Below are 72,089 nucleotides of genomic sequence, written 5' to 3'. Positions count from 1 at the left end.
GCATCTATTGAAATAACACCTTTTGAAGTACTTGAGAGAGGTATGTAGATATTAGACGAATCCCTTGGCCTTTCCCTTATCATGGCTAGGAGTATGGGCTATTAGGAAGCATTGCAACATTAAAGATGATCGGGAAGCAATCAGATGATCAAGGTCAATTACTCTCTTTCCGATCATCTTCAATACTTCCTGATAGCCCAAATTCCGAACCCTAATAAGGGAAAGGCCAGGCTCTTCCCCAAAATTTCCAAGAATATTCTAGCCCAGAGTTGGCAACCCTATGAATTAAAGATGGTTTGAATGTTCTCCAAAGTTTAATTTACTATGGATTTACAATATTCAGGACTGAGAATCAAAAGAAATATTTTCAATTATTTTAGAATGTTGAAGTCAACACAGATTCAATTTTTGGTACATTCTGAGAATTTGTTATAAAACCAGAACAGTCCAATTCTCCTAGGCAATGAGGACTCTTGAGCCATACACATCACAATATTCATATCTCTGGTTAAGGACCTTGAAAGAGTTGTGATTAAAGTCTTTTAACCTTTAGAAACTGAGGTGGTGGCCTAGGGGTTCTCTGTGGATCAATAGCAACAAGCTTGTTTCTTCTCTGTCATCCTATTTCTGCCTCAGGGCCAATCAGCGTGGCTGGTATGCTGTCTGGAAGTGTAGGAGGGCCTCTAACTGGTCCTCACTGAGAGGGTCCTCCCCACTGAGTGCCACTCAAAGGGCTCCCACACTATCCCCAGGGCCTATGATTGGCCTTCAGTGGTGAGACCCTTCCTTATCAGTGACAAAGGCCGTACTGCTCTCTGATGGAGTGGAGCAATCCACAGCCTAGCCAGTTTCCCCACCACCCACGCGACTGGCAGCCACTAGGTAAGGCCACCCTCCAAAAAACCCACTGCACCCTTCTCAGCCTGCCCCCACTCTCTGTGGCCTCCCCAATCCCTTTCCCCCATCCTTGACACAGAGGACCAGCAGGAAAGGTCCTTCCCCTTTGAACATGCCACTACTAACCTCTCCCAACTCACCACTGGTAGGGGCTACAATGGGTGGCTGCCTCCTCTGTGAACACCTAGCTGGCCTTCCCTTCCCCTGGCAATGGCCAGGAGGCAAAGGGAGTCTGCGGGGCCTCTGTGTTCAAGACACTCATGCTTTCCAGCTGCCAGCAAGTAATCTTCTGCCAGGTTGTAATCTGATTTCTAAAGTTGGTGTTTTTTTAAAGAAAAAAAATGTTCTCTCTAACTGAAGAGTGGAACTTTCCCACTTCCCCTTTCTGCTATAGCCCACCTTGCCTGCCTCTCCTGCAGTACCGAAGTTGGGGACCTACCATCACACTAGGCATGATGTGGGGGCCTGCAATCATTGACCATCATTTGTTCCTAATCCACCAGTAGAAATCAAGGTATGGAGACAACATATTTTTCAGAACACGCGACAGGCATTCAGTTTCCCCAAGCATTTATAAATACACCATGTCTATAAAATTACATATACAGTGATGCGTATTATGTGCATAGCTAAAATTATCCAGTCAAAAATATTTACATAAACACTGGTCAGATTGTGGGATTACTGAGAAGACTTCATTTGGGTGCAAACCATCAAACCATGATTCATTTTCGTGTATTTAAAGAATATGTCTGACATGTACCATCCCACAAAGGCTATGTAATGTGGCTATAGTTTGCTTGAGATCTGAAAAGCTGATGAGGATGTAAAATATTTATGAGGATACATTATTAAAGGATGCAGAATGGAAACAAACAGAAGATATTATCACCAAACTGAACTAGTTTTAGGATCAGAGAGGAAGAAAAAAAGATTAAAATAAATGAAATGGGAGAAAGAAAAGGTGGAGGGGGGAAAGGCTTAAAATTAAGTGGCACAAACAGAGAATTGGCGCAGAGTGGTAAGGCAGCAGAAATGCAGTCTGAAAGCTCTGCCCATGAGGCTGGGAGTTCAATCCCAGCAGCCAGCTCAAGGTTCACTCAGCCTTCCATCCTTCCGAGGTCAGTAAAATGAGTACCCAGATTGCTGCTGGGGGATAAACGGTAATGACTGGGAAGACACTGGCAAACCACCCTGTATTGAGTCTGCCAAGAAAACGCTGGAGGGCGTCACCCCAAGGGTCAGACATGACCCAGTGCTTGCACAGGGGATACCTTTACCTTTACCTATATCTAGAAAACGTATAACTGTCCAACCTTCTATGCCCAGTACATTCATCCAGAGGCTGGCCATAATGATGAAAAAAGGCACCCTATGATGATCCAGATTTTCCAGATTGTAGAGTGCCAAAGATGAACCAAAGCCAGTTTTCTTAAGAATAGACAAGAATTTAGAAATGCAAATCCAGTTATGACCAGCAAGCCAGCTGTTCCCAGAAAAGAAATCCTTGGTTTGTCAGTTATTGTGTATGGGAAAATATTTTGAAGTTACCTAGGATAATTCCAGTTTTGAAAAGAAAAGAAAAACCCTGAGTAATCTAAGAAGTGCAATCAACCCAATACTGTCAATCTAATCTATAAACGAAGCATTAATTTCCCTTTATTTCATATACAAGACACCTTTTGTAACATACTACTGAGCTTGTGAAGTCGCTATTCCTTCTTTCCAAGAAAGAACAGTGGGGGCCATTCCGCACTCGTTCAAAATTGCACAGTGGTTGCAAATTGAAATCGCTACTGATTTGCTGTTATGCACGTTGTTGACAATCTGCAACACTCCTGAAACCGATCCGCAAAAAGCGCTTTGTTGTAGCGCTTTCAGGGAAATCCCAAGAAGTGGATTCACCCTCCGGAAAGCGCTACACTCTTGCAACCAATCTGCAACACCAGAGGGAAAGTTCTGTGCGTTACCATTGTTGCACTTTCTGCAAAGTCCCTCCCCCTGGCTCTCTCCTTTGATCTTCCGGCGAAGCGATCGCCATTTTTTTTTCTTGGAGCAAGTGGAGATCAACGCACCGGCGAGCCTTCATTTACCCAGCGAGGCTTCCCCGGCTGCAGTCCCTCCCCAGAGCTGTTTAAAGTCACCAAGCGCCAAGCAACACACAGCCCCGTTTGCTAGTTTATTTTCCCTTTATTTTTCACTCTATTTTCGGCCAAAAATCGCGCCCATAGGGGGGGTATTTTTTTTCACTCGGGGGGAGCGTGGCAACAATGTAACGGCAGCTCAAACACCACCTGCTAGCTAGATGGGTCTCTCCGTTGCAACGAATCAACACAGATAGAAACGATAGAAACGCAATTGGATTCCACTACAAAGGCAGGTATGCATAACGACAAATTCTACTATTTAAAATGGCGTTTTTTCATTCCGCAACTAATTTGCTACATAGATCCTGGTGCGGAATGGCCCTGAGACTTTGAATGATCTTAAACAGAGCTGAACTGTGGAAACTAATTAAATTCAGCAATGGTTTCTGCTAAGCAGTTATCCAGAACATTCAGAAACCAGCTGCTTAAAACATTAGAAATAAAACCTGGAGTTAAACATTCTCTTTATTGCTTACATGATTCATATAAAAACTGTATGAGGAACACAGTTGTTTGTCATGAGACTGGTTTGCAGTACAAAGTATTAACGTCATTGTGCTGAGGTTTCTTTTGTGTGTGTGTGTGTGTTTGATTGAGCAACTTGGTTAGAGATAACTTATAGGCATTGAAAAGACATGATGCTAACTAAAGGAAACATGTTTTTCCCCATATCTATGTAAACTTGTACAATCTGAGAAGTGCTCCTTCACAGCACTAGTTTACCATTTGATTATTGCACAGGACATAGCTTTTCTTATTCAAGTCTACCCTTTTCAAAGGAGCAATACATTCATAGTGCAATCATGCACGGAAATCATGTGATCTACAGTCATGTGAACACAAATGTGACTATTTACTTTGCTGGAAGTCCCATTCCTCAGACAGTTTGTGTGAAATACTTTCCATTTGTTTTCCATGTAGAAATGGACACTGAAAATAGATTCAAACAGCAGAAAACAGCAGTTACCTCCATTATAAAAATGCATCACTGCAGTCTTCCCTGTACTTCAGATGCTATTTGCTAAGATATCTTATTTTTTTGCAAATACCAGTTTAAGTGAGGGCACATGGAAGTCCTGATCAGTGACGGCCCTGATTATAAAAATACACATTTTGCCATTTTTCCAACAATGGAGTTTCTGGTATGTGTGTTCCCAATTTAAAGGTCATTTTGGACCTTTTCGAAGAGAAGCACAAAGTAGAATTCTCTAATACCCAGGGGAGAAATATTTGCTGGCTGAGGATTCTGCCAATATGAATACCTTGCAGGACTAGAACAAGAATCAGCCATAACAGATCAAATAAGGGTTTTACTACTCGGTGGAAAAGTGTAAAAAAAAAAAAAAGATATTTAGATCTGTGTGCATCTGTATAATTGACCTCCGGTGAAGATCTGTAAGATAAAAATATGTTAGGTTTAGGTCTAAACTTTTTGACATTACTGGTATACTCAGATGTTTTATGTGTGCCAAATAGATATTCTTTTATGTTTTTTTTTAACATTTGAGTTCTAATATGAAATTGCTATTTTTTATTATTGGTTTTATCCCTAACCTTTTTAGTTCTCACATATAAATTATAACCATTAATTATCAAATTAAAAAACACTATATATCTCACAATTAAAAATTCCATAATAACATTATTCAAATTCTATTTTTATACATTTATTTTCAAATTTTATTATTCTGCTTTAACATTGTGATACATTTGTGATATATACTATTTTAAATTGCTTCTCGTTCTAAATTTTTCTCCTGCTTTCATCATAAACTTTCCATCTCTTCTCAAATTTTGCAATTGATTTACTTTTCAGATATTACTTTAATTTTGTCATCTTGTCAGTCAGTTTTTCCGCGCTCCCCCACATGCAACCAGCTGGTTGACCTTGGGCTCACCATGGCACTGATAAAGCTATTCTGACTGTGCAGTAATATCAAGGACGTCAAGGGCTCTCTCAGCTTCACCTATCTGTTGTTGGGAGAGGAAAGGGAAAGTGACTGTAAGCCACTTTGAGACTCCTTCGGGTACAGAAAAGCGGCATATGAGAACCAGCTCTTTTTCTTCTACACGTTCACATGCAGCTGCCTCTTGGGATCCTGATGTGTACCTGTGTGGGCCAAAATCTGGGATATGTCAGTCCCAAAGTGTGGACTTTCCTCTCCCTGTGGTGTATACTCCCCAAGTGTTTTTCCAGTGGTACTAAATGCCCTATCAGTGTTGTGTCCCCTGCCAGAATATGTATGCACTCACTCTAACCCACATGGCAGGGAGATAGGGTGATATTCTAGAAACATTTGTAGGTTAGGCACAACTGGGTCCTGATTGGATTAGAACAGGGGTAGTCAACCTGTGGTCCTCCAGATGTTCATAGACTACAATTCCCATGAGCCCCTGCCAGCGTTTGTTGTTCTACCAGCTTGTGACTGATGGACTCCTGTTCCAGAGGGATTCAGCAGTACATCATCGCTAGTGCCCTATGCAGGCATAAACTTCCCTTACGTTGGCATAACTTGACTGCAGCACTCCTGTGCCAGTTGGACCCCAGTGAAGGAGTCAGTTGGGTCCCTATTCCAATTCCCCCCTCCCTCATTTAGGATTCTTCTGTGAAAGGACCACTTCACTGTCACTTTCCCCTACCCTTTCTGTTTTTACACAGCCTGAGAAGGAGCCCTCAGGACTGGGCTATTTGCTACTTGGTTAGGTTTTAGATAGTCCTTAAAATACAGGGCTGCCAGTTTTCCCAGATAGAGAAATTCTTGGAGGGTTCTGAGTGTAGCTTGGGGAGGTCAGTGTTGTAGAGGTAACGTGGGTGGGGGACTTCAGTGGGGTATAATGCCATGGATTGCATCCTCCCAAACAGCCATTTTCTCTGAGAGGACCAATCTCTGTTGTCTGGAGAGCAGTTGTAATTCCAGGAGAGCATTATAGAAGGCTAGGTGCAGCCATGCAAGCTTGCTCCCTCATGGGAAAAGTTGATCATAAACATTATTATTCCTGTGAGGTATGGATGTCTATTTAATTGTATCTTTATTGAATTTTTATCACTGAGGAAGATTTCCTTGAAAACAATTAACGAATCCAGAGGTCGTCCTGCCTTTGTGGCCAGGCTTCTTTCTCTTTCTCTTGGATGGACGCCTAGCGATTTACTGGCCCCCTGTATTCTTTGTTGTAGACCAACCCGGAGGTCGGCAACGTCGACGCCCAAACGCCTGCTGCACACTGGCGTACCCGGGGAAGCGAGTGAGTCAGCGGCAAAAGCCCTCGCCTTCCTTCTCCTTTCGAAAGCGACTGGGTAGAAAGGGGCGCGCCGTTGCCTGAGACCGCCCGCCGATCTCCCCGGCTGCCTCCTTCCCTCCGTCCGCCTGCCTGACTCAATCCGACGGCTCCCTGGCCCGGTAGCGTCACGGAGTGTCTTGCGGGCGGCGCATGCGCGCCCCGTCCTCCTCCTCCGCCTCCTCCTCAGAAGCTGCGATAGGCGTTGAAGAGCAGTCTTGTGCCGCCCGAGAGAGTCCTTGTGTGGCTAACGGTGTGCGGGCTGAGTCCGGCAGTCTGGCCCGGTGAGTATCTGGGCTCTTAGCCGTCGGACCCTGCCTCGGCCACTCGTCGCCTTGCTCTTCGCCGAGCGCCTGGAAAGGGGAAGGCGTGTGTGGATGGTCTCTCCCCCCCCCCCCCATTGAGGGGCCAGGGAAGGGATTGCAGGCTGAGTCTGGCCACGGAGGGCCGGCTGTCCTGGCGGGGCTCCCAGTCTTTTGAGAGGCTCGGCGGGGAGGGCTGAGGGGCAGCTCGCGTCCCCTCCTCGGTCAGGGGCGGAAACCGGGGGAAGAAGGGACACAGGCCGGCTTCTGGGGAAAAGAGGCGAGGGCAGCCAGAAGGACTCCGTTCCCTCGGTTTCATGACGTCAAGTATTTACTTAAGTGTGGAAGGAGGAAGTACGCCCGTGTACGAGGGCGGCGCTGTCTCCTTCCCTCTCCTGGGGCTGCTGATTCAGCCCAGGATATGTGAGGGGGTCTCCACAGCAAGCAGAAGCAGGCAGACCCTGCCAATGTGGCTTGGTGGTAGTTGCCTTGGCTGCTTTCGGCTTGTTGCTCAGGACTCCCTCCCCTCTTGATACATTGGGGGTTGCGGTGGGATGGGGGGTATTTACTTATCTGTGTTTATACCTCTGCATTTCTCTCCAATGGGGACTCAAAGCACTTTACTATGTTTTCTCAGTCTCTGCACAACCACCTTGTCAGGTAGGTTAGTCTGAGAGTGTGCTCAGCCTAATATCACCCAGTGAGTTTCCATAGCAGACGGGGATTTGAACCTGGATCTTCCCAATTTTAGTGTGACACTTTTACCACTACATCAGGCTGATTCTCAAAAGAGAGGCATGTAAAGTTGCCTTACATTGAACCACTCTGAATCCATCGAAGTCACTGTTGTCTACTTTTGATTGACAGTAGCTCCCCAGGATCTCAGACAGGAGTCTTTCACATGACCTATTGTCTGATCACTTTAACTGGAGATGCTGGGGATTGAACATGGTACTTTCTGTATGCCAAGCAAAAACTCTACAACTGAGTCACCACTCCTGTGCTCAGATGAATTCTTAATGTAATTTCAACCCAGTGGCACAATTTATATGTTGGCTGAGTCCTTTCCTTCTGAATTTGATTATTTGACAGTTGAATGCTATAGAATTTTTATCATTTCAGTGTAGGGTTTTTGAGTCTTGATGGGGAACTGTTAATCTTTGTAGAGATTATTTGTAGAGAACATTTTAAATCATTCATATACTTAATTTTATCTTTTAAATTTTCTCCAACTAGTGGGTGCTGAACTTTTTTTCCGGTCTGGCTACTCCCTTATCTGAGAATACTTTGTCAGACTAACATCTTCATAAAGTACGTGGATCTAGCAAATAAATGTTGATGGTTGCCTAGGTTATTGCTGTGGGGATAACTGGGACTGGAGAAAAAGTGGGATAAAAGTATGATGATGTAATACGTTTTGGTTTGGGATTTTTGAGACGGCGAGCCCAGGAGCGGTGGCATACCAATACAGCAAATAAATAAACAAACATGTAGTTGGTCACTTGTCTGTAAAGGAAATTCCTGATATTTCAAGCTGGCAGTGGAAATGGCTCTAACAGTTATAGCTCTGTGATTTTTGGTGTTCTTTTCCATGAGTTGTATGTTTTTTCCAGATGCCCTTGTCGGAGCTGTGATGTAAGCTGAAACTAATCTGGTTTCTTTTACTTATGTAGTGGATGATGACTGAAACATTGCAAATGATTCAGGACCTTGACATGGCTATATAGCTATGGTTCCCTGCCATCCCAGTTTCACTTTTTACTCAATTAGTTCTGTCCTATTACTAAGAATCAGGGTTGACTCGGATCCTGAATAATGTTAAGAGACTTGTTTTTAATATGAACCCAATGGCTTTTTTCTTCCTGAAAAATATTAAGATTATGTTACTTTAAAAGAAGAAAAAGAGCTGTTTTTTTTTGTACCCTGCTTTTACTACCTGAAGAAATCTCAAAATGACCTACAATTGCCTACCCTTTTTCTCCCCACAACAAATACCCTGTGAGGTAGGTGAGACTGAGAGAGTTCTGAGAGAACTGTAACTAGCCTAAGATGCATGTGGAGGAGTGGGGAATCAAACCTGGTGCTCCAGATTAGAAGCCATTGCTCCTAACCACTACAACAAGCTGTAGTACTATGAGTCTGTATTCTCTGAATGTTCTGTTTACGTTGGATTAAATATTCAGGTAAACTGCTTTCTTTAAGCAGAATACAAGACACTGCCAAGTACATATAGCATGTTATAAAATTAGGTTGAGGAAGGTTTAAGTTGATCTTTGAGGAAGACATCACACTGTTGATATGGAATCATAGCATAGTTGGAATAAAATGAAATATTAGGTATAATTAGGTATAAAATGCAATAGATATAAAATATTTAAATATTTTATACTTAAATATTCAGGGATATGTTGTATTTTGTAAAAAGATAAACAGCTAACTGAGCATCAGCTTTGACTGTTTTAAAAAGAGGCTATATCTAAAACTCAGCTGAATCAGACAACTCCATGGGGCAATATGCCCATGCTGCCCCCCTTCCCATGTTGCAGCTAAAATAGTTATATATAACGGTTATATATAACAGTTTTAGAATTAATAATTCTTGTTCTTTCTGCAGTATAATTGTGTGAAAATGTCACTGTATCCTTCCTTGGAAGATCTGAAGGTGGACAAGGTAATTCAGGTATGTTCAGAGAAAATGAATTTGTTGAAGGTAAATCTATATTGTGAAGAGTCAGGGTGATGGAGAAAGTATCATTAGTAGTAGATATTGGTTGTATTATACCAGTGGATATAATCTGAAGTTGGGCTACCTCATTTTAGCAGAATGTTGTGTTGTAGATCGAATGGGTGAGAGTGGATTATGGGGAAGTCACTAGTTTATGCTAGTAGGTCTCACCTACTTTTCTCATTTTGACTGATGTCATGGCTTGGGAACCATGCATGTATTCTTCCAGGGACTTGGCTTATATTTAGAAAAGTGAAATTCGTGTGAATATCTGTGTAAATTATATAGTTAATTGCAAATCAGCTGACACTCTCCAGTATTAAAATAAATCAGAACTTACTGCTAGTATCTATCTATTCATAATGTTTTTGGAAGTTTATTTTAAACTTCATGGAGTGTTTTTCTTGTTATGTAGGCCCAGACAGCTTTCTCTTCAAATCCTGCCAATCCAGCCATTTTATCAGAAGCCTCAGCACCGACTTTTCAAGATGGAAGTAAGTTACTAGTGTGGAAAAGCATAAGGGGGGGAAATTTGCATCATACAGAAAAATACAATTCTTAAGAATTAACAAGACTAAAGGTACAATTCAGAGAAAAATGACAAGGTTTGGCAAAAGGAATTATGATTTAAGTGCTTAACATTATGTACATTTCCATTATTTTTAGCAAGATACACAATGTTGTAAACAACTGTGGTTGTTTCTTGTGGTTCCTAGCCTTTTATTTGCTTTTGTCTTTAGTCCTTTTGACTTTGTACCTTTCCCCAGAATCCATGAATCAAAGTTGCAGAGGAAGGAACTTGAAAAACATAATTCTGTTTTCATTCTTTGACTCATAAAGCTGCCTTTTAAAAAGTATTACCTTTCACTGAACTGAATTTTCTGCACACATAGCAACCCCTCCAAAAAAAGCCTCAAACAGAACTGTTTTAATCCCCCCCCCCAAAAAAAAGACTTTCTACTGGTAGGTAATTTGTAAGCAAGTTGGTAATAATGTAGCTGGGCCCATTTTTAGAAAATATTGTGCATTCCTTAACTTTCCTGTTCCTTTGAATTGAATTTTGTGTTTTACTTCTACAATTGCATTAGAGTTTTGAAGCAGAATGTTTGATATGGGTGTTGATTGTTACCAAGGCATGTAACATCAGCCTTCCAACATGAGCCAGCATTAAACAAATTGTCTTTGGAAATATATATTAAAGTATATACCAGTCAACCAGTTAAATAAATGGGCAGTATTTTGCAGTACAGTGACAACTTTCTATATGTTGTGAAGAGGGAATAGGTTGATTGAATCCTGTTATTTGCCTTCTTATTTACCATATCTGGAGGAAAGGGGTGGGAACTATAATCTCAATGGGTCCTAAATATTTTATAGTACAAATCACTGTTTGAGATTACTTTAATTTTTATAGGTTTATATCCGAAACTGTATCCTGAACTTTCCCAATATATGGGTCTGAGCCTGAGTGATGAGGAGATACACAAAAACTTGGCAGTGATTCCTGCTGCTGATTCTCAGGGGGTAAGTGTCAGTCCAGTGAACAATCTCCCCTTTTGAGTTTGGCATCTGATTTCCTGAAGTTTGGGGGGTTTATCCTAGTTTCTTTATAAGAGTACTAAAAATGCAGATACAGAAATGTTGATCCACAAAATGTGGATACACATTTCCTCCTCAGTGTGCTCTGTTAATGGACCGACCACAGTGCTGTAATAGCATTTAGTTATTGCAGTTTTAGTGTTGATGCCAGAATCTTTTGCAAAAGCATAAAACTGCTGAATCAAATGAAATTATGTTCCATTTTAATAAAAAACTTGCGAATGAGACATGATGCTGCTATGGTTTATATACATTTTCTAATCCTCAGCTTGTTGCAAGGCCTTCTGCGGTGAATTACATGGTAGCTCCAGTAACTGGAGGTGATGTTGGAATTCGTCGAGCAGAAATTAAGCAAGGGATCCGTGAAATAATCTTGTGTAAAGATCAGGATGGAAAAATCGGACTTCGTCTTAAATCAGTGGATAATGTATGTATGATACTTTGTATACAATTTAAGAGTGAATTTTAAGCACAATTTAAATAAATTTGTGACAAGCATTAATTTTTAAAGGCTTATATCCAGGCTAGCATTTCCATGGATGCAGAGATAGACATGCTTCTATGGGAGATAAATACACATTATTATTCTTAAGTTGAATTCTTTCCCAGATCCTGAAAAGTAGAATATACTGTTGCCTACTGAGGTCGTTATCAATGTTTATTTTAAGTATGGAACAAAACAAAAGCAAATTGAGCTTTATTAAACTGCTGTCAGATTTTTAAAAAAAAATTATTCTACTGTTTGCTAACTACATCCTGTGCATATCTTTTTAAAATGCATTTGGTAGATCCTGATGGTGAAGTTTCTTGCTTGACACATAGCTCTGTCTTTGTGTTTAGGGTATATTTGTTCAGCTGGTTCAGGCAAACTCTCCAGCCTCACTGGCTGGGCTGAGGTTTGGGGACCAGGTTCTGCAAATCAACGGTGAAAATTGTGCAGGATGGAATTCTGACAAAGCTCATAAAGTTCTGAAGCAGATACCTGGAGACAGAATTTCAATGATTATCCGTGACAGGTAAAAGCTTCTAGAAAAATTACAGTTGTATGTTAAGGCTAATTTTTGGCTGCTTATATCAACAGAAAATTTGATAAGGAATATCTTTAAATTGTGTTTAATTGGTTCAGAACATGATCTGCTTGTGGGATTAATTAATTAGTCTACAGAGAACCAGTGTGGCATAGTGGTTAGGAGCAGAAGCCTCTAATCTAGGAAACCAGGCTTGATTTCTCACTCCTCCACATGAAGCCAGCTGGGTGACCTTTGCCAGTCAGTTCTCACAGCTCACTTGCCTCACAGGGTATCTGTTGTGGGGAGTGGAAGGGGAGGTAAGCTTCTTTGGGTACTGAAAAATGGGTTATAAAAGCCAACTCTTCTGTAGATGAGAGATGGATAACTTATTGTCGCCTCATTTATACCCCAAAGCAGCTGCATTTTATCCTTACAGCAGTCAATGAGGTAGGGTAGTCTGAGAGTACCTAATTGGCCCAAGGTTACCCAGGAAGGTTCCATGGAGCTCAGGGGATTGGAATATCGGTATCCCAGATTCTCATCTGGCACATTAACCACTGTACAATACTGCTTATTGAGTAGAACACATAATGAAAAACGTAATTTTTTCCCAATAGGCCTTTTGAAAGAACAATTACCATGCACAAGGACAGCACAGGACATGTTGGCTTCATATTCAAAAATGGAAAGATAACTTCAATAGTAAAGGACAGTTCTGCTGCTAGAAATGGACTCCTGACAGAACATAACATCTGTGAAATTAATGGACAGAATGTAATTGGCCTGAAAGTGAGTAACATGTTAGCTAAAGAAAAATCACCCTAATACTTGTGTGTCTTTAAGCTTGTTTTTATGTCATTGTGACCATGTTTCCAGAGGTCAGGTGAGGAAATGTATATTGTAATGCAGCCTTCATGACTTCATTTTATGTACTGTTAAAATGTTATGTGCATCTTTTAAGTGGAGCAGTAGTAGTTGCTATTGCATATCTACAGGAAAGACTTGTTTCCTCCCTTGGAACAGGCTACGTGTTTAGCTGCCAAGAATATGGATGGGTCTTCTTGGAGAGAGTACTCTAGCTGTGGGTAAAAACAGAACGCATTCCCCCTCCCCAGTGATTGGCTCTTAACAAAGAAATAACAGTATCCTGGTTTCCTTATGAGGGCTGTATTCTGCCTGGGTACTAAGATCACAGGGAAAAGTCCCATCATCCAAAGAAGCTTGTCTGATCTGATGGTTAATAAGAGACTTTTCAGTTGTGGTAGCCCCATGATTATGGATCACCCTCCCCGAGAGGTGCACTTGGTCCCCTCATAGTCTTCAGAAGGTAGCTGAAGATTGTTTTATTCATGACAGTGATCAGTTAAAATCAATCCTGCCAATCAACAGTTTTAAATGACTTATTGCTGTTCATATTACAAGCTGTCTTGAGTTCCTATAAAATAGGAGGCGGCTACTAAATATATATCTTTAACCGCTCCGCGGTTAAAAATAAAAGACTAAGGGCTCCCTGGGAGGAGCTCATCTGTGATGGGGAAGGCAGAGGATTCGCCTCCTGCCCCCCAACTGACCAGCGGAGGGCCCAATCGGCTGGCGCTTTGCACCAGCCAATTGGGCCCACTCCTGCTCCGCCCGCCTCCTCCAACCACCCACCTCCCGACGTCGTCTGCCTTCCCCTGCTGCCCACCATTCCCAGCCCACCGGCCGCCGAGCCAACCCCGCCCAGCTGCCCGCCCTACCCTTCCTCCGCGGCCGATTCTCCACCTCATGTTCTACGCCACCCCCCCGGGTCCCTCGCCCGCCCCATACTGCCTCACCTCTGCCAAAGCTCCCCACCACGCCTGGCCCCCCAACCACTGCCTATCCCCGCTGTCTTCCACCACCCTGCACCGCCTTTCCCACCCCCTATTCTAACCCCCCAACATCCTTTCCGCCCCGACCGCCCGTCCCCAACGAGCCGCCGTGCCACCGCCACGCTCCGCGCCCCTTCTGCCCTCCGGCTGCTTCGCCTTGCCGACTTCGCGCGCCGTCCCTGCGCCCGCCGCCACCACCCCGCCCTGCAGACGACTCCCCCCAAACACCAGCGCACCGCCACCAACACACCCCTCCACCCCGGTGTCCCTGACGCCGCCTGGAACACGCCCCGGCCACCCGGCCACCTCTACAGCTTGAGCACGCTGCCAGCACACACCACGGCTGGTCCTCTGCGATCCATCCACGGCACGGTATCCATCCTCCGCGCTCCATCCGCCCGACGGCGCCCCTCCCCCATTCCTACCTGCCATACCCACCCGCCTTCTCTAACCCTCCCCCAACACTGCCTCTTGCCTCTGCACAACCAGCCACCCACCCGCCCATCGCTACTGCACCCTCCCCCTCCCCAGCCTTCCCCCTGGCCCCCCACCTTTTCCTCCATCTCCCCCCTTCCCTTTCTCCCTTCCTTCCTCCTACCATTCCATTGCTCCTTCCTACCTCCTTCGTCCCTTCCTTACTCTTCTTTTCTCACTCTTCCTCCCTCTTTCTCTCTTCATCTCTTTCTTCCTTTTTCTCTTTCTCCATGCCTCTATTTCTCCCTTACTTCTACCCCTCCCCCCACCCACATTCCTAGCGCCCGCTGTATTTGACTACAACGGGCTTAATGTCTAGTCCTTAAATAAAATGTGTTTGTTTCTCAGCTAGCCTTGTACAGCCAATAGAGTGCAAAAGGAGGACAAATTGTGCCAACAGCTGAGGAAGGAGTTTCTTTTCATCACCAAAAGATAATAGCTGATCTTTGACAGTGAGCATATAAATGCTTATTGAAAAAGTATTTTTAAAGAGGTATCAGGAGTATAGCTTTTCTCTAGTAGGGCAGTAAATCTTCAGTACTCATTGCATCTGCCACACTGTTTCACAGGATTCCCAAATTGCAGACATCTTGACAACAGCTGCAAGTGTAGTGACCATCACCATCATGCCTTCCCAGATTTTTGAGCACATAATAAAAAGGTATGTTTAAAACACTGTACTGATACTACCTTAACCTGTCTTTTCGAAATTATAGGGAATACTGATAGACAATGGCATTAATTTTGTGGTTTTGGAGTAAGTGCATGATACAAATGTAAAAGCTATACATATTGGAAGTACAATCTGAGAGTCAACATCTCTATTCTATATTACTTGATAACACATCTAATTACAGAAGATCAAAGCTAACAACTAGTATTTAAATAGTATTTTTGGCACATATTCTTTACTAGCAGAAAATACCATTGTATAAAAAATATAACGGACTCTAGCCTCCACCCCTTCCCCCGGCAGGCCCAATGAGGTCTTCCCAGGCCATGGTGAAGATGGTCAGGGTGACTAATGAGCTCAGGAGGAGACTCCCTGCCCCCCCCCCAGCAGCCCTGCTGAGGCTGGTCAGGGTGGGGGCCACCTTACCTGATTACCGTGTGGCTGGGAGGGGGGAGGCATTCAGGGGCAGCGTGTCCCCTATCTGATTGTGTTCATACACAGTCTGCTAGTTAGGAATAAGATGACGAACAAGTCACAACCTGCACATAATTAGTAGATATGTGTCTTGCCAAAAGGGTCCTTCAGTAATGTACATGGCTTCATGGTTATGGATCAAACAAGTGCAATTTTGCACCATATATCCAATGATGTAAATATTTTACCCCTCCCCCCCAGTATATGAGAATGTATTGTAAATAGTGCCAGTGTTAAAATGTTTGTTCTTATTTCTAGGATGGCCTCAAGCATTATAAAAAGCAAGATGGATCACACCATCCCTGAGGTTTAAAATTTGCACTGTTTTGTTGTGGATGCATCTATAATGAGATCTCTGCTAAACTCTTCATTCAGAATTTGTTCTGCACATGAGCCTTTAAAGCCTGAGAGCTGCTGCATCACATTTTGATGTTAAGCCTGGAGATATCACAATCCAACATGTTAGCTTCGTTTACCAGCTGTGAACTTTGTAGCCTTATACTAGCTTTAAAAAAAATAGAACTATGTAATGCTTTTCATATGGCTATACTGTAGATTTCTTCTTTTCCTATAAGCCATAGCAGCAGAAGAAAACTAATGTATGCTGTATTAGTATTCACTATTTGTGGCTCAAGCCTGTGGCTACTCTTTGTATTCAGATAATTTAGGTTTTTTACACTATCTGCTTCAGTGATGACTTCTAGTGCTAGTAATCTTGTTTACAAAAGCATGCCTGTTAAAACTGAGTGTATTACTGCTATCATTCCATATGTATTTTAGTTAGCATAAGTGAGCATCTAGATTTAATCTTTGTATTGCTATTCAGTCATTAATATGTTTCACCCTCCTTTCACTGTAAATTCTAATAAATTGTTGCTAAACTTGTTTTCTAATTAAAATGGCATTGTGAGGTCATGATTAAATACTTTTTCTGCTGTGTATGAAAGGGGGGTGCCTCTGTCAAACAGCCTTAAATAGTAAATGGGATCAAAATAAGAGAGGGTCTATAAATGTATCTAACTCTGTAGTGCTATCAACAGAATAATGGGGGGGGGGGTTATTTAACAAAAGAGTTTTGCTGTATCCAACCAATGGGACTTGTAGTCCAGCATCCTGTCTCACACAGTACCAATCAGTTCCTCGAGAGGTCTGTGGCACAGCCACTGATCTCTTCCCCTGATATTGGCCTCTCCTTTTGTGACTATGGCTAGCAGTCACTGATAGACCTGGTTCAATAAATTTCTTTAATTCCCTTTTAAAGCTTTGTATGCCTGGGGCATACTCCATCTTGCATTTCTACATTTTAATCATTCCCTGTGTCAAGAATTTTCCAGTCTGTCCTGACTCTACTGCCTGTCAGTTACTTTGGATGAACTTGAATTCTAGTATTTGGGGAAGTTTTGCCAGCTTTCTCTACCATGTCCATGCTTAATCATTCTTTTCTGTTTATTTCACTCCCCAGTGAGAAAGGTGACCATTTATTCTTGTCCTTTAACCAATTTAACCTGTAAGAGAACCCATCTTCTAATCCCGTGACTTCTACATTTATCTGGGAGTCTTTGGTAAAGTAGTTTTCCAAAAGCCTTTTCAAAGTCTAAAATATATAATGTCTACTGGGTCACTGTTGTCTATATGCTTGTTCAATCATCAAAAGATTGGTGAGGCCTAACTTCTCTTTATAGAAGCCATGCTTATTTTACCTCAGTAGGCTTTGTTCTCTGTGCCTTGTAATTATATCATTGATTATACTTGCGTGGGATAGCTCCAAGGCTATCTGCCCCGAATTTCCTGGTTCCCCTGTGGTCAAATCAGTATATCATTTCCTACTCTTTCTTTTCCCTTCTATTCAACTCATTGAGGCAGGTCTTATAGCTTCCTGGAGCTGCATTGTTAACCATGGCTAAATTTAGTGATCGTTCCCTATATAGTAGGTCAAAAATTTCATATCAGAGTTCCTTAACTTGTCATCAGGACCTGGAGACTTAATGGTTTTTATTTTCCCAGTAGGCCTAGAACTTCATCTCTGGTCACCACAATTTGACTCTGTTATTCAGAGTCCCTGAGAATAAGATAACTGACATGGGTAAGTGCCCCACGCTTGTCCCTTCTTCCTGCTTCTAAGTGGGGTGAGTGAAACAGATATCAGCCATTTAAACTTAATAGCTGACGGGGAGACCTCCCTTGCTCTAAGGTTTAAATAGCAAACATAAGAAGACAAATTATTGTTGACTTAAGTATTTTTCTTTGACAAAGTACTTATTTTTCAAGGTGAAATTGCTTGCTGAACTAAGGTGTCTCCCCCCAAAAAAAATGTTTTCAATATATTCTACAAGAAATTTCATCTTGAAAACTTTCATTGACAAAGAAAATACTTGGTTAACAATTATTTGTCTTTTTATTGTATTTTACACAGTTTAATTTCTTTTTACATGAGTTTTCTATGCAGCGTATTCCTAGTACTTTTGTTATCTTAAATGGCTAACAAAGTGGCTTCCCTTTCCTCTCCCCACAACAAACACCTGTGAGGTGAAGCTGAGAGAGCCCTGATATTACTGCGCAAGTCAGAACAGCTTTATCAGTGCTGTGGTGAGCCCAAGGTCATCCAGCTGGCTGCATGTGGAGGAAGAGCGGGGAATCAAACCATGTTAACCACTACACCAAGAGGAGGATGGATTTCACCAATCCATTTATCTTCCCCCTGCTTCAAAGGGGGAGGGAGAGGGAAACAGATGGATTAAATTGCCAATTATGCTGATGGAAGGACCCACCCTGCAGAACTATTAGGCTTAATTAGCCCTGACAAAAGTCTGGTAAATGTTCAGGAGCTATGAACTGGGCCACGTTCATACTGAATTTTGGTACATGAGCCAGTTTGTGTCCACCCCTAATTTTGATAAGAATCAAGCCCAAGATCACTACCCTTGTTGGCACTGTGTCTAACTGTTCCAGTGCACAGTCCTTTATAAGCTGCAAAAGCACCTTAGCCTGTCATGCTGCTGGCTCAGTCTTGGTGTGCTTTCAAATGGTAGTGGCATCCTCGTGCCTTCAGACTTCATACAATGACAGCAAAAATGTTTGTGGGTTTAACAGGACCCATAAAAGCGCAGCACAATTGAGGCTGCTTACCTCCAATAGGATGCAGGGAAATATAAATGCTAAATATGTGACCATGACTACAAATTGACACCTTTACCAAAAATAAGTCTTTATTTTCATCTGGATTATTTGGAAAAGCATTTCAAGATGCAATGATATACAGAAATACATGTGCATATTATAGGCTGACACTGAATAATTTAGAGAACATAAGCTGGAGGCACCAAGAACTCTTTGTCTGAACCTCTAGAGGTGTGATTACATATGGATAAGATCCATTTAAAAGTCTGGTTTAAAATATACTGGAAGCCCATATACAGTTGGCAGAAAGGCACTTAGTACTGCTGTTTCCAGAACATGATTTGTCTGTCCTCCCCTCCAGTGATAAGGTTGTTACACTGCTCATTCATCCACATAGATGTCACTGGACCTAAAGATGAGAGACATTTAGCCAACAGATAATTGTCTGAATATATTTGATTTAGTGCTAACATTACACTGAAATTAATCTACATTCTAAGACTTGTCCATATAAAGTTAGGACCAGCTGAATAAATTCCCTTTTACTTCAACAGAACTGGTTCTAGATTTTAGTTGTAATATCGTTTTTCATAAGCCAGTTAACTATTGAAAATAGTCAACACATTCCAGTATAATCAAAAGCCATTCTCCAAAGGCACAACCTTCAATGGGTTCCACTAGGTCCTAGAAGACATAGGCCCCTGCCCACAAGTCCCCTTAAAAGCAAAGTGAGTTCATTCAAGTTTGCAATTTCTACCCATAGAATTTGAAGGGACCTCCTGGGTCATCTAGTCCAAACCCCTGCACTATGCAGGACACTCACAACCCTATCACTTATCCACTGTAACCTGCCACCCTCTTGAACCTTTACAGAATCAGCCACTCCATCAGATGGCTATCCAGCCTTTGTTTAAAAATTTCCAAAGATGGAGAACCCACTACCACCCAAAGAAGCCTGTTCCACTGAGAAACCGTTCTAACTGTCAGGAACTTCTTCCGGATGTTTAGACGGAATTTCTTTTGAATTAATTTCATCCCATTGGTTCTGGTCCGTCTCTCCAGGGCAAAAGAAAACAACTCTGCTCCTTCCTCTTTATGGCAGCCTTTTAAATACTTGAAGATAGTTATCAGATCCCCTTGCTTATCAAATCCCCTTGTTTACCCCTTTGTTTATTGTACAATAAGCATTAGATTTATGTCATTCAGTATTACAAAAACTTTCACTAAAAACAATGAGAACATACCTGTATGTCCTTTGATTCTTTCAACTATTTTCCCTCCAACTATATCCCAAACCAATAATTCTCCAGATTGACTTCCTGATAAGATAGTATTGCCGTCCCACTTGAAACATCTGCAAAACCAGTGTTGGAAGGCAAATGAAAATAAAGAGATGCTATAATTCATCCTCTCCCTCCATACATTACACATTTGAAAACCTGGCAAATGATTCAGGTTTATTATGTTTGTGCATACCATTCTTACAATTCCCATGACATTAAGGAAATATCCCACCACTGATATCCCAACATGTAATTCTGTCCAGAAATGCCTTCCAAAACAACTGATATCACAGCATTACCTTTGTGGTTGCTCTGAAGCCATGGAAGAGATAATCATTCCAGTTTGCACATCTGTCACTTTGAAGTGGCCATCTTCTCCTGTGCTTAGAAGGTGCCGGCTATCTACAAACCAGACAATTATGCTATATATTGAATTCAGGCATACCATACACAAAGAATCATACAGAGACCACAGGGCATATTCAATTTAACATATAAAGTACACTCATTTTCAAAGAATGAAGAAATTTCCCTTATGCATGTGAACATGATTAATCATCAAGGAACCAAATCAAGTCAGAAAGAAGGTATCCCCTTGTCAGTGTTCCCCAACAGGGTGCCCATAGGTAATAATTTTCTTGGTGCCCTCCAAATATTTTTAGTAAGTGGCTTGGGGATGGATAGCAGTTTTGAGTTTCTGATGTAACAATAAATACCTGTTACTTTATCTGTGCAAATTGAGTGAGATTCAAAAAACCCTGTGGAATTTCCTTCTCTAAGCACAATAGGTCAACATTGCAAAGATACTTAATATATCTAACTGGAATGTCCATTGAAGTCATTAGATCTTCCCAATTTGAAATTAATAATTTTATTTATGTTCCTATCAAAATCTGGCCAGAATTTCTCTTACTATGAACATCACAGCCCTCCTTCAGCACCACTACCATAGTTATAAGAAACAGTGCAGCCCAGATAAATCTTTTTCCCCCTTTGAATAAGTGTGTTAGATGTTAGCAAAATTAAGCCATACTGCCAACGAGGCTTTCTTAGCTAGCTCACTATGTATACTTATTTTCTGTGTATGCTAGAAAATATTTTAAACAATACGTTAATTTTAAAAGTTTCTCTGAATGACCTATCAGAATTATTCATAACCTCACTCCCTGATGTTTGGTGGTTGGCTCTGCCTACTGCAGCAGCCATTTTGTGGCTGACTCCATCTCTCCATCTCTTGTGGTAGACATTTTGTGGCTGCGCCCACCACCCTATCAGTGTGTGGTTTCAAATGTGCCTACAGCCTGAAAACGCTTGGGAACCTGTATATGATGGGATACACTGAGGTATGTTCAAAATGAAATTAACCCCCAAATTACTTGTTATGGGTTGACTCAAGGATGTATGAAATGATCCCAAACACTCCCAAAATTGCCAAAGTAATGATAATTTCGTCTCCTGGTATAAGAACATGGTGTAAGGGAGAGAAAGGACCAACTTGTGCCTGGTTCTCAGCTGTTGTGGCGCACAATTCCTTTAAAATGTAATGGACCTTTTTGGTCTCTGAACAAGCTAAGAGGTATGGTTATATAGCAGATAAAGCTTATTCATATCAAGTCAACCCTTGGCCCACGTAGCTCAATGTGAGCAGCACTTCTGTGTTATAGGCAAAGAAATATCCCGCTGACACTGACAGTTAAGATGCCAAGAACTAAACCCCTGTTAGTTATTCTCTCTCTGACTCAGAATTAAGATATAGATAGGGGATGCCAGTTATGCAGATACCAACTGAATTGTTTTAGAAGACAGTGCCATAAAAAACATACCAGGACTAAAAGCAGCATCAAAGACAGTTCCTGCATGGCAGGCAAGCTGATGTAACATTGTGGCAGTAGTAATATCCCAGATACTAATGGTGCCTTCTTTGGTTCCTGATGCTAGCAGGGAATGTACATCATTCAAGTGGATTGTATTTACCTAGATATTTAAATGCACATAAGTTAGATATTATATTTTTATTCATCATTCCAACAAGCATTCTAAAAACAAAAAGCCCTAAGCATCTGGTAGATGGTTATTTCCCCTGAAAATTAGCATTTACTGGCATCTATGGTCTTGAATGCCAGAGTTTAACAACATAAATCAGTGTTGCTTGCTAAGATACTCTGCCCTGTTATCTTTTATTAGGCACTATTCATAGAATCATAGAATCATAGAGTTGGAAGGGGCCATACAGGCCATCTAGTCCAACCCCCTGCTCAACGCAGGATTAGCCCTAAGCATCCTAAAGCATCCAAGAAAAGTGTGTATCCAACCTTTGCTTGAAGACTGCCAGTGAGGGGGAGCTCACCACCTCCTTAGGCAGCCTATTCCACTGCTGAACTACTCTGACTGTGAAATTTTTTCCCCTGGTATCTGGCCTATATCATTGAAGTTTAAACCCATTACTGCATGTCCTCTCTTCCTAAGTAAAATCTGTTCTGCCATTTCTGTAATTTCTGTGAAATTTTTGCCATTTCTGTAATTCTGTCCTGTTCACATAGTTTTAGGGCAGGACAGAATTACAGAAATGGCAAAATACCAATAATATCAGGAGCCACCCACTCCATGGCATTGTTTTATTGTTTCTATGAAATCTCGTTGTCCTTGGATTCACTCCTTTGGGACTCGCCTGCCCAATGCTTTCAATTGCATGTTTACAAGCCAAAGTCTTCTATGTCATGCTTAGTGGCAGGAGTACAGTATTAAAGATTTCCCATTAAGTTATGCATCAATATTTTAGTAATTTGACCATGTATTATTTCTACAACAAAAAACAAACAGTAAAAAACTTATTTTAAAAGATGGTTCATTTTTTTGTTTGTCTCCAGTACATGAAACAAAAATGAGTACATTTATAAGACCTATTGATTATTAAAAACATACTTCTTTCTCTTTTTCCTACTTTAAAGAGCCTTTTGAATAAGAAACCATTACTTAAAATATTTGTATACTGCCATTTGTAGTTCTTACCATCCCAAGAAAACATAGTGAGGGGCACTATATAAATTGAATTAATAAAATCAATCAATAAACTGTGGCTAAACCTTCACATCAACTTTTTCGCTCTTCAACTTGTCCAGAAGCTTTAATTTTTAAAGGCTTGCATTAAATGTTACATTCTTTGATGTGCATATAAAGCAAAGGCACACAACAGAAACCAAGGCATAGATCCAGCACTTTCATTCTTGTTCTATGTGAGCCTCTCTCTGATCCAAAAAGCATTCTGTCACTGCAAAGTTTCTTGCATTGAAGGGAGCCTCCACTGTTAGTGGAATAGAAGAGTCTAAATCAGGCTTTCTCAACCAGGGTTTCATGAAACCCTGAAGTGTCTTGAGGGCCTTAGGTTTACCAAATGGGTGGGAGTTAATTTTTTATATCTTTTTAAAAATTGGATAAGCATTTATTGGGTGGTATGATCATATTTGATCTTGTCGTGGAAAACATTTTATGACTGACATAAAAAGCAACTCTTTGCCAATTTCATTGAAGGTGCATACATAACTATCAGTTCTTTGCACCCCAATAAGAGGTTTCCAATAGTATATAAGCTGCTGCTGGCTCCTTAGGTAATAGTTTGGGTTGGATCCTGAGTAGCTCATGCACACACATCTTTAAACCGCCTGTGGCGCCACGGACTAAATAAATGGTTAAGGGGTTCTAAGGCGGGATGTGTCCGTGATGAGGAAGGGTCTGGATTGGACCCTTCCTCAAGACAGACAATCAGAGGGACTAATCGGCAGGCGCGCAGCGCCTGCCGATTGGTCCCTCCGATTCCCAGCCCCAGCAACTGCGAGTCGCACACAGCGCGGCTCGCAGTTGCTCCCTTTGCCGCCGGCCTGACACGTCAGATGCGCAAAGCGCCTCCGACGCATCAGGCCGCCGCCCGAGGGAGGCCCCGGCAGTCGCGCGGAAGGCGGCTGCCGGGGACTCCCTGCCCGCCAAATCACCGCCGCCCGGGGGAGGCCCTGCCGCCCGACGGACCTCCCACGATCCGGTAAGCGCCTAGAGCCCGCTGTATTACTCATACAGCGGGCTTGATTACTAGTACAATTATACTCACACTAACATCATGTTCCAACTCTGCAACCAATTCAAAATGTTTCTTAGTGCCCACCAATTCTGTAGGAACGCAGTGCCACACCTGGAATACAAACATCTGGGTTGTTCTACAGGGGACAGACATAAGTTTCCTTTTCATTCATATCTGCTTTTAGGAGTCACCTTGTATGTTGCCTGGAAGCTGAAATCAATTTAGAACAATCTAGTCTCCTCATAGAGGGGGGGGGGGGAGAGAAAACAGTAACTGGCTTAAGGTAAAGGTAAAGGTATCCCCTGTGCAAGCACCGAGTCATGTCTGACCCTTGGGGGTGACGCCCTCTAGCGTTTTCATGGCAAACTCAATACGGGGTGGTTTGCCAGTGCCTTCCCCAGTCATTACCGTTTACCCCCCAGCAGCAAGCTGGGTACTCATTTTACCGACCTCAGAAGGATGGAAGGCTGAGTCAACCCTGAGCCGTCTGCTGGGATCGAACTCCCAGCCTCATGGGCAAAGCTTTCAGACTGCATGACTGCTGCCTTACCACTCTGCGCCACAAGAGGCTCTCACAAGAGTAACTGGCTTAGATCCTAATTTTTTCTGCTTACTGGTGGAAGAAGGTACTTCCATCCATATAATTTGTGTGTCTATGTTTTTGCTATAGTTACACTTTATTTTAGTCTTAAGTGTGAATATCTCAAATTATATTACACGTGGGGACCACAATACTCATGGAGGCAACTCCTCTTATGATACCAGGGGGGTGGGGGACTCTTGCACAGGGAGGACGAGCCAGGTATCCTCCCCGACTGTTGCTCATCTGGGCACAACAACCAGCATCCTCCTCTGCTACAGCTGAGCTGGTGCAGTTGTTAGAGGGGAAAGAGGTAAGGAAATAATCTCCCTCACTTTTCTCCTTCTTGTTTTGCCAATCTCACTTGATCTCTCCTTTTATGTTCCCTACTGCCATGCCCAGGACTGAAGTGCTTCCTGGCATTCCCTCCACTGCAGTAGGGCCCTGAAAAGTTGCATTGTCTATGTATGCTTAGACAACATTTCTTATGGGAGAGGGAGAAATTAACTTTGGGTTTTTAAAACCCTTTGGGTTTTTAAAAAGATTCAGATTTTTCTGCATACCTGTGAATTTCCATGAAGTGTGCAGAAAGATCTGTTTAACTTCCACTTGACTTAGATATTTGCAGATCACAACTACAGGTTGTATCTAGACAGTACTTGCAGTGGACAAATATGAAATGCATCTACTGGCAGGCCTATACATTATATGGAGTCAGAATAAATAAATCTTTGGCTCTCTTACAATGTGAGGAATGGCTTGCTGTGGGAATGGTTTCCTGCTATATGGACAGCTGCCTTGCTACCCACTGTCAGGAATGTCTTATAGTGGTATTCTATGGGAACCTCTACATGCAGTTTGGAAATTATTCATGTGTCTAGCTGACCAATACATCAAACACTGCAGGAAGTAAGGACCTTGGACCTGTCTATTCAAGCAATTTTCATATGTACAAATAAGGACCGATCATGTAGCTGCATCCGAAGCTTTGTGTAAAGACACAACCAATCTAGTTTCCAGAAGGTGTAAAACAGGGGTAGTCAAACTGCCGCCCTCCAGATGTCCATGGACTACAATTCCCATGAGCCCCTGCCAGCGAATGCTGGCAGGGGCTCATGGGAATTGTAGTCCATGGACATCTGGAAGGCTGCAGTTTGACTACCCCTGGTGGAGGATAACCCACAGTCCTTGCTCAGAAGATACAGAGCTACACAGGTTCTGTAGATTTATGCCACTGCTTTCACTATAACAAACATTCATCACATGAAGAAATGTACATACTTTAACAGTCGAATCCCAAGACGCAGAATATAAGCGATCATTGTGCCAGCATATCTTGCTGACAGCATCATCGTGGCCGATTAAGGTGTCCTGTCGTCTTCCAAAGGCAATTGAGTAGAAATAGCTAACAAGAAAAAGGAAACAGGAAAAAAAATTACATAGAGGAAAATATTTTGCATACTAGTTTCAGCTTCTTAAATAAGCGTAAATTCATCTGAATCTGTGATTTTCAAATATTAGCGCTAATGAAGTAAAAGCATTGTTATCCAGCACTTGTTTATCCTGGTCACTCACTTAACCAGCATTTGTCAGCCACTATATCACTCCATCTTTGTTCAAGTGTGAGCTTTGCTCCCACCTCTCCAGCTGGCCAGCCTGATGCCTCTGACTGTTGCTGGCTTCTGAAAGATGAAATTGCCAGCTGACATCTTTGAGTGCCTCATCTTTCAACCTGCTGGAGGGCTCTCAGGCAACCAGCTTGCTGTGGAGGAAGGCTGTTGCTCAAGGGAAAGGGGTGGGTTTGGGCACTGTGGGCCATTCCGCACCAGGATCTATGTTGCAAATTGGTCATTTTAAATAGTGGAATTCGTTGTTATGCATACCTGCCTTTGTAGTGGAATCCAGTTGCGTTTCTATTGTTTCCCACAGGTTTCCGGTCTCAGCAAAAATCGCTAGCCAGGAAGCGATATTGCCGAGCTTTGTCCCACCCCTGGCTACAACGAAGCGCTTTTTGTGGATCGGTTTCAGGAGTGTGGCAGATTGTCAACGACGTTGTGCATAACTGCAAATTAGTAGCGATTTCAATTTGCCACACTCCTGCTACAAAGTATCAGTGCGGAATGGCCCTGTGTATTCTTCTGGATGGATGACAGGGTAGAAACAAGCAAGAAGATTTGGCGTGCAATTAACTTGGCAATCCCCAATCCCCACGAGTGCCAGAATATAAAGATTTTACTATATACAGAAAGGAAACTCTTTATATGGCTAAATTTAAAAGCATTAAATTTAAAATTTACATACATGTTATTGTCCCATGAAGAACATATGACAGTGGTATCCCCAGGAAGAATTAAACAGGATGACAAAGCCTGTGACAAAAGGCAGACAAGACCATGTTCAGTATGATGACTGGTATAGAAGAACAGGTTCTAAAGAAAGCAAACTTTATTGCAAGCGCTTTGTATCCTATAAGCCACGCTTTCTCAAACAGGGTTTTGTGAAACCCTAAGGTTTCCTGAATGGGTGGCTAACGGTGGGCCTGGAGGGGGTGGGAAGGGGAGGGGTCCCAGTTGGCCATTTACACGGCTATGCTTCCCAACCATATTCTGCATGATCATGCAATTTCTGGGTCTTCTTAAAGCCTGAAGAATGTTTCAGAGCTTAATGGTAAAAAAGCTGAGAAAGGCTGCTATAAGTTCATGTGCTGATAAGTCTTCCACTTATACACGAGAAATCCTATTGCCATGACATTTGCTATAGCCACAGAGGATGAAGGCTGCCTGCACAGAGCAGAAAGACCTGTGTTATTAGACTTTGTTACTCAAAAGGAAATCTGTTCTGTACTTTTGTGTGTTCTATGTGCACAAAACAAAGAGCAAGTTCAATCAGCCTACGCAATATGATCTAATTCAGATTAATACTCATTTTGTAGTTAGCCGATTTACAGTACGAGGGTTGTACACAGCAGCCTAGAGCTTTCCATTGCTTGGATTAAGGAGGATTAAGGTTTTTCCATTCTCACTGATCTGTACTGAACACCTAGTAGCTTAACGAACACCTTTCTTGGCAAAAAAGGGCCAGTCCTTTTGCTCAAGAACCACCTTTTCCATTTCTATCAGCAGTCTATGTTCAAACACAACAACTCAATGGCTCTCTGTACAGGTGATACACTATTCTGCATTAAAGTTTTTCCTTGCCAGAGACGTTCAACAAGTCTACATAAGAATAATGCAGGAAGACTGACCATGTTTGAGAAGGACACACTCCTCTGGAGCATTTTTGATTCTGCAGAAAACATCTTCAAGGTTGAATCTAAGAAATATTGAGAAAGGAATCATGAAAAGTAAATCAATGTCATTAATGGTTGCTAGATTTGACTGAGATTCAAAAATGAATTGATTAGCAAAAGAAATGTTACAGCATGTGCAGCCCTCTATGCAGACACTCAATTGCTAGTATGAGAAATTATTAGCACACAAGGTGGGGGGGGGGATCAACTGTTTGCACATAGAGATTACTGTTTGTGGAATAGCCAGCACATACAGACAACGATTTCTGGATTAGGCTTTATTTTCTTCCCGTAATGTTTGACTGCAGTTCATTTATGCAAGCAAGAATGTGTATACAAATTGCATACAAGTAGATTTCTTGATCCTACAGGACATCAGCAAAGCTACACACCAGCCATAATCAACTGTTGTAACTACTGAATATTCAGATTATCCAAATAATGTGTGACTGACGACAACTGGACAGAGGTACGTTGGCACTGCTTGCGTTATTAGACCTCATGGTAGCATTCGAAATGGCTGATCATCAGCTTCTTGTTCACCTCTTTGCCGACACTGCTGTACAGGGGATAGCCCTTCAGTGGCTGGTCTCCTTTCTCCAGGGTCACAAACAGAGGGTTGCAGTGGGAGAGAACTACTTGTGTCCTTGTCAACTCCCTTGCACAGTACCGTAGGGTGAAGTTCTAGCTCCCACTTCATTCAACATCCTTATGTGCCCACTAGCCCAGCTAGTTTGGGGGTTTGGACTGAGTTGTCATCAATATGCAGATGACACCCAGCTTGATTTCCTAATGGACAGCCAGCCAGACTCTCCCCCGGAAACATTTGCCAGGTGTTTGGAAGCTGTAATGGTATGGCTTCAGCAGAGCTGGCTGAAACTCAACCCCTCTAAGATGGAGGTCCTGTGGCTGGGTAGGAAGGGAGCGGGTGAGGAAGCGCAACTGCTCTGCCTAGACAGTGTAAAGCTTATTGCCGTGCAATGCACTAGGAACTTGGGCATTATGTTTGCTGCCTTCATGTCAATGGAAGTGCAGATCACCAAGAGGAAAGGATACGCAGTAATGGGTTTAAACTACAACGATATAGGCTAGATATCAGGAAAAAAAATTTCACAGTCAGAGTAGTTCAGCAGTGGAATAGGCTGCCTAAGGAGGTGGTGAGCTCCCCCTCACTGGCAGTCTTCAAGCAAAGGTTGGATACACACTTTTCTTGGATGCTTTAGGATGCTTTGGGCTGATCCTACATTGAGCAGGGGGTTGGACTAGATGGCCTGTATGGCCCCTTCCAACTCTATGATTCTAGATAGCTCAGATTCTAGATAATTCAAGATAGCTCAGTTGGCATTCTACCATCTTCGCAAAACTGTTAGTACCCTACCTGGCCCCAGATCACCTAGCCACAGTGCTTCATGCGACGGTCAACTCCATGCTGGATTTCTGCAATGTGCTCTACGCAGGCCTTGATGCTGATCCAGAAACTACAGCTGGCCCAGAACGCAGCTCTGTGGCTTCTCACTCATACACCATGCAGGAGCCATATTTGACCTGTTTTGAGATGGCTGCACTGGCTGCTGGTTGTTTTCCGGATCTGCTTTAAGGTGCTGGTACTTTAAGGCCATATGTGGTCAGGGCCTGACATGTCTTGAGGGACCAATTAACTGACTTTGCCCCCCAAAGGAAATTAAGATTGTCCAATAAAAATAAATTGGTGATCCCTGGCTCAAAAGAAGTACACCTGTCCTCAACCAGGGCCTAAGCATTTTCAGCCCTGGCCCTAACCTGGTGGAGTAAGCTCCGAGGGAAACTGAGGGTTCTGACGGGACTGAGTGTGTTCCACAGGGCCTGTAAGACGAAAGTCTTCTGTCAGGCATTTGGTCGGAGCTAATGAACATCTGGACAACTTGATTAACGACTTTGGCTCCCTCTATACGAGTTCCCCTCAGAAACCGAAACCAAGATGCTCTGGATTTGCCACACAGTAGGTAAGATTGTTTTATTGTGTTTTTATGTTTATGTATTGTATACACTATGTTGTAAGCTGTCCTGGGCATCGCAGGGATGGGTATAAATTGAAAAATAAATAAATAAAATGTGCTGCAGGAAAAGAAGACACTGGGGAAAGGAATTCACTGCCTTTGAAGCCTATGAATTTCAAGCTCTGTGCAGCCAAGTACATGGAATGCTGAGGAAGGCAAACATTTTTTGGGAATCTCAAAAGGTTACAGAGGAGTCTGGCTGTATTTTAGGACACCCTCTCAGTTTGTCCAGAGTGCCCTATGATGTGTGCCACAGCCACATTCTCTGCAGCTGCCTATTACAGTGAAAATCAAGCATTGTGAACAAGCTGATACTTCACAACCCAAACTGCAACAGAGAAATGATATAAATTATGTGAATTCATTTAGTTTGTGTAACACTAAGACATTTTGCTTTATTTGTCTACTTGGTGGGTCATGTGGGCGGGTATAAACTATCCAGGAAACTGGATCATTAGTGCTGCAAGCCTTGTTTGTTAGTCTAATATCTCAACAGGCATCCACAATAGGCTAACAAATAGCATATAACATAAAGGGAAATAAAGACCCAACCTGGAGAACAGGTGAGAACCACAAAGATTGGGGATAAAACCAAATATAGAAAAATTGAAACAATTTATATCAAAACTCAGAAATGTTTAAAAACCATCCCAGTGTGTACACCACAAATGCCAACGTTCAAACCTAACGCATTTCGATCATACTGATCTTCGTCAGAGGTCAATATATAGATACATACAGCTGTATTTAATAATACAGCTGTGTTCAACAACAGGGGAAAAACTTTAATCCGATATGGCAGTTTCTGGTCCTAAAAAGTATTTGTAGTGACAGAATCCTCAGCCAGCAAGTATTTTCTATTCCTCCCTTGGGGACTGGAAAATCCTGCTATGTGCTTCTCTGGGAAAAGGTTCTTAATCTGCCAGGGAACTGCATCACACACAAGTCTCCTGAGAACACAGCTGAAATCTGAAGTAATAAAATATTCAGATATATCTGGGAACAGTTAATGCTCCTGCTTATACATATTTACAGGCCTATGCAGTCAATTCTAATGCAATTTAAAAGCAATCGATATGGAGATGATAGTCTGTGCCTCTAAACGCATTAGCCTACCTTGAGATGTAGAAAAAATGGAAGACTTGTTGGATGAGACTGCAATTCCAGTAACTGCCCTGTTCAAACAATATGTATAGGACATTTAGTTAACACCTAAGAGTTCAAATTTAATTTAATCCCAGGAAAAGGTTAAGGGTTATCCTAATCTCATGATACCCTCCTTGTGTCAATGGTGACATCTACTCCCAAAACTGCAGCAGTCACCTGAGCTTTCTAGTTGAGACCTGGAGATATCCTGATCCTGTAGAGGAGATCCACGCCCCCCCCCCCCACACCAATTCCAATCCAGTTGAACGATTATATTTTCTTGGGATATGAAGTCTGCAAATGTGCTCCAAGCTGCAGAAACTGACATGCCAACTTCCTTTCCACATGTTACTCTGCTTACTTACCCTTTGTGAATCTTGTGTTGCTCTTCTAGCTTTAATTTGGTAATGTTGTTCCAGGCAAGAGATATGCTTTCTTCGGTCAGATCTTCAAAAGACTCTTCACCAGTGGAGACTAAAGCAAATGGAAAGGGTTGCAGAATTACAATTCATATAATTTAGCCTAACTGATGCTGGAGACAGATGGGAAACAAAGCCTCTGTTGCATTTGACTTCCTTACACTTATATCCCCCCCCTTGAGCCTTTTATGACAACTAATCAAGTGCTGGGATTCCTGAGTTAGACAGATATGCTGGAGCATGGGTGCCCAAGATCAGGAAGTTGAGGCAGATGAACAGCAAGAGCATGCAATTAAGATACTGACCCTTCTAGGCTGAAAGCATCCAGGATAAAGAGGGCCAGTATTGGTCATGTCTTCTTCCTACCACCATGCACAAAGTACCACTATGTTCTTCTAGCAAGGGAAACACAATGCTTTAATTTATCATTGTGTCCTTGGCCACTGAAAGCTTCTTTATGGGACAAAACAATAAAGTTATATCTTCTGAAGGATCAGCTTCTTGAAACTTCGAGAAATATGCAGAACTACCAAATTTACCTGGCGACTCTGTCATAGAGATGCTCCGGCTGGATGCACGAGACAAACTTTTGAATTTCGGAACTATCCTCTGAGGGTGAGGGGTTATAAACAGCTGTTTTGGAGTCTGTCCAAACTCTAAGATTTGTGTCAGCAGTGCTACTCTTTCATTTGGGTCCATAATTCTTCAAGAAGGAAAAGAAACAATTTAAAAAGATAAGTGTTTTATACTAAGTGCGAGCTGATAGCCCTGTATATTCTGATTGATAGCAGCTCTTCAAGGTATTCATATACAGTTTTTCAAACCTGCTGCCAGGGATCCTTGAACTGAATCAGCAGGCAATTTTTAACAATAATTCTCCACTAGTTAATACATGCAATGGCAGAGTTCCTACCTTGCACAGAATAATTTTTATTTGAATTCTGATTATGTTTTCATGTGTGCATGCTTCCCCGCTATCTTGCTATTTACAATTTATATCAGGCGTTAACAATTTATGGGAAAAGTAGTGTAGTTCAGAGAATTCAGTGAGGCTCATTCAGTGTAAGTTCTGGAGAACAAAGGCCTCATGTAAGAGAGAGGAAACAACTTAGTAGTTCACTTCCTATTATTACTGATTTCCAGCCCCTCCCCCTCTATATCTCCAAGCTACATGGGATGTCCTAGTGCCTTGATAATAAGACATCCCATCTAGTGCCTGGGAATGCTGAGTTGCACTAGCCCCATTCTCTAGACCCATGGGTAAAGGGTACCAGAAGCAAAACAACACCATTACAGGCTTGTAAAAGTCAAGGGACGACAATAGAATTAATAGTACCGTTATACTAACATGTAAATTACGGAAGTAAACAATTCTCAACTTTAAAGTTTAGCTACAGCATCCTAATAGCAGCTGATTAAAATATTGCCACCCCCTAAGTCAATACAGGGTTCTGGCTGTCCATTAAAAACAGTTCTTTAGCCTGGTCAGAAGACCTGGCACACCCAGTTAAAAAGGAGGATAAAAATTTGACTCGAATCCCTTCATAAAATGGACAATACAATAGAACATGCAAGACAGATTCAATACTATTCAATCCACATGGACAAATTCTAGGGACCATTATTGAATCTCCCGGTTAGCAAGGGAGAGGGTAAAACATTTAACCTCATTAACATAAAAGCGATCGAGGGCAAAAGAAGAAGGGGACGACAGAGAATGAGGTGGCTGGATGGAGTCATTGAAGCAGTAGGTGCAAACTTAAATGGACTCCGGGGAATGGTAGAGGACAGGAAGGCCTGGAGGATCATTGTCCATGGGGTCGCGATGGGTCGGACACGACTTCGCACATAACAACAACAACAACATAAAAGCCCTTCTCCATTCTGGATTAATTAATTGATAAAAATATAGGGCTGTAGACTCCAGTCCAGGTCGAATTCCTACACTAAGTGGGGAGCTTGTTTTATCAGCTACACTAGTTAATTCTTGTAATTTTAGTGGTATTCCTTACCTGTTCAGATCAACTCCTCCTTCATATGTTAATGGATGAAATACTTTAAAAAAGATATAAGAAGGTTATAATTTATTATTGCAGAGTCCTGCTGTAATACTAAAATAGAGTGTGATTCTCACAATGACATTATTTTGCATCATATTTAGACTAAAGAAGTACCCTTTTGACTGTATAACCCAACTCCCATGGCAACAGCCTACTTTACTTCCTTTTAGCCACAGGCTAACATACATCTTCATACTGAGATTTTTAATTTGTGATTTCATCTTATCTTTTTAATGGTATGCTTCTGCTAATGGATAGTTTTTATAATGTTTATATATGTTCAATAGCTTTTTTTAAAGTGGCTTGTAGTTTATGTACCATGATTTTCAATTGTAAGCCATACTCTGAAAAGGTTGCACAGAAATATTTTAAATATATAAATAAATATTTAACATTTACAGTTCCTTTTCTTGTAATTTCAACTTTGCAATGATTTATGTTCCTCCTACACTAGACATTTCATATATTTAAATTTAAATATCTCTCTAATTTCTGCATCACCACACTTGCCTCTACAGCCTGTACATCTCCAACATAAATATCAGACTCATTTTAATAGGAATGACATACCATCTTTACAAAGACAAGTTTCTTGGCCAGCAAACATAGAAGAAAAATCCTTATTAATAATGGCTTCTCCCGATGTGAATTTTCCCCTTAACAAAAAAACTACTTTGTTCATGGACAACCAGTACAGTACAGGGCTTACAGAGTATAAAAGTCAAACTAAGAAAATCTGGTCCCTACCCCTGACCGCTTCCCATCAAGAGTAGAAGAAGAACTAGACAAAGGGGAAAATACTTTTGCTTGTGTTTGTGTTCACTATCCATTGCATTTAGCTAGTAATGATGAATATGCTCCATTAGTCACTCATATTCATTTCCAAAACATAAATAGTAAGCAATTTTCATGGCACTTTTGAAGGTGATCAACCACAAACTGATTTCATTGGTTTTGGTTTTTTTAAAAAATTATGCTCCAGCAAAGTTAAGCAAGCATTAGAAGTCCCACTAATTTCTTTGGAAGATATTTAATGGTGTGTTTACATCTCTTTGAATTCAGTGAGACTTTAAAGTATGATCATGCCCATAACTTTGCTATAGAAGAGCAATTATTATTATTACTATTACATAAACACTCTATATTTAAAAAATTAGATATGCCCTTTTAACAGAAAGTTGACAGAATTGCCACAAAACATAAATTTGCTTTTGTAGTCAATGCTTAAAGAATGTTGAATTTACCATTCTGGGCTACAACAGCTTCGCTTCCCTTCTGTTTGTAGCCAAACACTAAGTCAATCCATTCATGCAGATGTTCTGACACATATTGGCTTTCTAAAGCATCTCGGCTCTTCTGAAGGAAGTCATCAGCATCTGGGATGGAGGATACCAGAGGGTAAACATAGAAACCTCTGAAAAGAATGAAGGCCAAGTTCCACTAAGGACTGAGGCTATTTATTCAACCAGAACTCCAAGTACCTGATGCCCATGGGGGAAGTTCTACATTTTCAACCATCTTTCCTCCTTGGGTCTTGCCGAGATCCAGATTCAGACTATTCACTAGGAAACTGGAATCATTTTCATAGAATTCAGGAATTAGCTGGAGGAAATAATGTAAAGAGTGTGGGAAATGGTATAGACATATCCAGAGGGTTTTTTTTTTTTGTCGGGGGCACACAAAATATGCCATTCAGTACTACCAATCACACCTTTTCCTGCCTTTTGTACAAATGTGTCTCACCTCTGTAACAGATAAAAGCAAAAACAGTTGCTGTAAGAAAGGAGGATCTGATGCTTCTTCTGCCACATAAGTAGCCATTCTACATGGGGTCAAAGGTCAGCAAGTGCTCTCAAGTGCCAATAGCTCCCTGAAGATACTGACATGGAAAACTGTGAAAACTAAGTGCCACAGTACAAAATGTACTGCCACAGTAACGAAATGTATGAACATTTATCAATATTCCTAAACTACCATGGGAAAAGATTAACAAGGATTAACTGTTGCACATGATTAAATACAAGGAATGGTTAAATATCTCAAATTGTGATCACTGTCTAACACAATTAGAAGAGTTAGAGCAATTGTACAGTAGAAAACAACATTTCAGTTGGGGTGAGAATACACAGTCTTGGAAGTAAAAGTCATTTATTTCAAATGAACAGATTTTCAATTTAACAAATTGGTACCAAGTTGGGGTGTACAAAAAAAAAAGTCAGCATTTTTTGGTTCAGGTCTATTAGGCTCAAAAGTTTTTTGGTATTTCCGAAAAATCCCAGATCCCAGTACCAGTATGTTATTCTAAGGAAATCACATTTTTTTTTAGTCTAATTGACCCGACCAGAATAAGCGCAACAATAATTTGCACAGCACTGCAAGAGAAGCTAGTCCGAGGATCTGTGTGTGGCACTACACCTCTAGGGCCAAGATATATTTCAAGTTCAAACCAACTGGCAGAAAATCTATAGGTTTAGATCTAGCCATGATTATTTTGCAGCCAAGGCACTTCTGCCCAGAAATAAGGAGTGAAGGTAGAATTTTACTGATTCCTCACCCCCCACACAAAGACCCCCCCACACACACACACTGTTCCTGGAGGTCAACTCTAATCTTCAGTTGTATAATAGACTGTGGCAGGATAATTAACTATTATTCTATTCTATTAGCAATTAGATAGGACTAGGATCTACACCAAGTTTAAATATTCATAAAGAATCCAATGTACAGTTTACAAAAATGATGACATAACATTGTTTGCTCTGCTTAACTATTTGGAAGGGAGGAAATGGAGAACCATACAGTATGAAGCAAGTACTGCTGTATGTTACAACAGAAAGCTCAAAAGAGACATTTTTGAAAACATCTTCTAATGTCAGTAATGTGAAATTCTTCTCAGAAGGCACAAGGGATGGTGAACACTGTTTGGATGAACTCCCGGAATATTTAAGGAATAGCCTCAAAACCTGTTCCTAAGAACAGACGTTGAAAGGGTACCCTCCCCTGGTCCCTGGCCAGGCAGCTTAAGGTGGCTTTGGGCCGCAGCTCACAGCCAGATCAAGTGGGGCAAGCAGCTCGGCCAGGACAGAGCTACTTAGCAGCTACTTAGCAGGCCCAGCCTAGTAAGCCAAGAGGCCCTTGTTAGCAGGCTCTGCTTAACAGGCCAAGAGGCCCTTGTTAGCAAGCCCTCCATCACAACCCTTTGCCCAGGGCCCTCTCCCCTTACCTGCTGATGGCTCCAGGCATCTGAGAGCAAAGAGGCTAGAGTCCAGGGATGGAGGGCGGGAGCTGCAGGGACAGGGCCAATCAGGGCAAAGCTGGCTATATCCTGATTGGCCCTATTCCAACTTGGACAGCCGGACACATCCCACCCCCTATGCTGTTTCACAAATATATAGAGGAACAACAATGGATAAGGATAACTGGACCTATCACCCGTATTCTAGTACACTTTCAAAAATACATTCTAGAATCCATTTTAGATTCTGTACACTTGGACTTACCATATTTGCCGGCGTATAAGCCGACTGGGTGTATAAGACGACCCCCCAACATTTCCAATCAATATACAGTACTATGGGCAACTATGGGCAGCTATGTCTATCCCAACTGAAGTGCACCCGGCGTATAGGACGACCCCCCACTTGGAGGCATGTTTTTCAGGGGGGGAAAAGTAGTCTTATACGGCAGCAAATACTGTAGCAATGAACTTACTGAAATCCAGCAGTTTTCAAAGAACCTGAAGCCTTTTTATAACTGCAGAGTACCAGCATAAGAGCCAGCCAATGTCAGAGAAACTTACAGGCCTTTTGGGACCACTGTCAGGTTCTCATGTGCTTCTTTAGCATTAGTACCTCAGTAGACAAAAAAAGAATATGAAGCCAATAGGTATGGACTAGAGAGAAAGCATGCTGTTACCTCCTTGAAGTCTGTTGCTCCATCCAAGCAATTCTTCCAGGTTTCTGCAATGCTGTAGAACAAAACAAAATACACTGTTTTCAGGGAGATTCTGCAGGATGCAACAAAATAAAGTGAAACTAGTAGCAATCATCCAAGCTAACCTGTTGAACATTCTGTCAGGATGATCGAACTTTCCATTTTGCAAGCAAAGCATATATTCTGGTGCTGCAGAAACAAAAGAGACCAGATGTCATATACAATTAATCAAGCTTCATTACTACATGCTGAGGAGAACCTCTGTGGGTGTCTTACCAACTCTGACAAGATAAAACAGAACATAACCCGGGGAAGAGTAGTGGCTGCCATACATAAATTTTGGTTCTGGCATTTCCTGATAGCGCTCCTGCCAATATATAAAGGAGAAAGAACACTTCAACACTAATATTTTTTCTATATTCAACTTAGACATAGCTGAACAATTAACTTTATTATTTATTACTAGTTTCAAAGCCCCTTTATAAAAAGGGGTTTTGAAAGGGGGGTTGCCTCGTGCGGTTTTGAAAGGGGGGTTGCCATCTGCTCCCCACCCACCTCTCCCTCGGGGTCCTACATCACCGCTGAGGGAGGCAGCTGGGCCTCGTCAGGCACCGCCAGCACCTCCCCGTCCTGTTCGCCAAACCTCATTGCTGAATCTGAAGCCATGGAGGTCCCAGCAGCATTTGCGGAATCTCTGTCAGAGCTGGATCTTTCCGAGGGGCTGCCGGGACTCCCGAGGACGTCCTGTCTGTCTCCAGAGCTGGAGGGAGGGGGGGCCTTCCAAGGCAAGGAGGGAATCCCCAGCAGCCGCGCTTCGCGCGACTGCTGGGGGTTGCCTCGGGCGGCAGTCTGAAGCTGCGCGAGGCGCTTCGCGCCTCCCACAGCGTCAGACCGGCAAGGAGGGAATCCCCAGCAGCCGCGCTTCGCGCGACTGCTGCAGGTTGCCTCGGGCGGCGGTCTGACGCTGCGCGAGGCGCTTCGCGCCTCCCGCAGCGTCAGACCGGCAAGGAGGGAATCCTCGGGCGGCGGTCTGACGCTGCGCGAGGCGCTTCGCGCCTCCCGCAGCGTCAGACCGGGAGCAACTGCGAGCCGCGCTGCGCGCGGCTCGCAGTTGCTCAGCCTGGGAATCGGAGGGACCAATCGGCAGGCGCTTCGCGCCTGCCGATTGGTCCCTCCGATTGTCTGTCGTGAGGAAGGGTCCAACCCGGACCCTTCCTCATCACGGACAAAGCCCACCTCTAGGGGGCTTAACGAATTATATAGTCCGTGGCGCCCGTGGCGCCACGGGCTGTTTAAAGATATTTATATACCGCCCTCCCAAAGGCTTAGGGTGGTTTACATAAAACAGGAACGATACAGATAACTCAATTTCAATTTAGCACGGCTATAATTTCATAATTACTCCTCCAACCCAGTGACTTTTTAGAATGTGAACTGCGGATTATTATAGGGGATAGTTCCAAAAGTTGCTAAATTACTAGAATATATTGCATGGCATTTGCACACTGGGCAAAAGGAACAGTTCAACTTCTTTAATAAAATAATGGGCTACAGTTGTCACCCAATTCAAGCAAATAAAATATATCCATGCTCCCACCACCCAAATGTCCATCCAAAACTGCATTAAAAGCACAAAGAAGTTCATTTTTCTACATACCAACAATCGTTCTAGTCGCTCTTTATTCAGGGCACCTATTGGCTTACTAAGGTCTCGAAAACTTTCAGGCTTTGTCAAATCTACAGAAAATAAGGGTTTTAAAAAATAAAAGCTTTTTGTACATTATTATAGTATCTACATTTAACAGAAGATTCCCATTTTCCAACATGTATGAGCAAGAACTATTGACAGATCTGAAAGTTGTTTTTCTTTTTCCATTGCCCATAGCAACACTCACCAATATTTTATCCACTAATTAACTTATTTTATTTAAAACAGTTGTATCTACCTTTTAACCCTATTAGATTGACACACATAAAAACTTTAATACATATGAACAATAAAAACAGTAACACCATATGAACAGTAATGAGCCAGAGAAGAAGACCAATGACCTTGACTAAGAGTATGCCAAACTAGACCAAACCCCCAGAACTTTAAAGCTATTACACCAATAGGACTGTGAATGAAGCAATGCACATTTTGAGGTTATGCATGTTATAAATACTTAATGAATAAATAAACTTGCATATTAAGCTAAAAACAGGTGCTTAACTATTTAATAATGCTTAAATTTGTTGGAAGCTTTTGCATTGCACTTTCCCTCTGATCTTACAAGTTGAGACGGAAGAAGACCAAGATGTTGCACCTTCCTTTATGAAGCAACAGGTGGCAGCACCACAGCGATTTATGGAGGATGGTTTTCTCTCGTCCTTTGCCTTGGTCATGTTCCATATCAGCACATACTATCCCTTTGGATCAAAACTCTCCCAAAACCTATACAAGGAGGGACACGACTATCTAATGCCTTATGCTTAAAAAGCTCATATAAACGGCTCTTTCAAACTGATGCCTGGAGGAAGCACTCTAACTGCCCCCTTTACTTAAGTAATTTGCTTGCCATCTTTGAACCTCATCTAGCCCAATAATTACTTTTTTAAAAAAATCATGAAACCATGCTCTATTAAATACATGCTTTTATCTAGTAGATAAGAATTAGTGGTTATCTTCAATTTTTTGTTAATTTGTAGATTTCCATGGAACAGGCTCTTTGTATAAATGCTAAAGTCTTGAGGACCTCATGAAGCAGTTATGCTTTAGGTCCATCTAGACATATGAGTCAGAAGCAACTAATTGTTCTTTGTTAACTGTCTCTAGTAGCAGAAGGTTTAGAGCACACAATTCAGCCAGGTGGCACCCTACTGCACTTGAATTAAGAAACAGGGAACCAGCCAGTCCGTTGCCATATTCTTCTACAAAGGTTCTTACCCAGTTCGGCACTAGAGTAATCTGCGATGATCCAAGGAAATACAGGATACTGAGAGAGATCATTGCAGCTCCGATCAGCCAGATTGTTGAGGTGGAGAAGATACTGGTAGTTGGAAATATGCCCTCGTTGCCACTGTAACATGTAACTCTCTGCTGCTTGCTCTACAACATGATTCTCTAGGCGTAGTGAAGTGCAAAAGGAAATGGAAGAAAAATAGTCTGCCTTTATTTCAAATAATCTGATGATCCAGTAGTCATGGACAACATAAGGACATTAATAATGTCCTCTAATTCCACCCTTGTGTCGAATCCATTGCAACCAAGAAACTTGGCTGAAGCCAGTATTATAACAAAATCAGTTGACAGCAAGCAAAAAAGCTGCAGAAGCAGAAGAAGAGCCAGTTCTTGATACCCCACTTTTCACTACTCAAAGAGGTTCCAAAGTGGCTTGCCAATACCTTTTGGTTTGTCCATCCAAAACAGATGCCCTCTGAGGCAGGTGGTGTTGAGAAGGCTCTATGATAACTTCTCTGGAAGAGAACAGTAACTAGTCCAGTTGGGTGCATGTAGCAGAGTGAGGAATCAAATTTGGTTCTCCAGATTTGGTGCACCACTCTTTAACCACTATAACCACTATGCTTTCAAGCACCAGAATCAATCATTGGCTGAAACTAGAAATTTCCCAAAGAGGCAACCAGCACATAATCAAAGATAATATCAACCAATGTTTCAGTTTGCACCACACTCATACAGGGCTGTCTTAATGCATGGGCACACTGGGCTATTGCCTGGGGCCCCCATGCTTATCTTTGTAACGGCAAGCTGTTTATATAAAATGTGAAAATTGTGTAATGTAGACCTGGTTTTTAAAGGTTTAAATGGTGATTTTGTTGGAGGCATCGATAAATATAAGTTTAATGTTATTGATAATTTACATTTTTATTCCCGTGAATGGTTGTGTTATAGGGCCTAATTGCACGGCTTTGCCTGGGGGTATATAATGCTGTTAAAACAGCCCTGCACCCATAAGGATACAGTCCATTTGAATACACTACTTTGAAATCTACACAGCTAAGCAGAGGGAAAAACCTAGCCAAAAGAAAAGCCTTCCAATATTTAGAATGATCAATAAGCTGGAAGTGAAGAAGGAGGCACAATACCAAAAACTAAGACACTATGAGCTATAGCAAGAGCCAAGTGATGATCTAAGGCAGGGGTAGTCAACCTGTGGTCCTCCAGATGTTCATGGATTACAATTCCCATGAGCCCCTGCCAGCAAATGCTGGCAGGGGCTCATGGGAATTGTAGTCCTTGGACATCTGAAGGACCACAGGTTGACTACCCCTGATCTAAGGCATACAATCCTAGATTTAGAGAGGGTTTGAAGATAAATAAATAAGAAAAACACAGGAGGCATCCCCAAAATATGGAGTTTAGATTAGATGGGGGAGGGGGTTATTTCCTCTTGGAGGAAAGCAGATCTTTAAAAAATATCCTAATAGTCTACTGTTGTATTACTGCAGTGTGATATATTTTCATTTTTAACACAATAGACTAGATAACTGGCAACCAACTGAGCGAAGCCACTTGATCTGACAAACCTTCTTTCCATCAGACACAAGAATTCAAACAAGTCTTACCCCAGTTTCTATAGCACTCATGACCAGACATTTGGGGGGGGGGGAGGATTATCCTGTAAGCTTGGTAGGTCCTCTCTGACAGGAAAGGAAACCATGACAAAGGAAAAAAGACCACTTTTTACAAGTGAAGCAACTAGCAGAATTCAACAGCAGTGCCAGAAAATGGCAAAGCTTAGGAAGTAGGGAAAGATTTCCAACAGCTATTTCTTGAATGACAGGGTCTGGCTGCAATTATTCAAGATCTCATCATCTCTAGATTGGACTACTGTAACCCTCTTTACATAGTAATTTCAAAGCTCTGAATAGCTGGGGATCAGGTTACTTGGTACTAGCTGCCCAAGAACTTATGGCATCTAAGTTCAGAAACCTACAAAGTGAGGTGGGAAGGCCTTCTGGGTGAGGGAGACATGATCTTTTCCTGTTTATGAAATCTTGTCTATGTCCCTTAACTCAATGGTCCCCAAACCCCGGTCCAATGACCGGTACCGGTCCATGGATCAATCGGTACGGGGCCATGGCTCCTCCTTGTCCTCCTCCCTGGCTGCTGCCTCGAGAACTGCCCTGCCACTCTGCCGCTGGCTCACCTTTGGTGCTCTCCAGTGGCCGCCATGGCTGGGGCTCCCCTCGGCATGGCACTGTGCAGGTGCTGCTGGCAGCACCCCTCAGTAGGTGGCAGGAAGTCAGGGGCGCCGGCGGGAAAGCAAGTGGTGCAGGGGCTCAGGCGGCAGCGTCCCTCAGCAAAAGACTACCACCTTCCCGGGCCTCAGTAAAATTGTCAAGCGTTGACCAATCCCCGGTGATAAAAAGGTTGGGGACCACTGCCTTAACTTTCTGCCTGATCTATGAACCTTCGTTTACACAAGCATTTGTTTTTTCTAGCTCTACTACTGCTGGTATATTTTTAAGCTCTGTTTTACTGGTTTTACAAGAAGGGTAGGTTTTTTTATCCTGCTTTTCTCTACCTTGAGGAGGCTCTAAGTGGCTTATAATTCTCTTCCGTTCTCCTCCCTACAACAGGCATCTTGTGAGGTAGGTGGAGCTGCACAAGTTTCGTGAGAACTGTGACTGGCCCAAGGTTACCCATCTGGCTGCATGTGAAGAAGTGGGGAATCAAACCTGGTTCTCCAGATTGGAGTCTACTGGTCTTCACCTCTACTAGTATCAAAGCCCATTTTAAAAACAGGTTCTAAAAGGGGTGATGGGAAACTCCTACTACCCTCTACTGCTGAGGCCAACATCCAGGAAGGCTATGGGCACACAATTGCCAGACAGAGAAGGAAGCAGCAAGAGAACTCTGACACTAATAAAGTGCAGCAAGAATCAGAACACAGAACTCTCAGTACATATCTGGCTTGGTATGCAGATGTATCTATTTCTAGTTTTTTATTGTAGTTTTTGATCATACTGTAGCTGTATGAATGGTGAAGGCCCTGGCAAACCACCCCGTATTGAGTCTGCCATGAAAACGCTAGACGGCATCACCCCAAGGGTCAGACATGACTCGGTGCTTGCACAGGGGATACCTTTACCTTTAGATGTATGAAGGCTCAGAGAACTTTTTGTAGAAAGTCTCTCCATAACCAAAGAACTCTTGTGTGTTCTTAAATAGTTATGCACAGTTCCATTGTGAATCTCTATTGTAACCTAGCCTTAGTTCCAAAATAATAACTTCCTATTCAATTCTCTATTGATAAAAAACCTGAGAAGCCATCTACCTGTCATATACACAGAATTTTAAAAAATCCAGTTATACCTAAATAGGTTGCCACGTAGAAATAGACATCATCTCGATCTTGAGTGTTGTAGAACTTCAAATAGATATCTGAACAAAGATCATTCTCTGTGCAAAATACTTCCAGACCCTTGGAAATTTAAGAGGAACAAACAGATGGGCAATGAATTTCAGTACCAGACAAGTAATACTATGTTCTATGGGCACAGAGATTCAATGTGCTGCCCTCCTAAACTGGTTTGGTAACACCATACAGTAAAGGCTTCATTACCTAATATTCCTTGGGAATGGGCATTGCCTGATATGTACCAAATACTCAAGTTTATTGTTCTGTCCTGCCCTCTATCCAGAGAAGCCTACAGTGACCAAACCCCGTCCCATTTGTCCCCCGTCCCATGGCACCAGCCCTCATGCCTGGTGGGCACTTCCTCTAATGGTTTCACATTCTATCAGTTTGTTAATTAATTGACAAATCGACCTGACTGGCTTCTGTGTCAAACTTCTGTCATGCCCTACCTGTACCTGCAACCTGTATGTGGTTGCTAGTATATCAATTTACCATATGTGCACCTTAATAAAACAAAAATAATTTTTAAAACTTTGTTCCTTGAACAAGCTAAATGGCAACCTGTGTCATTTTCTGTGTTCCACTACTATTTTGTCTTGTGAACTCTTAGCTCTGGTCAGAGGCAAGATGCCTGTTGTCCCCAATAGGCCTCAAGATTGCCTCTATCTTGGAAGCCTCAGAAAACATTCAGAGATGGTGGCATCCTACCTAGTGGCAGGTGGGTTATCCAGCTCCTTGGGTTTCTGTAATCTTGTTTTGTTCCATCTTGTGGACGTTCCCTTAGTTGGGGTCTGAGGATTTGGCCTCGGCTAAGTGGAATGTAACCACACACACCCTCCCCAATCTATAATAGCCATCCTGTGCAGAAGGCAGTCAAACAGGCCAGCCATGCATGAATCTTCCAGTAGAGCTGGACCCTGACAGCATGAGGACAGCAAACGGAGAGACAAAGGAGGTACCAAGGAGTAGTGTCAACAGGCAGCATGGGTTGTAAAAAGCCCAACATTGGCTGAAATGGTATGAGTGGGGTCCAAATATGCAAGAGTATGATGGCTGAGGGGGAGGAACCTGCCCTCTGCTGACAGAGCAATCTGAAACATTTATAACAGTTTGACTATGGAAAACAGAAAGGACACTGGGTTAGATCCAAAGGTGCTGCTCCATAAATATAATGGAACTTCAAGGAGAGGAAATTTGCAGCTTCTCCTTCCCATGGCAGATCCTGACTTCAGAGTTTTTATGATGGTTCCCCAATCTCCACCTTCAGGGAGGTGGGTGGACTTGGGATGGGGGAGGAGGCTATACCTTCCTTTACAGTAGTTTAGATCCAGCCTCCCAAGAAATTTAATCTGGCAATCTGGCACAGAAGTATGTATAGAAGGCACCTGGGAATCATGGAATATACCAAAACATTAGGAACTTACCAATGGCAACAAGCCATGTCTTCTTTTATAGATACGTCGAACACTATGCAGTGTCACTTGAACTACAGGCTTCTGTATAACAAGAAGAGACATACAAAATATAGGATGAGAAGACCAAAGTTCTATTAATTTGGGATTTTGTGAGAGTTTATGCTTCTGAGTTTTATTGGCTGATCTAACAATTTTGTCTTGTAGATTAAAAGTATGCTTGCTGGGTGTGTGAGTGGGGGGGGGGTGAGTGTGTGTGTGTGTGGGGGGGGGGGTTATCACCACCTAGAGTGCCAGAAATCCTTGTGCTAGTCCTATAAATGCTTTAAATATCAATAATTATATAATGCACACCATGCAATAGTATCCTTTTTCCACATGAACCATATGCAAAGCTTTAACTTCCCCCTAGTTTCTACTGATAATGGGCCTCAACATTTACATGTAAAAAGAGAAATAAAGAATTCAAGTTTCTAGGATCATACTATACTAGCTCTACAGGATTAACTCATTACTAACCCTCCAAAACAACATGATGCAGACATGCTGCTGAAAATAATTGAGAGTAATTAAAGGGAGAAGAAAATGGGAGCGGAAGCTAATTATTCAAACTCCTGAAAGCTTCTGGAATCCCATAAGGAGAGTTCAGATATCCAAATGTTTAATTTCTCCCCAAATTCCTGCGGGCCTCTGACTCAACAAGAATAAAAGAATATGGTTTAGATTAAATAATTTAATATTATATACATATTAAAGAAAATAATTTAATAAGCTGCTTGTTTGTATAGTTTAACAGGTTAAAAGTGGGTGAATGAGAAATATGCTAATGCAAACTATGTATACAACAATATTTTAATAGTGTTTTAACATACACACACATATAAAATGGCATCTATTTCAGCAAGGGTTATGGTACTTAACATAGGCAATAAAGCTAGATTTTGTTGCGGCAGTCTACTAGCCCTGACTGTACTAGACGTTAAATGTCACCTCTGTCTTGTAGACTTGAGGTGGCAATGGTTCAAAACCCATAAAATATAAATCACTGAAGTGCTGTAAGCACCAAAACCATTTGGATTTTAGGGGAAAACCATCAAGGTACTTTAAATCATCTCTCATTCCAAAATAAAAACCTCTATTTGCTCCTGAAAGTTATTTTATAACATGCAAATCTGAGTTATAATACATAATGTTCCTATTAAAAAGCAGAAATAAAAGTTCACCAGCTTCCACAGATCAGCCTCACCTGCCCTTTATCCATTTTTACATGGTTCAAAGGAAGAAGCTCACCAAAGACTTTTGAACCATAATCAAATTTCTGTCTAAACTGTCCCCAAGACCAGTAGGGTAGAAAATGAGAACAGCAGGGTACTTACAGGGTGACCATTAAGAGGCTGGAAATACAAGTTTGCATCAGTGATGCATACGTGACCTGGATTTGTCACCAGTGGAGTAACCATTTCAGCTTTACATTCCATATGCAATGTTTCGGAAACATTCTGAAATCTACAAAGAGTCATAAAACTGAGCTATTTTTATTTATTACTTAAATGTATTACTCGCCTCCCCCAGAAGGTTCGAGGTAAATTACAGCATAGAATAAAACCCCAATAAAACCCCTAAAACAGACATAAAAACTACAATACAAATGCAATCAAACCCCCATTTTACGCAGCATGCAATTCTGTATAAAAAGTAAGCTACTTTATTCATCCCTGTTTGAAGTGCAAGTAACAGGAACTTCTGACACATCTTCAAATATATGTTTGAGTTGCTCTACTTTGTATTTTTGGTTGCCACTAAACAAAAATTATTCCACAATAATTGGCATGCGCATGAGTTCTCAACTGCTTAGGACGTACCAATGCAGATCTCAGTTAATTTATAAATGGCACCATTGCAAAACACAGTTCCAATTAGAACCAGCTGAACAAGTCCATAAAATATTATGGAACAAGGCAAAGCAGCGAGCTTATCAACCATGCAAGATGCCCCAAAATCTCACTTCTAGGCATCTTAATATATTGACTATAGATTAAATAAGGGAAAGGTGACTTCCAAATTCAGCCCCACATAATTTTTCTAGGACATAAGAAAACAAGCAAACATAAATCTTTAAAATATTTGGATGCAATAGTCTAGGGAAGCATTTAGGATAACAGACTATGGTTGGATCCAATAAAGCTCCATTAGGGCATAGATCTTTCTATGACTCTCTACCCTCCACGAAGTGGCTCTCTGTGATCTGCGATGCTTCCTGAACAGTATGGCAAGCAGTTTCAGGGATTTCAGAAGAAAGGGAGTAGAAGGACTTTGATTCTGAATATATTTTTTGCCTACTACCTTAAGCATCATCTTACGTTTTATTTTCTGTATAAGAGTAGGATGAGTAAGAAATATACCTGTTCTTGTCAAACGATGCCCTGGCCAAACGGGATTGTAATATGGCTGTTATCTAGATTTGAAAAACAACGCCATGTGTTATTTTTAATATAGTTGACCATCACAGGAAATTCATCATTAATATTGTTTTAATATTTACCATAGCAGCTTGGTCTCCCAGCTTGTCAAGGTGAGATGCTCTGTACAACTATTTAAAAACAAAAGGAGGCAGACTAAGCTTGGAAGGCCCTATACATATGGTCCGATAATCTACAGAGGTCTGTATTTAAGCAACATGCCTTGTATCATTTCTCCCCGCCCCCCTCCCCAGTCACAAGGCTGCCCCTTGCATGTTATGCTGTGAAATCCAACATGGATTTGCTTCAGCCTAACTCCCCTGAAATCAACAGGCCTAAACTGTAACAACTTGTATGAGATTGTACAGTTGGGCAACCATTAAGCTCAGATTTCCCATTTAACTCTAACATAAATTGCAACTTTTCATATCAGAACTTTTAATTTAAAAAATCAGAGTATGAATATCATATATACCATCCATGTTTCCCATGCAAGACTTCTGACAATCACTATAGCAGGTTTTTGCTTCTATTTTGATAGGGCTTACAATGGAGACTCATCTACCGGACTATGATGCATTTGACTAGCACCCATTTTACAAAAAAAAAAAAGGGGGGGGGGACATTTGCTAACTGCAAAATGAAAACGATTTGTACTTTGAACAAAAAACTGCTCCAGCTATTTGCTTAAATATTTGACAATAAAGGCTTTTTAATTCCCTCACAATAGATGACAATATTATGCGCAACAATCACAGGTGATACTGTCAAAAGCATATTCACACCTGGTGAACAGTATGTATAACATCTTCAACCTTTCCAGGGACATCCAGTTCAAACACATATTCAGTTTTACTCTGAAAGAGAGGAGAAAAGTCATTTTAAATCTGACTGGAATCTAAGTCACAAGACTTCCCGCATTTTTAGAAACTTTTTTCATCAAAAAGTCAAACTATTAAAATCTGAGAATTTTCATTCAGCAGAATTTTTTCCATTGCCATGGCTGCAATATATGGAAAACCAAAGAAATACGTTCCTTTACCACTTTTACAAAGATCTTCTAAATGGAGCTCTGAGAGGTTTTTTGGTTTAATAGGCATCACACAATTTGTTTCATGAAGATACTGAAGTCTGATTAAGGTAAATTCTAGCCAATGATATTTGTTAGCCTTGTCTGTCAATCATAATTTTCTTCCATTCTTTTAATCTTGTTCCCTGGGTAATTCACCAATGAATATTCTTTCAGGAGTGAAAAATTAAGTTTCATGAAATTTAGATTCTTAAGATAAGGAGTGAATACTTACTCTTTCTGTTTTAAAGGGCGCAATAATGTTTTGCTCTTTAGTGAGAAAAGCCTATGAAGAAACAAACCATTATTTAGAATATACTTGGGTAATAGGTTTTTGCATTTGATTTTGTTGGGAAACTAGAGATTCAGGAGGGTTTACTGGGGGAAAGCAAATGTAGAAACAAGAATGAACAAGGTGTGTTTTTTTTGGGGGGGGAAGCTATTCATTATATATTTATTGCACTACAGATGTGTAGATAAGAGCTTTTAAGTCTACCATGCTTACTCCAGAACCACCTCAAAATGTAAGTCTATTTCCCCTCTAAAGCAAACAGGCCAGAAAAGAGACCACAGAAGACAGCTCAAAACAGCTGAGTGACAGGGAGCACTTCCCTACTCACTACACAGCTGTTTTTGCAGCTTTTGCAGGGAACAGAAAGCAGTGGTTTAAAGGGACCTGGAGTTCCTTTAAAGTCCTGATTCCTGCTCCACAAACTGCTTTCTAAGTTCGAGGAAGCTTGTGATAGTAGACTCATAATAACTTGTTTGTGAACCATGAATAGGGCTAGATTTGTGACAAATTTTGCTTCGTGGTTCAGTTCATGCTCATCCCTAACAGAATTGAACAAGTTAGGCAACGTGCAATAGTAGCTTAATCCAAAAGAAACACTACATGGGGAAATGTTCCTAAGCAGTGTTTATTAAATCAGTGAAGATGAATCAGAGAGCACAAACTCATACAATTACTTAAGCTTGATAAACCACCCTTTGAACTGATTAACCATGCAACACAAATTGGTATCAGCAACAAGCTCCCACTTTCAAGGTAAAACTAAATTTATTGAGCATTAAATGTTTGAGACTAAGTACCAAAATAAAACCATTGTATTGTGTTAATTTCCATCCTAGGAGCATACTGAAATAGCAACACCATCAACTAGAAGGTTACTCAAGATGTGCGAGTAATTCTTCAATTTGTTTCTTCTTTTCTAAATGAACTGCAATTGACTGCTGCAGGGCCAAATCCAATCAGCAATGGTATTGACATTTACACTACTGCATATCAGTAATCTCTAAATCTTGGTTCTTAATTTTGGGCTTCCACTGAAAGGTTCACATGGCTTTCTCCTGTTTCATACTAACCAAGGCTGGATTATCCCTTTTTGATCACCCAAATTTTGGATTAGGGTCTTATCTTCTATGGACTGGCCACTATAACAAACTCCATTTTCTGTTCAGGACACTGCTGCTTAATTAACTGCTGAAGGCTTTCATAGCTGGAGTCAACTGGCTGTTGTGGGTATTCTAGACTGTGCAGTCATGGCCCAGTAGCTCTAGACTCTGACATTTTGCCCAGTAACTATGGTTGCCATCTCCAGTGGCCGGACACATCAAGATGGGAATCTTCCCATCTCAAAGTATGGAGCGTGTGAATAGTTACTGGGGATTTTACTTACTTCTTGGGCGGTGAGGGTGACCCACCACATTCCTGTCTTAGCTGAAATGCATTATTTTTAAGCTGAGAAACTGACATAAGCATCTCTTACCTGATTTGATATAACAGAAATTGTTCCAGGGGTTACCCTAGAAGACAAATGTAAAAACCAGTTATTGCAGTAACAAAAACAAAGACAAGGCTCTTAACATCAAGACCACATACCCTGTAAGCAGGTTTCTCTCGTTGTCTTCAGGTGCTTCTATTTTAATAGTGTCTCTCAAAGGGATCTGTATGAATTTACAGAAATATTACTTTTTTTTCTTTTCCCTCCCTCTGAAACAAACAGGCTATTGTATTCTGGTAATTGTCACATTTCCTTACCTTCAAAATGGGCTGGTTTATTTCATCAGGTTCAAATATCAAAGATTTTGAGCAGATTTTCAATGATCCCCTGACTTTCCTTAGATTTCAAGGAAACAAAAAGATTATTGCATAATTTTAAATTGAGGAACAATCATGATATCGCCAGAGTAATCTCAGTTTTAAATATGTGGTAGTATACCTTTTGTCTGTGCCATTTTTCTTCAGAACATGATTAGCAGTATGCTGTTCAAAGTAGTATTCTTCAAGATTAAGGAGCAGCAAGGAAAACCTGAAACAATAGCAGTATTTTTAAAAGGGGGAAAGATTGCATTGTGTCATGCAACTACTATATATAACCCTTCTCACAGAACATTTTACATTTTACCATAACCCTTAAAAATGCCTATTTTATCCACTAATAAGGATACCAGATCCTTTGCTTATTTTTAGACCATTGTTATCCTGTCAACACAAAAATCCACATAACGGCATATTCAGTACCAGTTAAGGGCATTCCACTGATACATTTACTTTCTTATAGCAATTTCAGTAGCTACAGATGCAATTACCAAGTCCAACCACCCATGAGAAATCATAAAAATACATTTCAAGCATGCAGAAGATTATTTGGAGAAATAAACATCTCAAAAACATAGAAGCATGCCACAACTCTAACACATAGGGTTGCCAGGTGGAAGCAAGCTGGTTGTGAAGGGAATTGGGGGGATGGTCGGAAGCTCCCCGACTGTCAGGAACTGACAGTCTAGCAACAAGACTTCTGAATAAAAGAAAGCTTTATTGCATAGCAGTTCAGGAACCTGGACGTCTCAGAGTCACTGACACTGACATGGGCCCATTATGCACGGCCGCCAAAACGGCGATTTCGGGTCACATGGAAAATGCGGAGGGGGAAGACGCGAAGCACACTGGTTATGCACGGGATGGGGCGCGACGGCAGCAAAACCCAGAGTAACCGATTAAGCACGCGGTGATCCCGGTGCCGCTTCTGGTTGCGCCCCGGTCACCCGGAAGCTGCACTTTCTTCCGCGTTTCACTAATGCGGCTTTTTCGGTAGCATGCACCGAAGCTGTGTCCGGTTGCAGCCGGCACCGTGCGTTATCTGTGATTTTAGTCGCTGCCATTCCACCCCGAATGTGTGTTATTCCCCCCGTGCATAATGGGTCATGCTGACGTCCCACAGAAATAATGCCAGCACATTGGAGGCAATGCTCTGTCTTTTGGGCAAAATCCTCAAAAGGACACCATACCTGTACCATCCCAAAACTAATTGCTGGTATTTTTAGCTCTGCCCCAGGCAACACCAGCATATGCCCGCTCCCCCTGAAACTCAGAGCCAGCACTTGTGGCTCTGCCTCAGACACCGTCTGCTACTGTCACGAGTGTCCGCTCCCTATCACTAGAAACCTTTGAATCTGGCAGTTTTGTATGGTGGGGTGGGGGGGGGACAGTGAATTGTCAAATGCCAGCCCTGTAAGTTCTGGGGGAGCAGGCACACGTGATGGTGACGAAAAGCATCTGTGGTGAAGCCATAAATGCTGCTCCGCAACTTTCTTGGGGTGCTTTATTAAACCACTAAGCAGGGGGATGGTGCCTAAGCCGGGGTTCCCCAACCCCAGCAGGGGGTCTGGTACTTCAATATATACATGACCTTTTTCATTATGTGTTAAAATCTTTCAACTCACTTTCCAAAAATAGCCTGCTCAAACTAGCTCATACTCCTATCACTACAAATTAAGATAAAGCTAAGAAAAGCAATAAAAGAAGTACCTTCTTTTAAACCAGCAAAGCACACTTGAGTATGCTGGTCCCAAGTCCAGATAAAAGGGGAGGGTTAAAGAAAGGCCTAGCAACCTACTTCGTAAAAAAAAATTCCAAGAAAATCCTATGGTACAAACAATATTGATATGGTGCCCTGTGGTGAGTTCCTCAGGCCAGAAGGTAGCCAACAAGTGACTGGGGAGGAACAAGGACCTGCAGCAAGTAGCCCTGGATTTTATGATGTGTCTGGGGCAAATCCAGCAGGAAGCCTGAGTACTGATGCTGCCGGTGGTGAAAGCAAGGGTCTGTGCTTTACAAGATGCACCGAATAGCAACCTGGAATGTTAGAGGAATGACTCAAGGAAAATTAGACATTATCAAAAGGGAAATGTTCAGGTTGAACATTGTTCTCCTTGGCATCAGTGATTTTACACTGGATGATGGTTTCTTTAAATCAGAGGATATTACCATCCAGTATTCAAGACACAACTCCATAAGAAAACAGTGTGGTTTTCATTGCAAGCAAAACATTTTCTTGAGCAGTGGAAAGTGGATTGAATCATGTCCATTTCAATTTGTGCCAAGCCAATAAATATACAGTTGTCCAAGTATAAGATCCAACAATTGATGCAACAGAGGCGGAAATTGAAGATTCCTATACCACCATTCAAGATACTTTAAAACAAGTACCCAAGAAGGATGTTGTTTATATAATGGGAGACTTTACTGCAAAAGCTGGCACACCAGCAGAGAGAGACATTACTGGTAACTTCAGACTTGGAAAAAGGAGCGAAGCAGGTGATCGTCTGGCACAATTCTGTAATGAATATTGGTTTCACATCATGAACACTAGGTTCAAACAGCATAAACATCCTGTAAACTTGGACATCATCAAATGGACTACACAAGAACCAAATCAACTTTATCTTTTGCAGCCAGCTCAATCCTTGTTGTCAAAACATAGCCAGGTGCTGACTGCAGTTCAGATCATGAACTGTTACAGGCTAAAATCAAAATAAAACTCTGCAACATCAAGAGAACATCAGGGTTAAGGAAGTTCGATGTAAATATAATTCCACTCACATATGCAGTGGAGATGAAAAATCGATTTCAACTATTGGATATAACAGAGAAGATGCCTGATGAGCTGTGGCAGGAAATTCAATCAACTGTTATTGAAAAAGCAGTTATATACTGTACAAGAAGCCAGAAAAACAAGATCAAAATGGCTCTCAGATGAAACTATAAGGCTAGCTGAATGTAAAAAAATGCAGCAAAAGCTGCGGGCAAAAGGAAGCAAGAAAATTGTATGTGGATTTTCAAAGGGCAGTAAGAATAGACAATAAAGCTTACTGGAACCAGAAATGCAAGCAGTTAGAAGATTACCAAAAGGGACACACAAGAAATGCTTTTGCACAAGTAAAGTTTCCAAATGCCATTTGTTGCTTACAAAAGCATTATCAAAGATGAACAAGGAAATGAACTGACTGACCAGCATGGCATCAAGGTGGTAGGAATACACAGAAGAACTGTATACATGCATAATGGAAGTTTACTCTCTTTTTAAAAGGAAAAAGAAATAGAACTTGAACTGGCCATTCTTGAGGAGGAATTTGAACGAGTTTTGAGTCAATTGTCAAACAAGGCCCCAGGCCAAGACACCATACCCATGGAACTGCTGAAATGTGTACAAATCAAAACCGTTACAGCTTTGTGCCAGGAAATCTGGGAAACTAACTGGCCAGAGGAGTGAAAACAATCTGTATTCATCCAAGTATCAAAAAAGACTAAAAAAACTGTACCAATTATTGTACAATAACCCTCATTTTCATGCTAGTAACATTCTGCTCAAAACCATACAACAATGCATAGCAACAACCATTGAAAGAGAATTATCAGATGTTCAAGCTGGCTTTTGACGGGGGCATGGCACTCGTGATCACATAGCAAACCTACACTCAATAATGGAAAAGTCTTGGGAATATCAGAGGGATGTCTACATCTGCTTTATTGACTATATATATATAAGAAAGCTTTTGATTGTGTGGATCACAACAAATTGTGGAAACTCCTGCAAAATTTGGGGGTGTGAGTGCATTTGATCACACTGATGCAGTTGCTCTACACAAACCAAGAAGTCATTGTATGTACCTCATTTGGTAACACTCACAATAACAATGGTGAAGATATCAAATGTGTTCACAAATTAATTTTTCTTGGATCATAAATGGATCAGAGCGCGACTGCAGTATGGAAATGAAATTTCAAATTGCTCTGGATCGCTCAGCAATGATGACCTTGAACCAAACACGGAAAAGCAAGAACATAAGCCTGACTACCAAATATAGAATAGCTAGAAATATTATATTTCCATTAGCCACTTATGGCTGTGAAAGTTGGATGATGAAAAAAAACTGGACAAGAGAACAATACTGTTGGAGAAGGCTTCTGCAGGTTCCATGGACAGCTGAAGTCACGAAGAAGAGGGAGGAGGGAGGAAGAAGAAGAAAAAGAAGAAGAAAGAAGAAGAGTTGGTTCTTATATGCCGCTTTTCCCTACCCGAAGGAGGCTCAAAGCGGCTTACAGTCGCCTTCCCATTCCTCTCCCCACAACAGACACCCTGTGGGGTGGGTGAGGCTTAGAGAACGCTGATATCACTGCCCAGTCAGAACAATTTTATCAGTGCCGTGGCGAGCCCAAGGTCACCCAGCTGGTTGCATGTGGGAGAGTACAGAATCGAACCTGGCATGCCAGATTAGAAGTCCGCACTCCTAACCACTACACCAAACTGGCTCCAAACAAGGCAATACTACAGTACATAAAGTCTGATATATCATTGGTAGGTATGAAACTCTGGCTCACTTTGGCCATATCATGCGATCCAAATCAATGGAGAAAGTAATTGTGCTAGGATTGGTCAGTAGAAAAAGTAAACCAGACCAACAAAGGGCATGGTGGTTGAACATGATTGGAATGGACGCCAGCCAGAACAGTGCATGGCTGAGGGAGGCAATGCAGGATCAGGGATTGTGGCGATGGCTGTGCCATGGGATCCTTAAGAGTCAGACACAACTGAATGGCTGCCAAAAACAACCTTCTTTTGTTTTATGGATCTATTTCCAATCAGTGATTGTTAGTATTTGGGCATCTGAGGCAGCAAAATATTCCCACTGAATTCAGACTTGCTTCAAAATAAACATGCAAATGATTAAGTAGCTTGCATTATTCACAAGAAGATAGATTAGAAATAAAAATTGGGCCTAACTAAACTCTCTTCTTCCAACCCATTCAGAATAATTAGTAGCTGTTCTATGAAGTTATCATTTTCACCTGGGTTGGCCTGAAGCAGCAGAACAAATTTAGAGTCCAGTGCCACATTTAAGACCAACAAAATGCTATTGAATTTTAATGTAAAACTTTTACCTTTCAAAATGGTAACCATGAAGTCATGACCTGATCTTCACTGAATATGCTATGCAAAAATAAAGTTAATGAAGTGCAATTTTTATGTCATTCACTCTTTCAAAAGCTGTAATTTTGTACACCAAAATAATAACTAGCCATCTGTCAGCAACCCCAGAAGCTTTAGGAGATGGGGCATGGTAACACTTAAGCACACAACACTGCTTTGTCACTTCTAGTTATGCACCCAGAAGTGCTGTCACAGCTAGGTTTGGACATAAACTGGAGAATTCCGGTTTGGAATATTCATGTTTGTCCAAATTAATGACATACCCTGGCCTGTGAACCGGTCTGTGACCATTACTTATCACAGCAATGCTCTAGGACAATACTTTCTAGAGCAACCTTTTTTTACCTTTTGACCTTGGAGAAGCCTCTGAAATATTTTTTTAGACTTCAAGGAGCCCTAGAAGTGATGTCAATGGGCCATACCCCTACCACACCTCTGGAAGTGACATCACTACCACCACACTTAGCCCTCCTTTTGCTCCCTCCCACTGCCTTTTCTACTACCATGGCAATTTATTTTATTCTGCTTCATGTAGGCCAGAAAAAAAGAATAGGAGCCGAGAAGACAGTCCGGACTCCACCCCCAATACTATGCCACTTCAAAGCTTCCATGAACTTCCTTCAGAGCTTCCACAGACCCCTGGTTAGGAATTCCTGCTCTAGAGTACAGTGTTGCCTCACTAACAGTTATTAGCCCTATTCCCCATTTGTGTGCTTATCTGTTTTTTAATTCTTTTAAATATATATTTGTAGTGCAATCTTTTAAAAATGTTATACACCTGTGCAGTGGTTAGAGTACAAGACTGCAATATGGAAGACCTGGGTTAGAAAAACCCACTCTGCCATGGAAGTTCACTGCATAACCTTAGGCCACTCACACACCCTAACAGTCTAACCCAGCTCACAGAGAGTTTGTGAAGATAAAATTAAGGAACAGAACAACGTAGGCCAGATTTGGTCCCGCTGGGGAGAAGAGTAGGACGGAAATGAAGTAGATAAATAATTCTGGAAATGTTTTAAGGTTTGCTGTCTTGAGGACCCCAAATTAAGTGGACAGATAACACAGAGTTGTTCTAAATATTTGGATAAGACAGTGCCTACCACATCTTAAACCAAAGGACTTAAAGCAGCAAGGGGGTATTTCCAATTAGAGAAACTTTGGAGAAAGGGTTCAATTCTCAGCTTCAGCCAGTGATGCAGACCGGATCAGTATAAGGGCCACAGGCCAAACCTTAACAGAATTTCATCACTTGGGTTAAAATGAAGTTAAAGCAGTAGCTCTAAACACATTTAACAGGACGTGGATCCCATTGAAATGTGTATTTTTCCTTCACATCAGTTTGATTGTTTGGGAGATTCAAACTATCAGTGCAGATTGGGGACGTAAGAGAAGTCAGTTTAGACTAGGCAAACATCTGCTTGCTTTTGTACCTTCACTTTTCGAGAAGTGCCTCTATTGCCCTGGCTCATTTTGGCTCATGCAGGACATTCAAAGGAAATGTCATTCATTCAAAGAGGGGTAAGAATGTTATTACATAGAAAGATATCCTAGTAATTTTCTTCCTGTACTTTATTATCTAATAATTATTAATTCAATATGTTAGGTTTGTTATTTCTTGTCTCCCACTTGCCTTTTATTAGAATAGGAAAAATGAGAAAAACATTTGAGGTCAACAGCAGCGGCAGAGAATGTGACGTGCACTTCCTCTTTTCGCACTTGATCAAAAGACCCAAAGCTAGGCCCACACGCCTGCTAGTGAGGATGTATGCATGCAGTGTCTTCATCTGAGTGGTTGAGGTATCTGAGCTCAGTCCAAACATTCTGAAAAATGCAAGAAATGAGGTCAAACCATAACACCAGAATGATGTCTTCGTCTCCAGGCTGTAATCTCCTGTGTTTGCCATCTCTGACAACAAATCACTAGGGCCCATTATGCACGGCCGCCGAAACGGCGATTTCGGGTCACATGGAAAACGCGGAGGGGGAAGATGCGACGCATACCGGTTATGCACGGGGCGGGGCGCAACGGCGGCAAAACCCAGAGTAACTGATTATGCACGCGGCGATCCGGGCGCCGCTTCTGGTTGCGCCCCGGTCACCCGGAAGCTGCGCTTTCTTCCGCGTTTCACTGACGCGGCTTTTTCGGCGGCATGCACCGAAGCTGCGGCCGGTTGCAGCCGGCTCCGTGCGTTATCAGTGATTTTAGTCGCCGCCATTCCACCCCGAATGTGCGCTAAAACCCCCGTGCATAATGGGTCAAAGGGAGACAAAAACCCCACAAAAAACAGGTGAGAACTACGAAGGTTAGGGATAAAACCATATATAGAAATAAACAACTTATTAGAGCTCAAAATGCTTAAAAACATAAAAGAATCTCTTATCTATTGGGCACCTATAAGACATGTCCATGTGTCTCCCCCTCTAGTGCTAACAAGTTCAGCCCCAACGCATTTCAATTATACTGATCTTCCTCAGAGGTCAGCATATAGATAGATACAGTTGTACACACTGTGATGCTTTCTGTGTGCCCAATAAATAAGATATTCTTTTATGGTTTTTAAACATTTTGAGCTCTAATAAAAAATTGTTTATATTTTTCTATATTCGGTTTTATCCTTAACCTTCATGGTTCTTACCTGTTTTTGTTGAGGGTCTGTTTCCCTTTATGTGATTTGTTGTCAGAGCTGACAAACACAGGAGATTACAGGCTGGAGCCAAAGGCATCATTTCCACAAACGGAAGGAGACTTATGCTAAGAGAGCAGCTGTTTTACACATCGTATTACACCACTACAGAACAAAGGGAGAAGAAAATCCAAAAATAATATTTGACAGGCATAAGCAAAAGAACCTATTATGCATGCCATTATGCAAAGTTCCACCACAAACATTTGGGGGACACAAAGAAGCTTTGTCTGCTTATGATTGTTTGGATCTTCCTCTACAACGACAGCCTAGGTAAAATATTTATTGTATCTACTACAATGCATGTTTCTACAATGAAATCTATATGGATGCTTTGCCAATTAAACTTTCATTCATATTACACAGATCCTATAGCAACAAGGTATGTGCATTCAGTTACCCAGGCCAAACAATATTTTTAAGATGAGTGATATTTAGAGAATCTGTTTCAGCTACCAGTTTAGCTAACCCAAATAAAAGTTGAATTTTTATGGCTTTTATCTGGGATTATTTAGCCATACTAACCAGCAGTCCTTTTTCCCTTTCTTTTTGGATCTATTGGACCCCAAAACACTCAGGATTTTTGAAAATTCTTGGCTCCAAATATCAAACTGGCATTCAGAACTGGAGTTTTTCAAGAATACTGAAATGTTTTCAGATCCAACAAAACTGAACTGGGGGGGGGGGAGCCACATACAAGATTTTTGTATGTGTGCATACCCCTAATTGCAACCACACAAGGCCCAGCTGTTTTAAGGACTAATTTGGATGCTTGAAGTCTATCAACAAACTCTTTTAAAACAGTTTATTATTTACCAAGCAGAATCCAAATTTCTGAACAAGAATCAATCAAAGCAGCATATATTGCAACAAGAACCAAGGCAGACTTTTTAAGGAAAGCTCAGTAACTAGCTTTACATCATCAGAGTAACCAGAGTAACCAGCAATTCAAACAATATGAACCATTCCTTAACACCAGCAATACTCTTCAATCAGTCAATCAATACATATATTTAATGGCATATAGATACCCTTCAATGTACCATATTTACCGGCATATAAGACGACTGGGCGTATAAGACGACCCCCTAACATTTCCACTCATAATATAGAGTTTGTTAGATTACATTACAGTACTATGGGCCACTATGGGCCATCCCAATTGAAGTGCACCCGGCGTATAGGACGACCCCCCCCCACTTGGAGGCATGTTTTTCAGGGGGGGAAAGTAGTCTTATATGCCAGCAAATACTGTATTTGCAATTCCAACATTTTCCTTGTTACATATAATTATGCAAAACTTAGCATTTTATAGGAATGTTTTAACATTAGATCCCCTAGTAATTTCCCCCCAAAAGATTTCATTATATACATTAAAACCATGTATGTTTTACATTTCCATCTCATTTTAAACTTTCTAATTCCAAAGTACTGTCCTTCAAGAAATATTCACAATTAGTCAGGTTACGGGAAAACAATTAAAAAAAATACATGCAAAAAAGAACAACAGTCAACACAAGAGTTAATAAATTTATATTCTCAGGTCTAAATACTTGCGATGCTGCGTTAAAATAGCAATCAGCATGCCTTTCCCTAAAATCTGTGTGCAGGCACATAAAGCATTTTATTGTACAGCAATAGCTAGTATCAGCATTACTCTGTCACAAAGCAAAATAAAGTAGAACAAATAACCTACCTTTGCGACAACATAATGAGAAACAAACATCTAGAAACTATTATATGGTGGTCGCTGAGTATTACCAGCCATGTTATCTGTGTCCTAATTGTACATTATGTGCTATATTTCCTTCTAATTTTTGTATTTAGAACTGTTTAATTTCCTCTCAGGGTATATATCAGCAACTGATCAGCCCATTCTGTTTGCTTCTAAATAGGGTTGTTATTCCTTAGAGGACAACTTATCTAAACAGTGGCAGAAAGGCCTGCTTTAGCATTATGAACCTCTCACTTCATCTATCCGATTTCATTTTTTCACCTCATCTTGTTCAATGTTTCATTATACTTCAGCAGCTAAGTACTGGATTGTCTGCATTTATTTATCAGATGCTGGTCAAGTTATACTTGCAATAAAGTCAGAGAGTATTTTATAATAAAGAATGTGGGACTGGATGAGAGTCTGCTGGGGCCAGAACATCAGACATTGATAGGTCTATGAATTATCACAAGTTCATACTGGGTTTTAAAAAAAAAAATATCACACACAACTCCTCAGTCCAAACTGCCAAGTGACAATTAACGGCCAATGCATCAGGACTTTTAAAACAGTTTATTAACAGTTGTACACACACTTGTTGGGCAGCATTGCCTCATACGCTTTATACACAAAGCTCTTAATTTTCACGTGCTCTCTAGTTATGAGAAAGATAGAAGGTACATAAAGCTTGAGCAGTAAACCTTATTGTGGATTCAAAATCACACCCAAATCTTCCAAAGGGAACATGGTCAAGAATAACCAGTCCAGGGAGAGCCAGTTATGAAGGACACTAATTAGCTGGCCCTTATGCCTACACTGACATCACTTCTCTGACTACAAGGCACAGTAAAGCCTGAAGTTTTGAAAAGCAAGTAGAGACAGTCCTCAAGAAAAGAAGTCCAAAACATTTAAACAAGCTTGGCGCCTAGCCCAAAGGTTGAGAAAAATCTACACTGGATCTGTAAGGTGGTTATGTATGTTTAGAAGCATGCCAGCAAAGTATGTCAACCAAGTCTGCCTAGCAGCGGATAACCATTATCTAGAGCAGGGGTAGCCAAACTGTGGCTCTCCAGATGTCCATGGGCTACAATTCCCATGAGCATTTGCTGGCAGGGGCTCATGGGAATTTTAGTCCATGGACATCTGGAGAGCCAGTTTGGCCACCATTGAGTATGGAAAATCTGTCTTCATTTTGACCATTTATGCACTGGGAACTTCACTGTCCCAGCTCCCATGCAGGAGCACAATTCGGGGGCGGATGAGGTGCACCAGTCCAAATGCTCCCCTGTGTGGGTGCAGGAAGAGGTTGGGCAATCTGCCATGACTAATAGTCCAGCCTGCAGCCCAGCATGAAACCTCCAGTGCATAAACGGTCTTTATGACACCGTGCCCATTTTCAAACTACCTTTATATTCTGTTTTAGTAACCAGTTGCTCATTTTAGATAGACCAGTTTTAATAACTGGCTGCTGGTGACATTTATGTACCTGTTCATACAAAGCCACTTGTGTTGGGTTAGCAAAGCATGGCTGAGCTGTTTTTATGGGAAACTCCCCCCCCCAACACATTTTAACCTCTTTGTTGCACATCTGAATCGCTGTGGTATGCCGTTTAAAATGTCCAGAGAGTTCCCTCCAATGCCACTTCCCCACCACCACTGGTTTTTGCTGTGTGTTCTTCCTAGAACATTCTAAATGGTGCCACGATAGCACTAAATCAATATGGCACTATTGAGATACCTTGACTCCACTGAGTTAATGGAGTCAAGGCATTTCAATGGTGCCACTATAGTGCTATATTTGCTTAGTGCTATAACAGCAACATTTAGAATGTTCCTCATAAATAAATAAACTCTTGAGAAAGATCATGGGGGGGGGGAATGGCATTTTTTGAAATGACTATCGTGGTTCAGAGATGGCTCATTAGTGGAAGGAAATGTGCTGTATTAAACCTCTGTCTCTGTATGGCTTTATTCAAACAACATCTGGTTTAGAATAATGATGTGAAAATCCTCTATAGATAGGGAAGTATAACTAGCTTAATAGGGACCTACCCCACACCAGGGTTTGCAGTCAATCAACCTAGTACCAGTATGGAGGAGAAAGGTCAAACACTCAAATCATTACAGCATCTTTTTTGAAGATCGACAGAGTTATCTCACAGATGTCACATTCTTCCACAAAATTAATAAAAAGGTTAAGTAGAGTCAATGAAGAAAATGTAACAAGGCAATTGATACCAGAGCTCATCAAGGACTCCCCCTGAAATCAAATTTGGTTTGAACCAGGAACCTCTTTATGCAGGCCACCCTCTCTATGGCTTCCTGACAAACCACTTTCAATTCTGCTTAGGGCAAATACAGTTTGTGGCTGTGTTGGGAGTCTCTTGCCTCTCCGACTTCCTTTAACCTCTCAACTTCCTGGCTGAACAAGCTGCAATTTACCATGATGCCTGAATGCAGCAACTCTGGCAAACATTTGTTTGTTCCATATAATCTGAGACATTAAAACTAAATTTAATCCATGTTTAGAATTATAATTTGTGTGCAATAAAAATCCATCTGCATTTAGATGTAATGGTCAACTGGAATTTAATCAAGGCAGGTGGGGTCCGATTAAGTACTGCACACTGGAGAAAGAGGGAAGCGCAAGAGGTGTGTGGAAACTAACAGTATCCATGTTCCAATTGCATTTGATTACAGTTTATCATGAAATCTTAATTCAGCTCAAATGTCTGCAGTAATATAAACCTTGTTTGCAAGTATACTGTATAGATTAATAAGATAATATACAAAACACACTTTGATTGAAATTTGTGGAGCCCATTATGCCATCCCCTTCCATACCACCCAGCCCAAAGACAAACAAGATTAGAATCCTCTAAATCTTCTAAATTCTAATCCTCTAAAACAGTCTCCGAATCCTAAACCATGCGACAACTTCCATTGTCAGGCATCAACAATCTTTCGTTTCAAAGAGACAATAACCTCCTTGTTCTTTTTAGTGTAAGATGTTCATTATCTTATCAGGTTGTTATATTTGTGAAGTTAAGGGTTTTTTATGTCAGAGTAGAAAGAATACTAAGCAAATCAAGTAGTGTCGGCACTACGCATGCCTATAATATGCATGTTAAAAAATGCCCTATGATTTGCTGTAGATAATTCATTTTTGGCCTAGCTAGCCTCATCCATAGCTGCTTCCTCAGCCATCTGCAGAGACTCATCCCCATGTGATCCTTGCAGTCAAGTGCTTGGCATGTCCAATGTGGAGGTTTTCTTCTTGCATCAGAAACTGTATCTATACTATGGACATGTGACCTCTGGATCACACACTTTCTGCAAAAGGCTACTCTTATTACAATTACTCAGATGAACAGAATTAGGGCAGTTTCTCAGGCACATTCCAGCTAGAAGATCAAGGCAGTCTATCCACAAAGGTATTCTCTATGGAGAAACACACAGATATTTACAGTGCTGGGGGGGGGGGGTAATGAACCACAAATCTGCCTCAAAGCTTAAATGTCTCCCCTGACCTCCTGATCTTAAGCCCCAAAATTGCAGTCAGAACGCAGACAGGGAGATGTACTATGTACATGTTCAAATATATTTTTGCCTGTCTCTGCTTCAGTCCCTGGTATCAAAAACAGGTCTGAGCCCTGAGTTAGGGACAAATTAAACTCACATATAATCAAAATAATATCACAAATTGTGGGGCATTACATACAGCCAAATCCCTTCAGCCTTTTTTATCTGCTGAAAGGCTGAACATGTCAGGCCCAATTTGACCACAACAGCAGCCAAGACACAGGAATTGGCTGGTATGATTTTTGGTAGACGCCCTGGGTTTCATTGAAGGCTGGTTGCTATGGCTACAATTTAGTCACTTCATTCAGGTAACTGCCCACTTTAGGACCAGTTTACACCCGCAAGAGAATGAGGCGAAATACTGAAAGAGCACAATACATTCCACCACTACAGCCTCTTAGGTGGCTCACATTTTGAAACGTTCCAAATGTCTTAAAAACAAATTGAAAAACAGCCCAGCCAGGAAGGGGGTGTGCGCGCTCTCCCTCTGCCATACTACTTCCATGTGCACGCACGCCACCGCCTTTCTCTACCGCACGCGTAAACCAGCCTATGAAGGAGATCCTAAGGTCGCACAAAGTTGCGGGGCTGAGATCATTTCCGTGGCCAGCCTCCCCTCAGCGAGTTCCGGATGCACAAACATCGGGCCCCAGGGTGGGTTTGCGACACCGGAGTCAACGGGACTTGCCCCCTTAAGTGCGTCCGGCAGCGGCCGCGGATTCTCGGGGCGAGTCCAGCCGGCGGCGAATCTACCGCAGCGCCCCAAGGACAGACTCGCTCGACTTCCGCGAGGCTCGCAAACATTCGTCACGTTGCAAAACGTACACAAATAAAAGGAGTCACAATGAACCGCAGCCGGACTGGCTGGGGGGCCTCCACGCACGCTCCGAGGCGAAGCCGCCCCCACCTCTCAGGCCTCCCCCTCCCTCCCCCCCCCGGTGGGGGTCCCTTCAATCCAGCCCCCGCTCGCTTGGAGAAGGCATCTGCGCAGCGCTGGAGCGGCGGCCGCCCCCTTCCCTCCCTGTCCCTCGCCCGCGAACGAGCGCATGAAACGCGGCCGGAGCAGCCCCCGGGAGAGGAAGGGCGGACACCCCCGCACACACCCCCCCTCCCCCCCCTCCGCACCTCTCCTTGGAGAAAAGCTGCTGTTCCTGCCGCCTCTTCCGAATGAAGGCCATGAACCCGGCCCGGCCGCGTTGCCCCGGCGCCTGTGCCTTGCAGCCGGAGAGAAGGGGCGAGCACGCAGGGGCCTCTCCTGGCGCTGCCTCCGCCGCCAGGGGCTCGTCAGGGGGCTCCTCGCCAGAGCATTCAGGCCGCAGGGGCTGCCCCGCTCCAGCCACGCATTCGCGCCGCGCCGGCCTTCCTGCTTGCCTCCCCGCCTACTCGTCCCTGTTCGCAGCCGGCGCCGGATTCCTGTACGCCTCCCTGGGGGGGGGGGGGGGGGTCATATGCTCTGCTCGGCTGCACGCACGGAGGCGCTGTTTTATAGCTCGCGCAGGGCCCCGGTAAGGAACTCTGCACATGCTTAGGATGGGGGCCGACATCGCTTCGGGCTCACTGGGCGTTGGAAGCGGAGGATTGGGCTGTCAGGCTACAGTGATAGGTGCCGCGCTTGCCGAAAACTGGCCGGGCCACAGTTCTTTGAGCATCTCCTCCTCTTGACTAAAGTGGAGTTTCACCGGTTTCCCTGAAACCTATTCTCAATGGAGTGCTTTGCTTTCCACCTCTGCTAAGGCTAAATGCTTCATGCTTATATGTTTAGTATTTAACTTTCAAGAGCCTCCTATGCAGGAACTGCTACTTGCCCAGTAACAGAAGAGATGCAAAACCCAGTGTTGCTGGAACAGCAGATTCAATAGGGATACTAACCCAGGTTGGGAAATGTCTAGGGCAGTGGTCCCCAACCTTTTTATCACCAGGGACCACTCAACCTTGACAATTTTACTGAGGCCTGGTGGGGGGGGGGTAGTTTACTCATTTACTCTCAACCACTGCCCTAACGCTCTCTGATCGCTATGGTAATGTTTAAATATCCCTTCAAAATAAGATACAGACATGCCACAACAATGAACATAAGGAACATCTTATTTTCATGGAAATTTTAACTCATGACAATGACAGATCAATGGGAACCCTGAGCTTGTTTCTCTGCAACGAGTTAGTCCCATCTGGGAGTGATGGGAGACAATGACACCCAAAGTGTGTTGTAAAGGGCCGGGGGGAGGGATGAAGTAAAGGGCCGGGGGGGGATTAAGTAAAGGGCTGGGGGGGGGGCAGAAGGCGTGCTTCGGGGCCCACCTCCAGTTAGTCAACGGACCACATGTGGTCCGCGGCCCACAGGTTGGGGATCGCTAGTCTAGGGATTTGGGGGCAGAAGAACCTGGAGGATAGGGGTACCAGGACATCCCAGTGGGGTTTGAGGGTAGGGTTGCCACTTCCTGGTAGGAAAACTCAGAGATTTTGGGGTGGAGCTTGGGGAGGAAAGGGACCTCAGTGGCTACAATGCCATGCAGTCAACCACCCAAAGCATGAATTTTCTCTAGAGCAGTGGTTCCCAAACTTTGGGGGGTTACTGCCCCCTTGGCTCCCAGGCCACATCCCTAGTGCCTCCCACACATATAAACACATACCTCTTCTCTAGGGTTCGGTCTGCTGCCAATTCAAAACACACTATTTTGCCTAGACTTCCAAAGTCATTTGTAAAAACCACTTTGGATCCTCATTGGGCAGAAAGCCAAACAGGGAAACGCTTGTCCAGTCCCCCAATGATGGGGGGAAGGGTTGCCAACCCTGGTTTAAAAAAATTGTGGAGCCTGAGAAAGACAAAGTTTGAGTAGGGAAGAGGCTTAACAGTAATATGATCCCATCCACCTCACCTTCTGAAGCTGCTGTTTTCTGCAGGAAGCTAAGCAGGGCTGGCCCTGGTCAGCAATGGGATGGGAAACCACCAAGTCCAGGATCACTACTACTCAGAGGCAAGCAATGGCAAGCCATCTTGGAACGTCTTTCACTAGGAAAATGAAGCCGCAGCAGGAAGTCAGACTGCTGTCCCCAAATTCCTCACCAGCTCCCTGGATCCTTCCACTTTCCCTGGAGGACATATCACCCACTTTGGGAACCTCTACTCTAGAATGAGAGCCTCTTGTGGCGCAGAGTGGTAAGGCAGCCGTCTGAAAGCTTTGCCCATGAGGCTGGGAGTTCAATCCCAGCAGCCGGCTCAAGGTTGACTCAGCCTTCCATCCTTCCGAGGTCGGTAAAATGAGTACCCAGCTTGCTGGGGGGTAAACGGTAATGACTGGGGAAGGCACTGGCAAACCACCCCATATTGAGTCTGCCATGAAAACGCTAGAGGGCATCACCACAAGGGTCAGACATGACTCTGTGCTTGCACAGGGGATACCTTTACCTTTACCTTACTCTAGAATGATTGATCTTTATAGCCTAGAGATGAGCTGTAATATCAAGCACCCCAGGTCCTACCTGGAGATCGGTAGCCCTACTGGAGGGGCTGGAGTTTGGGAATGGAGCTCAGAATAGTAGCAGTAGTAGTATATTTGATTGCAGACCAAGATCAGCAAGATATAAGTATAAAATACATCGAGTAATAATTTTAAAAATAAATTACAAATAAGTATTTTAGAAATATAAAATATAGAATACATAAATATAAAACCAATAATAGTACACTGAGAGGAGTCTTCATTGTGGCCTGTTTAATGTTCTCCTAACCTTGGATGGAAGCTATCCAAATTAGGGTTGGGTTGCTGAAGTGCCCAAGCCTAATCCAAATCTAGCCCATCAAGCATTATTTTTTGTTTAAATTGAGTGCCATCTATGGCAGGCTCTAATATTTTCCTCACCTGAATGTTGACATTTTGCTCTCCCTGGCTTCTCCTTTCCCTGTCCCATACAAGCTTTGTGGTTTCTTGGTAGGGAGCCTGAGCAAATCATGGCTTCAACAAAAGGTCAAACCAAAATTGTGGTTTCTATGAATCTTGCCCAGCTTCTATATGGCAGTTAACAACAGGAAATACAAAAATAACTAGAAGGGAGCAAAATAATCAATATACTTGATTTGCATAATTAGCAATTCAAGTAATATGAAAATAAGGAAGAAGTGTGGGGGAATTTGCAGGTGGCAATTCTATTCCCAGGGACTTGTATCAAGGAACATTAAAAGCCATTACAATTTGTAATCACATCAACCGTAAATATATATTTACATGGCACCCTCCCTAGAGCTGTAGAATCATAGAGTTGGAAGGGGCCATACAGGCCATCTAGTCCAACCCCCTGCTCAATGCAGGATCAGCCCTAAGCATCCTAAAGCATCCAAGAAAAGTGTGTATCCAACCTTTGCTTGAAGACTGCCAGTGAGGGGGAGCTCACCACCTCCTTAGGCAGCCTATTCCACTGCTGAACTACTCTGACTGTGAAAAACTTTTTCCTGATATCTAGCCTATATCGTTGTACTTGAAGTTTAAACCCATTACTGCATGTCCTCTCCTCTGCAGCCAGCAGAAACAGCATCCTGCCCTCCTCCAAGTGACAACCTTTCAAATACTTAAAGAGGGCTATCATGTCCCCTCTCAACCTCCTTTTCTCCAGGCTGAACATTCCCAAGTCTCTCAGCCTATCTTCATAGGGCTTGGTCCCTTGGCCCCAGATCATCTTCACACACAGTGCTACCTAGAAGCGTATCCCCCATCCAGTAGGCATGCTTTTCATTTTTCTGACCCAGATGCAGAACTTTACACTTATCTTTATTAAATTGCATCTTATTCTCATTTGCCCATTTTTCCATTGTGTTCAGATCTCGTTGAACTCTGTCTCTATCTTCCGGAGTATTTGCCAGTCCTCCCAATTTGGTGTCATCTGCAAACTTGATGAGTAGTCCCTTCACCCCCTCATCTAGATCATTAATAAATATGTTAAATAGTACCAGACCGAGCACCGAGCCCTGAGGTACCCCGCTACTCACCTCTCTCCAGTCTGATGAAACACCATTGACAACAACTCTTTGAGTGCGGTTCTCTAACCAATTCCCTATCCACCTGACTATCTGAAAATCCAGATTGCAGTCCTGTAGGTGGTTTGTGGGTTGCTGCTAATCGTATGTATTATTAGGAGGGACATCAGCTCAAAGGGTCTCTTCTTTCCTCTTCCAGAAAAACAAAACTGGATATTTACATGGTATGGCTTAATTTAGTAACAATCAGGCTTCAGTTTTGTAGTTTTACAGTGTGCTTGTTGAATTAGTGGGGTATTTAGGAGATTTTTTGCTTTGCAGGCCTAGAATAAAATTTAGCACTGAGTTGGCATAGAGCCTGGGATTATCTCAGTAGTTTCCCAGTCTCCTCAGCACCTACAGCTCCATTCCATTTCCCTCCTACCCAGACACTCAACACACTCCATTCACGGCTTATTCTCACAGCAGAATAAACAAGCACACAAATTCAAGTCCTGCAAGGATCCTTCTGCAAGGCAGCCTTGGATTATTCTTGTCCAGAACTTGAGCTCCAGCTGGTGGTGAGATAGATGTCTGCATTTGTCTGATTCAGCTTTTTGAGCATCGCTGCAAACGTTGCTATTCAAGTGTTTACAGCAGTGGAACAGAAACAGAATTTATGATGGAAGATATACTGCTTAGAGCAGCTGTTAATCTAACATGGTGGAGGTTTTACCCACGGCTGTTACATTCCCAGATGTACATGAAAGCTGTCCCTTAGAATAACTGCCAACATCAATCAATATATCGAATTCTCAACTTGCCAATTTCTGTGGACACTTAAATCCAATGACTGGGGGTATAGACATGCCAGACGGATATTTCTACAACCTGAGACAAGCCTCAGTTCTACAGAAAAATCTGAAATCTAAGAATAAATAAATTGAGGGTTCAAGACCCACTAAAATTATGAAGGAGTACCTGTAGCTTAAAAAAATGGACATCCTCAGTAGCTGTTGCTAGGTAGCAACGTTAGTATTGTCAAGCCTTTGCTTTTTTCAGGAGAAGGGAGAGGAGGGGGGGGCTGTTTTGGCCGTGGGGGAAAGCACAATTGGGGCAACAGATGTGTTTGCAGAAAAATCTTAAATCTTAAAAAAAAAAAAAAAAACTGAGGGTTAACCCTCCCCCCTGCAAATAATAGAAGCAGTATCTGTATATTGACCTTTAAGGAATACATAGTGGCTGTTGTGGGGGTTGGTAAGTAGCCATTAAATTATGGGGAGTCTTCAAATCTTGGTTTTAATTATTTATTTTATTACTTACATTTCTTACCTGCCACTCCCAAATGGCTCATGGCAAGTTACAAAGCCTGCATAAAACTCCTAATAAAACTCCCCTTAAAACCACAGACAAATTTACAATTAAAAATAGAAATAAAATAAGATATGGCGGGGAAAAAACAATTTCTGTGCAAACTCAAACCCATTCCCCCCTAGAGGGAAGAGGGGCAGATGGAATCCATGGCCACCATAAATATAACTGTATTAGTAAAAGGCAGGGCAAAGTGGGCAGAACTGTTTCCAGGCTCATTTTGGTCTTCCAGTCCACACTGGGCCAAGCTCAGCCACAACCATTGGGCCATCTGGAGCCATGCAGTTTGTGCAGCCTAACTAGGCGTGGCAGTGGCTATGACATGATGCCACATAACTCTCTGGGACCTTGAAGAAGCTTCCATGTAACTTGAGTGACTTGCTGCAGCACAAGTTCTGCAAGTTGGCCAGACTCTTTGAAGAGGGAAGGGAGGAGGAAAATAGTGGTTATAGCAGGGGTAGTCAAACTGCGGCCCTCCAGATGTCCATGGACTACAATTCCCAGGAGCCCCTGCCAGCGAATGCTGGCAGGGGCTCCTGGGAATTGTAGTCCATGGACATCTGGAGGGCCGCAGTTTGACTACCCCTGGGTTATAGTATGAGACCAGAATCTGGAATACCCTAGCTTGAATCCTTACTATACCATTAGAGTAAGGATCAAGTGAGTAGCCATATTGGTCTAAAGTAGCACAACAAAATCAGGCTTGTGGACTCCCCCAGATGGTTGTAATGCCACATTGGACCTCTACATCGAATGCTTCCGCCACAGGGTCCAAACCGATGTGATCAACAAACAATACCACACACAGCAAAATATCAGCTATGCTGAAAGGAAGGCCATAGACAGCCTAAGGAACAATCCGGATATAGCAATTAAAGAAGCAGACAAAGGAGGAGCTGTTGTTATCAGACTACAACCAGGAGGCTCAAAGACAGCTTTCAAATACCACCTTTTACAATTAAATGGGCTCAGAACCCACAAGGGAATACAAAAAAGGACTACATAAAATTATCAAGGAATTACCCCCACACATACAGGAAGAAATACTTTCAGACATACCAAAGGAACTGCACCCAGGTATCTTTTATCTTCTACCCCAAATGCACAAATCTGGCAACCCAGGGCGCCCAATTGTCTCAGGCATAAACACTATCACCATGAGGGTATCTGGCTATGCGGAGTTTGTTCTAAGACCCTATGCCCTCAACACTTCTAGTTATCTTTGCAACACCACAGACTTTCTGAGGAAAATACAATCTTTGAGAGAGCCAGTTTGGTGTAGTGGTTAGGAGTGCGGACTTCTAATCTGGCATGCCAGGTTCGATTCTGCGCTCCCCCACATGCAGCCAGCTGGGTGACCTTGGGCTCGAAACGGCACTGATAAAATTGTTCTGACCGGGCAGTGATATCAGCACTCTCTCAGCCTCACCCACCCCACAGGGTGTCTGTTGTGGGGAGAGGAATGGGAAGGCAACTGTAAGCCACTTTGAGCCTCCTTCGGGTAGGGAAAAGCAGCATTTAAGAACCAACTCTTCTTCTTCTTCTGTTATGATGGTAGTTATTTAGTCTAAGGAAGAGTGCATGCACTTGAAAGCTCACACCTTGAATAAATCTTTGTTGATCTTAAAGGTGCTATTGGACTCTTTTGGCCAGTCTCTCTCAGCTGAATTACCTCACAGGGTTGTTGTGATGATAAAAATGGAGGAGAGTAGAATAATGTAAAATACATTGGGTCCCCACTGGGGTATAAATTAAGTGAACCAATAACAAATGTAGCTGAACATGGTGGGGATAAAATGAAAAGGGTTGTGTCTAGTGGTGCCTTTAAAACCAACAATATTTTATTCAAGAT

General features: G+C 42.2%; 2 protein-coding genes across 4 annotated transcripts; one reads left to right on the top strand and one right to left on the bottom strand.

The window, feature by feature from the left end:
• Window positions 1-6,413: 6,413 nt before the first annotated feature.
• Window positions 6,414-16,329, top strand: SDCBP (syndecan binding protein). 2 transcript variants are annotated; one of them, XM_077352338.1, is made up of 10 exons: window positions 6,423-6,604; window positions 7,859-7,933; window positions 9,237-9,302; window positions 9,763-9,841; window positions 10,762-10,871; window positions 11,215-11,373; window positions 11,787-11,962; window positions 12,574-12,745; window positions 14,853-14,944; window positions 15,689-16,329. In XM_077352338.1, the coding sequence occupies exons 3-10, from the start codon at window positions 9,252-9,254 to the stop codon at window positions 15,741-15,743; spliced, it is 894 nt and encodes a 297-aa protein (XP_077208453.1). In that variant the 5' UTR covers window positions 6,423-6,604; window positions 7,859-7,933; window positions 9,237-9,251; the 3' UTR covers window positions 15,744-16,329. The 2 variants fall into 2 exon arrangements, with proteins under 2 accessions (XP_077208452.1, XP_077208453.1); XM_077352337.1 differs by lacking the exon at window positions 7,859-7,933 and having other exon boundaries at window positions 6,414-6,604.
• A 2,289-nt stretch (window positions 16,330-18,618) lies between these two features.
• NSMAF (neutral sphingomyelinase activation associated factor) lies at window positions 18,619-65,341 on the bottom strand. Of its 2 annotated transcripts, none has more exons than XM_077352336.1 (31): window positions 65,044-65,341; window positions 50,887-50,976; window positions 50,706-50,784; window positions 50,547-50,611; window positions 50,434-50,470; window positions 48,903-48,953; window positions 48,384-48,455; window positions 47,682-47,729; window positions 47,542-47,594; window positions 46,516-46,645; window positions 45,152-45,223; window positions 43,682-43,790; window positions 40,289-40,465; window positions 39,020-39,099; window positions 37,639-37,729; window positions 37,488-37,551; window positions 37,345-37,396; window positions 34,911-35,031; window positions 34,674-34,805; window positions 33,382-33,424; window positions 31,909-32,072; window positions 31,316-31,424; window positions 30,921-30,979; window positions 27,724-27,791; window positions 26,781-26,848; window positions 25,761-25,884; window positions 23,930-24,010; window positions 21,654-21,804; window positions 20,130-20,232; window positions 19,792-19,901; window positions 18,619-18,956 (listed from the first exon to the last, which is right to left on the bottom strand). In XM_077352336.1, exons 1-31 carry the CDS (start codon window positions 65,094-65,096, stop codon window positions 18,862-18,864), a joined length of 2,751 nt encoding a protein of 916 aa, XP_077208451.1. In that variant the 5' UTR covers window positions 65,097-65,341; the 3' UTR covers window positions 18,619-18,861. The 2 variants fall into 2 exon arrangements, with proteins under 2 accessions (XP_077208451.1, XP_077208449.1); XM_077352334.1 differs by lacking the exon at window positions 65,044-65,341 and adding an exon at window positions 64,329-64,594.
• Window positions 65,342-72,089: the final 6,748 nt, after the last annotated feature.

This window comes from Paroedura picta, chromosome 9 (assembly GCF_049243985.1).
Source record: "Paroedura picta isolate Pp20150507F chromosome 9, Ppicta_v3.0, whole genome shotgun sequence".
In the NCBI taxonomy this organism is placed as follows: Eukaryota; Metazoa; Chordata; class Lepidosauria; order Squamata; family Gekkonidae; genus Paroedura; species Paroedura picta.
This window is presented reverse-complemented; position numbering and strand designations above follow the sequence as displayed.

Bases quoted from the DNA above. Each gene is read 5' to 3' on its own strand.
- NSMAF (XM_077352334.1), bottom strand. From the start codon at position 64,423: ATGGAAGTAGTATGGCAGAGGGAGAGCGCGCACACCCCCTTCCTGGCT. The intron at 46,646-47,541 runs GTATATTTCTTA...GACTCTTTGTAG, and splicing joins GCATCGTTTGACAAGAACAG to ATTTCAGAATGTTTCCGAAA. The intron at 34,806-34,910 runs GTACTTGGAGTT...CCTCCATCCCAG, and splicing joins ACTTCCCCCATGGGCATCAG to ATGCTGATGACTTCCTTCAG.
- SDCBP (XM_077352337.1), top strand. From the start codon at position 9,252: ATGTCACTGTATCCTTCCTTGGAAGATCTGAAGGTGGACAAGGTAATT. The intron at 11,963-12,573 runs GTAAAAGCTTCT...TTTTCCCAATAG, and splicing joins TCAATGATTATCCGTGACAG to GCCTTTTGAAAGAACAATTA. The intron at 12,746-14,852 runs GTGAGTAACATG...ACTGTTTCACAG, and splicing joins AGAATGTAATTGGCCTGAAA to GATTCCCAAATTGCAGACAT.